The 51,799-nt window shown below is 39.3% G+C and overlaps 1 protein-coding gene and 1 pseudogene across 2 annotated transcripts; both read left to right on the plus strand.

Moving 5' to 3' along the window:
• The first annotated feature begins 2,073 nt into the window (after positions 1-2,073).
• On the plus strand, positions 2,074-20,441 carry LOC308378716 (myosin-7-like). Its single transcript, XM_080855686.1, has 39 exons — positions 2,074-2,105; positions 2,538-2,747; positions 2,979-3,122; positions 3,212-3,368; positions 7,666-7,693; positions 7,789-7,894; positions 7,985-8,077; positions 8,170-8,233; positions 8,321-8,419; positions 8,508-8,611; positions 8,871-9,009; positions 9,266-9,384; positions 9,501-9,650; positions 9,737-9,907; positions 10,148-10,460; positions 10,709-10,782; positions 10,944-11,149; positions 11,231-11,354; positions 11,459-11,595; positions 13,029-13,284; positions 13,434-13,676; positions 13,759-13,935; positions 14,028-14,173; positions 14,296-14,386; positions 15,722-16,111; positions 16,209-16,335; positions 16,427-16,545; positions 16,689-16,885; positions 16,984-17,167; positions 17,260-17,425; positions 17,515-17,639; positions 17,747-18,055; positions 18,144-18,347; positions 18,431-18,727; positions 18,825-18,929; positions 19,032-19,127; positions 19,212-19,346; positions 20,017-20,092; positions 20,320-20,441. Exons 2-38 carry the CDS (start codon positions 2,547-2,549, stop codon positions 20,035-20,037), a joined length of 5,817 nt encoding a protein of 1,938 aa, XP_080711812.1. The 5' UTR covers positions 2,074-2,105; positions 2,538-2,546; the 3' UTR covers positions 20,038-20,092; positions 20,320-20,441.
• Positions 20,442-28,400: 7,959 nt separating this feature from the next.
• Positions 28,401-44,204, plus strand: LOC308378286 (myosin-7-like; annotated as a pseudogene). Its single transcript has 24 exons — positions 28,401-28,590; positions 33,126-33,184; positions 33,351-33,565; positions 33,618-33,731; positions 33,833-33,958; positions 38,673-38,744; positions 38,898-39,140; positions 39,214-39,390; positions 39,484-39,629; positions 39,748-39,838; positions 39,919-40,308; positions 40,406-40,532; positions 40,622-40,740; positions 40,884-41,080; positions 41,181-41,364; positions 41,447-41,612; positions 41,698-41,822; positions 41,923-42,231; positions 42,320-42,523; positions 42,607-42,903; positions 42,995-43,099; positions 43,205-43,300; positions 43,385-43,519; positions 44,184-44,204. The product of its transcript is annotated as a myosin-7-like (transcript).
• Positions 44,205-51,799: the final 7,595 nt, after the last annotated feature.

Genomic DNA, 51,799 nt, shown 5'->3' on the forward strand with positions numbered 1-51,799 from the left:
TAACCGCTAACTAGCTGGATACCTAACATAGTACCTGACTAAGCCGTATCAATCAAATGCAGAGGTAGGAACTACTGAACTAGTTCTTGTTGTCTTCCTGCCATTCAATATAGCTTTAAAATCCCTAGAAAAAAAGGAATTGGCGGATAGCAAAATATATTGGGCCTTTCCAGAACCAGCCCCTCCACACTTTGGAGAACACTCATTCTTAACGGATAGGGTGTGTTACAGTGCTACAACTTTGAGATGGAAAAAGGAGCTAGACATCACAATTGTTTATATCCATATAACAAACATAGTTAACATTTTAAACACAATAAAACACCTTTGGGAGACACGAGTTAATCTGCGATTCGTCTATAAAAGTTACGGTATGTGTGTGGGGGCAGCAAATTACATTACTCCCTTATTAGTTCCATACTCACTCTGTATCACCCACATGTTATTATATACTATTTAGATTTTTTTTTTCAAATACAAAGAAAGACCTTGTGTATCAACCAGAAACCCACACAAAAGCCTACACATCCTGGTCCAACATCCAAAGGTGCAAAAATGCATCCCAACAGTCCTACTACTTGCCCAATCAAAGTGTGGGAATCACAATAAGAACTCTGCACACCTTTGATATCAAGGAGATATACTTAGAGACTCTGCCTGTAAATATTCCCGTAAATTAGTGACATCCTAAATGTGGTTAGAGTTGGTATCCTACCCGAATTTCAATTGTCCTCAAAAAATTATCACTTGCACTCAAACAATTCTCTGTCACCTTATAGAGTCTCCTCAGCTGTTCTCACAGACTGATAGTTATTAACACCCCAGCATCTTAGAATGGCCTTACTTACAGGACAGGACCATGGACCATGCCTCTAAGCTGTGAGTAACTGATGCCGCTAGGACATTAACCTAACCGTCAGACGTATCCCTTTAGCACTGAGACAACAATAATGGAAGAGGTGCTACATGCTGTCCTTCTCAATCAAAGACAGGCACTTGGCAGGAATCTTACAGTGCTTACTTTCTGCTTAAGTGAGAAGACTAAGGAATCAATGATGTGTCAAGGGGACAGGGCAAATTTGATTGTCATCTGATGGCAGCTGGCTAACCTTAACCTTCGCTGGAATGACACCGGCAAGGCTTTGTTATAGGACACATGTTAGCACCTGTGTCTACCAGAGAACACTCATAAACAACACCTGAAGAATTTCAGATGGAGCTATATGCCAAATAGATCACTGGCAGACGTACGATGAGAGATGCTTTACAAAGACACAAAAACTTACATTATTTTTAAATGCAGATACCACAGAACTTCATAACATTCTCAGCAACAAAATCAGATAGCTTTGTGTACTAACTTCCCTAAAGAAGACTGATCTTACATACAAGTATTCTTCAGTCCGATTTCTTGTGAACCACGTGTGACATCTCAGGTCCTATATTTAACCAATTGGCAACAGATGAAGTAAGGACAGCTTGGTGTAACTTTTTCCTTTTATGGATAGGAGAGTTGACAGAATAATTATGGATGTCCTTTCCCACTGATGTTGTTCCCCATCACCCTCACCAAACAGACACTGAAAATTCTACAGAATTGCATGAAAACCTGTCAAACAAATACTAAAGAGGTATATAAGGTACCAAGAAATACTAAGAAATATGACATTTTCATTGCTCCTTCTAAATCATCATTACTGTATAAAGAAGAAATTTATTTTTTGGCAAAAACAATGATTTACTTTACCTTTAACAGTACTGAATGACCCAATTGCCCCCACCTTTCCATTCAAACCTAACTGGGGTGCAACAGCTGTCTATTTCTGCCACAGCCCTTATATGAGGGCCACTTGTTGCATATATAACAGAAAGTTGGGGCTGCTCACACTACAGTCTTTCATCCCATTACCCACAGGTAAGACAACCAGAGTAATCAAATGATAATTTGAAGTTTTACAAACATTTAAAGTTAACACAACAGTTCGTTGTGATTCTTTGATCACTCAAATGCTAATAATTAATATTCACATTTAAAGGCTTGAAAGGTAATCTCTTTAGTTTTCTTCTTCATTTCAGGTTAATCATTAGGAGAGTGAACATCAAAGGTACTGTAGCTGGTTTTGAAACTTGTGTCTGTACTGCACTCGTAAAACAGTATACTCAGCATGACATTAAGCTTACTTAAACATTGAGCTCATTATCTATACTGGATGTGTAATTTAACTGTGATATTAAAGTATATTTAACTACATTATGAATCATTTATAGATATTCACTGTGTCTTGCTGTGGTTGATCTGACTTGAACTGTGCTTGTCCTATCTCCATCAACTTAACTTAACTCTTGAATTATGCCGTTTTACAGTGAACTGTCTGACTAATGATTAGTTGCGGTTGGTCATATTTACACACTTTAACAAAAGTCATGCTGTCCAGTTGCCAGGCTTGAGATATTTTTTGTAAAATAGTTGTTCTTACTTGTCTGTGATGTGATTTTTATATTCTGACAATCCAATCTATCTAATGAACATTATCAAGGACTAAACCATGGGTGACGCGATGATGGCAGAGTTTGGGAAGGCGGCCTCGTTTCTGAGAAAATCAGATATGGAGCGTCTGGAGGCCCAGACTCGCCCCTTTGACATTAAGAAGGCATGCTTCGTGACGGATCCTGAGGTTGAATTTGTGAAGGGAATGATTGTCAGCAGAGACGGGGACAAAGTCACCGTTGATACTGAGTATGAGAAGGTAAACAAATCTGTTTCACTTGATTTTTTCACATTTTATTTGTTTTGAGATTACTTAGACACATTCTTTGTCATTTTATAAACGAAAGACTACAAAATGCATCTTTATTAATCATTATATTTAGATTTCCATGGCTGCAGGCCTGTGAAAAACACACAACTTTTGACTTCTGATGAATAATGTCCTGACTACAAAGAATTGTATGACTGACATATTCACTCCTTCTCAAAGACTGTCACTGTGAAAGATGTAGACTGCCACCCCCAGAATCCACCAAAGTACGACAAAATTGAGGACATGGCGATGTTAACCTTCCTGCACGAACCTGCTGTGCTGTTTAACCTCAAAGACCGTTATGCAGCCTGGATGATCTACGTGAGTACAATGACAAATGTGTCTTCTCAGGAGGTTCTCAGGAGATATGTTCGAACAAATCATGATCAATCTCATTCCTCTTTGGACAGACCTACTCTGGGTTGTTCTGTGTGACTGTCAATCCCTACAAGTGGCTGCCAGTGTACGACCAGGAAGTTGTTGAGGCTTACAGAGGCAAGAAGAGGACTGAAGCTCCTCCTCACATCTTCTCCATCTCTGACAATGCCTACCAATACATGCTTTCAGGTAAAAAGGTCTTCATATATTCAAATCAAACCAGAGTGTTGTGTACAAACATTAGTTACAGTGGTGGTTTTGGGCACACATAACGGAGCAATTGCTAATCGCTTACCAGATGCTAGCGGCTAAAACTAGCAAAATCTCTTGAAATGTGCTGACTTTGACACTATGACAAACAAGTTAGTCAACAACTGTCCTAACAGAGTCAAACATCAAGCAAGTGTAACACAAGACAAAGCAAGACGGCAAATAAGCTACTTACTAGTTCGGCAGACAGTAGAAACGGGGCGGCTTCAGGCAAACGTACAGAATGCAGTAATATGCCGATGGACCCTGGTATGACAATGGCAAGGAGGCGTTTCTTCATATTAAAAGTTTTTAAGCTGTTATTTGAAGGTAAAACTGCTTATCCTAACCCTAAACCTAAGCCTGAAGTACAATGACTACATAATGCCACTTTAACCCATTTAAGCCGGGAAAGCATTACCTCTGTTCTACCATTAAAGCCGGGAGCGCTGTTGCGTCATTCTACCTTTAAGGACAGGAAAGCGTTTATATTTTCCGGTATAAGGGGGGTTTTTGCCCAAATTGTCGGCCTCTGGGCCAATGAAATGCATCAGAATAGACACGTGATAGTGCCCCAAATGTTTTGCCATTATTAGCTTTAAAAAACATCGTTGGCTTTCTCGCTTTGCTAAGTAACGTCTCCTCCACGACAGCCAGGATTATAGCCAAGGAGTTAGCTCAAAGTAAATTAGGCAAGGAGTGAGTTGTGAGTACTGGTAGTTACAGAATATGGTTATCTGTAGTTGTTAACGATTGTTACTTGCTTAAATGTAGGTTTACTTGAGGTAAATGAAAGGGAATATGGTATCATAGAGGGCTATATTAACACTAAGCTAGCTTGCTATGTTGTTAAAACTTTCTCCAGTGAGCAAGAGTGTGAACGAGCGAATTATATCGACATCTCTCTATTCTTTGCATTATTATACATTCTAGTATTTCGAAACAATAATCAGTCCCTATCAGTGTTGGGCAAGTTACTTCAAAACGGGAATGCATAATTTATTACTTGTTACTGTCATTTTAAAGTAATTTGTTACATTACAATATTACTGTTTTTAAAATGTAAGGCATTACACTACTATTGTATTACTTGTAAGTTACTCGCACCAAAATCACTGGAAGTATGGATTTGGCAATCTTACTGTAATGAAGCTCAAGACGCTCAATTAGTGAATCACACATCCAGTGGAAGGTGATGTGGTATCTGTACTTATGGTAAACAGTATAACATAAAAGTCTGGCAAATTGTGATAGAAATACTGTAACTTTAGGCCTATAATAATTGGACTGTATTGTAATGTCTAAAAATATGACAGGATACAAAATTAGCATTTCTATGCCTTTATTATTTCCAACTTCACAGCATTAAGCATAGTTCATGCGTCATAAAAAAATCAAAAATTGTTTGCAACTGGATTAGTGTATGGGCTGTACACCTATGGTGGGGAGGCAGTACACATAGTACCTGGGCATCCAAGTCCTTTGTGAAGGTTTTTCGGCTTTGAAGTACATGCTGAAAATATAAGAAAATAGCCAGATTTCAAATTCAAGAGTCTAAGATATAAACACTACATATAAAGGGGCCTTACAATGTACAACCCAAATGAAACCAACTATTTTTGTAAGGTATGGCTGTGCTGACCATGAAGATTGAAATATTTGGGTGCATTAGGCTACCTGCCCCATGAGAACATTTACATTGAAAAATGAATGTGTGTCAAAATATTTTTTTCTATGGGACAGGTAGCACAGGCTAGTGCACCCCAATGTTTCAATGGTCATGTTTAGCACGCCCTTACAAAAATGCTCCACATTATATTTCAAAATTATAAAACGCATACATGTTTAGGCCCTAGGCTAGATCTAAAAAATAAAATAAAAATCCATATGGGACAGAAACAGGCAGTGCATCACACATTTTCAATATTAACCTTCAAATTCAAGTTCATCTTATGGTTTATTGTATTAAACATACTTCTTGTAGACTACGTTTCATCTTATACATTGACGTGGTTCACAATTACGTTATGTATCTGTTCTGATCTAGAACTATGTAGGTTAAACCAGATACATAGAAGGATTCTAGAAAGATAGAAAGATTCTATGGCTCTGGGCTAAACTAGTGTTTAATGATTTGTAGGTAAAGTGCACTTTAACAGAAAGACGCTTTATCCTACATGTACACTGTTTGGTAAAAGAGCTAAGTTAGTAACGTTACCTAGTATTTTCAGCTAACAAGCTAGCGGGTTATTCTGTGAAGAGGTGGGCTTTTAGGCGTATTTTTGATATGAAACTAAATCCCTGTGTTCAGTTAGATATGTAGCGGAACTAGAGACTGTCAATACATTTGTTTGCTTTGATAAGAGTCTTAAGTCAAACGATACAGCAACAGTGGTGGGTGAAGTAACATCACATAGCCTAGCCTAGGAGGGAGAACCTTGGTGCTAAATTAGGCTAACGTTAATTCTCTGAACTTGTCTGATCATGTTGATGGCCACATATTTCATTGTTTGTGATTCATTTTTTAAGCTATATTCTGAGAATGGAAAAGTACATTTTCATTTCATTTCACCACATTTAATTTAATTGTGACATGGCTTCAGAAGGAAAGTTACCTTAGCCCAGTAAGAAAAAAACATGTTGACGCAATGGTAGTGTGGGTATCATATCTGCAAGGATACCATATCTGAACGTTTTAGCCTTACCTTGTCATCATTGCTGCTAATGGCCACAGGGATCTTGCTGCCAATTTTTCGGAAAGCTGGCGATTCCACCGTTGAAAGCGGCATCGACTAGCCTTAAGGAAAAGGAAGTGGAACATTTTGCGCCGACGTTTCACCTCTGCTGATCTCGCGGTGATTTTGGCGAATTTGGATGAAGGAAAATAAAACACTTCATTCCAGGTTAAAAATGCATTGTAACGCGCGTTACTGACATTTGTACCGAGGTAAATATTACCAATTTTTTTTCTGTAATGCCTTACATTACCGCGTTACCGCAAAAAGCAATGCATTACAGTAATTCGTTACTTTTGTAACGCGTTACTCCCAACACTGGTCCCTATATAATGTTGTTTATAATCAGTTAATGCTACTGAATCCTCGTTTGACTTTATTATAGTGAATGCTTTGGTTGCCTTCCATTTCAGCCCAGCATACAGTATTTATCAGTTGATGAATAAGATGTACTTGAAATTTGTTTTGTTTTTTATTTGAATTATTCCAGTTTTTTCCCTTTGAATGGAATATTTGACACTAAACTAGTTAATCTGTATCTCAGTGATAGTATCCAAATGAGCAAAAAAAATATCACTGGTATGTAAAAACTACATGGACAACAAAATAGTTATAATTGTTGATCAAAATCTTATTCCCTTCTGCTCATAATACAACAAGTAAACAATTCAGAGGTTGACACTTTGAGGTCCATTCTCCATCCATAGTGTCCAAATGAGCATAAAATATCCCTGGTATGTAAAAACTACACGGACAACAAAATAGATGTTAATCGTATTCCCTTCTGCTCATAATAAAACAAGTAAACAACTCAAAAGTTAAAACTTTCCCTTTAAGAATTATAAACTTATAATTATATAGTTATATACTTTATTTCACTTTGTTATATACTTTGTCATATAGTCTATTTGATTTTTTTTTTTACTGTTTTGTGCTGATCCTGCACTTTTACATATTCTTTTTACTTTTGAGAAGGTGTATGTAAATATTGTAAATATTTGTAAATACAAATAATTCAAATTCCCATGAAAGCCACAGGTGTAAGCTCTCAAATACGTTTTGAATTGTGTTCCTATCTGTTACAGGGGCTGAGAAATCAGTAATGTAGTAGGCGTTGACACAGTTGCTGAATTTCTAGAAAAACTTCAGGTTTTAGGGGAGGTTTCTGAAATCGCCCATAGGTTTTACAGGCATTTTTTCCAGGCGTTTTAGGCCTAAATGGGTTAAAAGAAAAGTGCAAAGCGGTTTTCTATTATCTATCATATCACTGTGTGGTGTAAATGGTGCCCCCTGCAGCTGCAGGCGCCCCTGCTTGCTAAGAAGGTGCCTTGCACAGATCCTGTGTGAGAAAGGGGAAGGGGAGGGGGCACGGGGGACAGTTCACCTCTGGGTCACCCAAATGGATATTTCATATCTTTGGTATAATCACTACATGAACATATAAAAGATGTATAAAAAATCGTTCAAAAAATGAAATGTATTTGTTTGTTTTGTTTGTTTAGACAGGGAGAATCAGTCCTGCCTGATCACGTAAGTACACTATAGTAATGCTGTTTCTATTTCTGAATAAAGTGCTGGTATAAATTAATGACATAAAAAATACATTCCTTGCCATTCTTTCTAAGTGGAGAATCTGGTGCGGGTAAGACTGTGAACACCAAGAGAGTCATTCAGTACTTTGCCAGCATTGCTGCTGTAGGTGCAGGCAAGAAGGATCCGAATGACAAAAAGGTTGTTGAATTGAGACAGTGCCTCTTCTGTGTTTAATGCAAATCCCCCATAATCTTAATGTCAGTGACACTGATAGGTGTTTCTCTTCAGGGAACCCTGGAAGATCAAATCATACAGTGTAACCCTGCTCTGGAGGCCTTTGGTAATGCAAAGACCATCAGAAACGACAACTCCTCTAGATTTGTAAGTATAACTTAAGATTGTCAAAGGTAACTCAAGCAATGCACAACAATGCATTATGAATGTGAAATAACTGATTTCCATGTTTTTGTCAGGGTAAATTCATCAGAATCCACTTTGCTGCAAGTGGCAAACTGGCCTCTGCTGACATTGAGACATGTAAGTGAACTTCAGTTCAATTACATCAAATCAAAATCTATTAATCCTGAAATGCTGAAAAACTTTTATTTCCTCATCATTTGGCAGATCTCCTGGAGAAATCTAGGATAACTTTCCAGCTAAAGGCTGAGAGAGATTATCACATCTTCTACCAGATCCTCTCTTTGCGGAAACCAGAACTGCCGGGTTAGAATCCTCAAACTTTAACATAACATGACATCACATGTCACGTACTGAGGAAGAAACTGATGAGAACCATATTCTTCCATTTTAGACATGCTGCTCATCACAACCAACCCCTACGACTATGCTTTCATCTCCCAAGGACAGACCACAGTAGCATCCATTGATGATGGAGATGAGCTGATAGCTACTGATGTGAGTAAAGCTGCTGTTGTCTTTAAGTTAGTCTTCTGCTGGATAGAAACACATTGGATACTTTTTCTATTTGGTTCTGATCTGTTTTCATCTGTAGGAGCCCTGCAATGTCCCTGTCCTATTGAAGTATTACTATGTTAATAATAATAATAATACTTTTCTAGATACCCCAAGACGCTGTGTGATATAGGGTTACATATAGTTATATACACAGCTAGTGAGTGTAATTTCATCACTTACTCTATTATTTCCGCTACAGGAAGCTTTTGATGTGCTGGGCTTCACTGCAGAAGAGAAGATGAGCATTTACAAGCTGACTGGTGCCATCATGCACTATGGCAACTTGAAGTTCAAGCAGAAGCAGAGAGAGGAGCAGGCAGAGGCTGATGGCACTGAGGGTATGTTATCCAAACTGCTTCATTATGATGAAAAGCACCACTGTATCTTGACAGTCAATTTAACCTGACCACACTTAATAATAACCAAGGTTGTGACAAAGATTGTTTTTGAGCTACTAAACATCATGATATAACTACTCCTATTGAAGGTTTAGATCGATAGCTTCCCCAAAAAAACATGAAAAGAGCCCTAAGAGGTCACAAAATTGTATTCATATAATGTTTCAATGCATAAAGTATGTGTTTTTTTAAACAGATTTGGACAAGGCTTGTTATCTGATGAACTTGAACTCTGCTGAAGTCGTCAAGGCCTTATGTAATCCAAGAGTCAAAGTAGGAAATGAGTGGGTCACCAAGGGACAGAGTGTCCAACAGGTAGGAGAGATGCAAGTTTTGTCAGAACTTTGTCCCTTTGTCAATTAAGTATTAGGTTAAGGTATATTGAATGTATGTATTAATTTTGTTTCCATTATTAACCTTGCATTTCGAAGGTCTACTATGCCATTGGAGCCCTATCCAAGGCAATATATGAGAAGATGTTTAACTGGATGGTAGTGAGAATCAACAGCCAATTGGACACTAAACAAGCTCGCCAGTACTTCATTGGTGTGCTGGATATTGCTGGATTTGAGATCTTTGATGTGAGTTTGTAAAACAAAACAGACATCTAGTTAATAAAGAAACCTGATGCTATAAAAGGCCAACCACATGTCTATCTTCTTTATAGTTAAATACCTTTGAGCAACTATGCATCAACTTCACTAATGAGAAGCTGCAGCAGTTCTTCAACCACCACATGTTTGTGCTGGAGCAAGAGGAGTACAAGAAGGAGGGCATTGTGTGGGTTTTCATTGACTTCGGCATGGACTTGGCGGCGTGCATTGAACTCATTGAAAAGGTGTGTAAATCTATAGTTGATATGTATAATTATAACTTTTATTGTAAAAATGTCATTTTCTAAAACATTTTAAGATGTAGTTCAAGTTCCTTCCCTAGAGCAGTAAAATAACATGGTTGTTTCAGAAATTAACTTAAAATGTGCTACTAAGGAGCATGAATGTGATTTTAGATTTAGAGTTTTTAAGAGAAAAACATACCAACAATTATCTGATATTTCTTATGTCTGTTTAATCTACAGCCCATGGGGATCATGTCCATCCTTGAAGAGGAGTGCATGTTCCCCAAGGCCAGTGATGCTACATTTAAAGCCAAGCTTTATGACAACCACTTGGGCAAAAATGCCTGCTTCCAGAAGCCCAGGCCAATCAAGGGGAGACCAGAGTCCCATTTCTCCCTGGTTCACTATGCTGGAACTGTTGATTATAACATTTGCAACTGGCTGACGAAAAACAAGGACCCCCTCAATGATACAGTTGTGGGACTGTATCAAAAGTCATCAATGAAGATGCTGGGACAACTCTTTGAGGGATATGCTGGGGCTGAAGGGGCTGGTAAGCTATTTATCCATTACATAAAACACCACATTTTTTTTAGCACACAACTGCCAAATACGAGACAAAGAAAGAACATTGGCAAAAGATCAAATCTGAGGTACCCTCAAGGGTTTTTTAGTTTTTTTCCATTCAAAATTTGAATACTTTTAGTCCACATATAAATAAGAGTCATCAGGAATCTAATTTAACCTCAACTCCAAGCTGTAGACTGTATTAAATTATGGACATTTATACTTTTGCTGCAGATGCTCCAAAGAGCAAGGAAGCTGGTAAGAAGAAGAAAGGTGGTTCCTTCCAGACTGTGTCCGCTCTCCATAGGGTCAGTATGACTTACTAGTTCATGTATGATGTTTCTGTTCATTATGCATTGTACAAAGGGTCGGTGAAACCTGTTTTATTATCATAGTTCTATACCTGTGAAAGACATACTCATGCTGTTCCGAACTCTCATTAAGCAAATACAAAAAAATCTTACAACAGGAGAACCTGAACAAGCTGATGACCAACTTGAGGTCGACTCACCCCCACTTTGTGCGCTGCCTCATCCCCAATGAAACCAAGACTCCTGGGGCCATGGAGAATCCTTTGGTCATGCACCAGCTGCGCTGTAACGGTGTGCTGGAAGGCATCAGGATCTGCAGAAAGGGCTTCCCCAACAGGATCCAGTATCCAGACTTCAAACAGAGGTAAAATCTGTTAATTGTTTGTCCTGACTATATGATAACACTAAGAGGACATATCAAACAGACCATTTCACTTTTTTTCAGATACCGTATCCTGAATCCTGCTGCTATCCCTGAGGGACAGTTCATTGACGGCAAGAAAGGAGCAGAGAAACTGCTGGGATCTCTAGATATTGACCATGACCAGTACAGATTTGGACACACTAAGGTGTTTCATTGTATAATGTTCCTATATACACACCTACAATATTAAATCAGCATGTTTTGTTAAGCCTAATGAAACTCTAAACGCCCAAAACTGTTGATTTTAAGGTGTTCTTCAAAGCCGGTCTCCTAGGTGGCCTTGAGGAGATGAGAGACGACCGTCTCACTGTCATCATGACTGGCATCCAAGCAAATGGTCGCAGTAAACTAGCAAGAGTTGAATTCCAGAAGATTGTCGCACGCAGGTAAATTGGTTTATTAATTAAATGAGAGGGTCATACTACCGGAGTGACCACTTCTGGAAAATATCATAAAATGCATTTGTTTTTCTACATATGTTGTTTTTCTATATATTATAGCATGTTTACATTATTGCAAAATGTCTATACATGATATTCGGGACAAAAACCTTCATGGTTCTTGAAATGTATTATGGTTGATTTAAAACAAATACTGCCTAACTGATGGCTCTAATAGGAATACATGTTCAAAGAAAATACTGTATCAGTTAGCTGTAACCAAACGGTGTGTTAAAGGGTCAAACAAAAGGAAATTTCCGCATGATGACCTGGGTCCATCTTCACAAAGGACCTTAAAGCTGAAAGAAGCTCTTAACGTTCTGGTATAGGAACATTTTCCCAAAATAATGGCCATATCAATCTCTACTTTGGGACTTTTAAAGAGTAAATCACAATGACACTTAGCACTGATAGTAGCACCTAACCCTGGGAGAACTAAGAGGAGTCAAGAGGACTCATAACACACCAACTCCTAGAAGATAGTGGGTTGTGAAGCGTTTTCCGTTATAAATTATGAATTTATCTGTCTTTGCAATACGCCCTAAAGTGCACGCCTAATCACCGGCACAGACCTGTCACTCATCAATCAATCACCAAGGTCACTGAAAGCAAGCTCATGACTTGATGTCAGCCAGCTTTGGTAAAAGGATTTTTGGAGAAAACTTTCAGTTATAAACTTTTAGTGTAACCCAGGAGTACACTCAGGTAAGTTCAAATGCTTTGTTAATACGGGTCCTGGAGTTTGTTCTAATAAAATAAATGTAATCGTCATAACACTTTTATTTTCAATTTGTTATTTTGGGAATCAATTTGGAGGAAATATTTGCAATGCATAAGATTTAAGATCAACTCCCTTTCCTTGATCACACAGCAAAGAATCAATCCTAATCATCTTCCAACATATTTCTTCAGAATGCAGTAGAGCCTTTTATTTTTAAAGTGAAAAGTGTTGCATTCAGCATTCAGTTCCCAAGAAGCTCTCCTTCTTATCAAGTATGAAATGTATGTGGAGAATTTGACATCCTTGTTTTGGTTAAATGGCCTTTCCTTTCCTTCCAGTTTCATTTTACAAAAACTCTAAGGGCAAAACATAAATGTTGTGATTCATGTGAACAGACAATTGCTGAATTTCAATCCATACTCACACACTACTATAAATTCAGTTAATGGGTACAAAGGTTGAGCCGATGGTAAACTTGAATGTGAACATGTGCTACACGTTGTACATGTTATCACTGAAACATGCCTATCACATTTCTTCCTGTGCTCGGATGAGAAAATGGCCATATAATGACAATAACTCACATCAACCATATTCTTCAACAATTTCCTGTTTTTTGCACACATGATATGACTTTCTTTCCCTTCCAAATTTTAAGGGATGCCCTGCTCGTGATTCAGTGGAATGTCCGTGCATTCATGGGTGTCAAGAATTGGCCCTGGATGAAGATGTACTTCAAGATCAAGCCCCTGTTGAAATCAGCTGAATCTGAGAAAGAGATGGCCAACATGAAGGAAGAATTCCTGAAACTGAAGGATGCCTACGCTAAATCTGAGACTCGTAGAAAAGAGCTGGAGGAGAAAATGGTTTCTATTCTCCAAGAGAAGAATGACCTGCAACTTACAGTTCAGACTGTGAGTAAAGCTTATTTTCAGTATTTATAACAATTGCATTTAATTATATATTTGTTTGACAAATAAATGTATAGAGTGGAAACATTTGTAAAATGAGCATTAAGCTGCCAAGGCCATTTTCACCTAGAGCAATGAATTACTCTTCACAGGAACAAGATGCTCTTGGTGATGCTGAGGAACGTTGTGAGGGTCTGATCAAGAGCAAGATCCAGCTTGAGGCCAAAAGCAAAGAGCTGACTGAGAGACTGGAAGATGAGGAAGAGATGAATGCAGAGCTGACTGCTAAGAAGAGGAAGTTGGAGGATGAGTGCTCTGAGCTCAAGAAGGACATTGATGATCTGGAGCTAACACTGGCTAAAGTGGAGAAAGAGAAACATGCCACTGAGAATAAGGTCAGTGCATGTGTAATAGGTGCAAGGTGATGGTAAGGGAACTCCCTTTGCTTAAATGTTTTCATTCTTTCTATTCATTTAGGTTAAAAACCTGACTGAGGAGATGGCAGCTCTTGATGAAATCATTGCCAAGCTGACCAAGGAGAAGAAAGCTCTACAGGAGGCTCATCAGCAAACGCTGGATGACCTTCAGAGTGAGGAGGACAAAGTCAACACTCTGACTAAGGCCAAAGCCAAGCTGGAGCAGCAAGTTGATGATGTGTGTGTCCAGTTATCACCTTTTTCAAATCTTTGTGTATTGTGCTTGTGTCTGAAAAATGCAAAAACAATACCTTTTCTACTCGTTTTCAGCTTGAGGGCTCCCTGGAACAGGAAAAGAAGCTAAGGATGGATCTGGAGAGAGCTAAGAGGAAGCTTGAGGGTGACTTAAAGTTGACCCAGGAAAATGTGATGGACCTAGAGAATGACAAACAGCAGCTAGAGGAAAGGATGAAAAAGTATGTTTTCTGGATCACACATGAGACAAAACTAAAACCATTTATTGCATTCATGAACAATCCAAAAAACTATTTTGTCTACTTTAAAGACGATGAAATCTGTTTGTTTTTTTGTACCACAGGAAAGACTTTGATATGAGCCAGCTTACCAGCAAGATTGAAGATGAGCAAGCTATGGGAGCACAGCTCCAAAAGAAACTGAAGGAACTGCAGGTACAGAGGAAACTAGGGGTGTAAAAAATAACCGATACGTATCGACGTCCGTTTTTAGCGTGTAAGATACGACTACATCGATGGGTGAAGTCCCGGATTAGAATTAAAATGACATGAACCGGTCTTTGCCCGATTTAAAAGTTATGAACCGGTTCACAAGCGTTTGTCTCTCTGTTAAATTGCTACGCTATGCTAGGCAAAACTCTCACTCGCTGACCTGTTGCATTTGATCTCAGTCACAACAATGACAGCCTGTCATTGGCCAAAGCCCGCATAGCATAAGCCAATCAGCGGTATTCTCACAAATAATGCCCCGAGGTACAAGGAGGTAGACCTGGAGAGAACGACAGATTACAACTCCCATTCATTACAATGCCATTATGGCCAATGCTATGTTACCTACGCTTTTAACTCAATAGACAATGCTATGCTAGCTATGCTATTCATTTCAATGGCCAAAGCTATGCTAGCTACGCTATTCATTTCAAAGGCCAATGCTATGCTAGCTACTTAAGCCAAGGAAGAAAAATCGTTGATGATTCTACGCACATCCTCGGATTTAAATAATTATACTAATAATATATAGGAGGATATTTGTATCATTAACAATTATGATTAACATTTATAGTCATGATTCTGAAACCAAGCCATCGTGATGTCCTAAAATAAATAAAGCACTATACGAACACCGCAAATGGCAGTGATTAAATATACAAGCTTCTAAACTCAATCGCGTGTATATAGCCATAGTGTACTAGAATGGACACATCTACATTCTGCAACAGTACCTCCACCTCTGCAACGGTGGATTTAGGTCTGGGCTTACCGGTGCTCGCTTTGACATGATTTTGATCAGTCTGAAGTTGCTTACGCTTTGCCTGTGAAGTGTGCACACATTGCAATAGCATGCCCTTATAAGTAGCTGGCAGGGCGTTTCTGTATGCAAGAACACATTTCGAGGCGTTCATGAATCCGGCAGAGATCTTTTCTGAGGTTGGGAAGAAGATCTGTAAGAAGATACATAAGAAAATGTTCAAGAATGAGGTCCATTGTTTCCTCACAACGCAGTGTATTCAATTATTGAATCACATTGAATCACATTAAATCGCATTGAATTGCATCGAATCGTATCGAATCGTATCGCATCGAATCGTACTGAATCGTTTTTTATCAACATGCATCTTTTTTTGTATTGTATCGTGCCCATGTATCGAGATACGTATCGGATCGTCTTTTTCATGAAAGATTCGCACCCCTAGAGGAAATAAATGGTATAAAAACTGAGTATACAATATGAAATTTCATCTGTACACATTCATGTTTTCTTGAAAAAAGGCCCGAATTGAGGAGCTAGAAGAAGAGCTGGAGGCTGAGAGAGCTGCCAGGGCCAAAGTTGAGAAGCAGCGGGCAGATTTGGCCAGAGAGCTGGAGGAGATCAGTGAGAGGCTGGAGGAGGCTGGAGGTGCCACTGCTGCCCAAATTGAGATGAACAAGAAGAGGGAGGCTGAGTTCCAGAAGTTGCGCAGAGACCTTGAAGAGTCCACTCTGCAGCATGAGGCCACCGCTGCCACACTCAGGAAGAAGCAGGCAGACAGTGTAGCTGACCTCGGCGAGCAGATTGACAACCTTCAGAGAGTGAAACAAAAGCTTGAGAAGGAGAAGAGTGAACTCCGTCTGGAGCTGGATGATGTTGCCTCTAACATGGAGCAGGTTTCCAAAGCTAAGGTAAAGTATGAAAACGTTTGTGAACAACAGTGTTTACATATCTAGAGTCCAGATGTTTTGGATCTTTCTATTTTCATGAACAATTTTCGTTGTTCAGGGAAACTTGGAAAAAATGTGCAGGACCTTGGAGGATCAGATGACTGAATATAGGACAAAGTATGAAGAAGCCCAGCGCGGCATCAATGATTTTTCTATGCAGAAGGCTAAGCTTCAAACTGAAAATGGTATATAACAGTAACACTGACATAACATGTTTAAACATTAACACTCTCATGACAAGCTATCTTGACTAACCATCATATCTCAATCAAACAGGGGAGCTTTCCCGGCAACTAGAAGAGAAGGATTCTCTTGTCTCTCAGCTAACTAGAGGCAAACAATCCTACACTCAACAGGTTGAAGACCTTAAAAGACAACTGGAGGAAGAAATCAAGGTGTTTAGAAACTATACTATAACATGAATTGCATGAATGATTAACATACTGTTACAGCATATTGGAAGGTCAATATTAATGTATTAATTTTGGTTCTGAAAACTTTTGACTTATTAGCTACTTCTATGATACACTTTCCCCAGGCTAAGAATGCGCTAGCCCATGCAGTGCAGTCTGCTCGCCATGATGCTGACCTCCTAAGGGAGCAGTTTGAGGAGGAGCAGGAGGCCAAGGCTGAGCTGCAGCGCAGTCTCTCCAAGGCCAACTCTGAGGTGGCTCAGTGGAGAACCAAGTACGAGACTGATGCTGTCCAGAGGACTGAGGAGCTGGAAGATGCAAAGTAAGGCCCCCTGACCCGACTGAATGAACGGTTTAAAATCAAAGACTAAACATGGCCAGTGCCATCATCATGCACACTTTTAATGTATTCTTACTCAGGAAAAAGCTGGCTCAGCGTCTGCAAGATGCAGAGGAAGCTGTGGAGGCTGTTAATGCTAAATGCTCCTCCCTGGAGAAAACTAAGCATAGACTGCAAAATGAGATTGAAGATCTCATGGTAGATGTGGAGAGATCCAATGCTGCTGCTGCTGCCCTGGACAAGAAGCAAAGAAACTTTGACAAGGTTGTGTACCCATTTCTCCCAACTTCCAACACGGAATACATATTTATGTAATATCGCATGAAAACTCATGCTCCATATTTCAATTTGATCAGGTCCTAGCGGAGTGGAAGCAAAAGTATGAGGAAGCTCAGACTGAACTGGAGAGCTCCCAGAAAGAGGCCAGATCTCTTGGCACTGAGCTCTTCAAACTCAAGAACTCTTATGAGGAATCTCTGGATCACCTGGAGACCATGAAGAGGGAGAACAAAAACCTCCAAGGTCGGTATAGACATTAAATCTCTGCCAAGTGCATGAAAGGTGAAGTATTTCAATTTTTGTATATGAACACAGTTTTGCTTACCCCATAGAGGAAATATCTGATCTCACTGAGCAACTTGGTGAGACTGGCAAGAGCATTCATGAACTTGAAAAGGTCAGAAAGCAACTTGAGCAAGAAAAGGCAGAGATTCAAACTGCTTTAGAGGAAGCAGAGGTATGTCAAAAATAATAAAAAAATGGTCAGTATGACTAGGACTGTTTCTTAGACTTTCTAAGGAATGTTCTAGGAGTATATAATAATGTGCACGTATATGTCAACAGGGTACTCTAGAGCATGAGGAGGGTAAAATCCTTAGAGCTCAGCTGGAGTTCAACCAGGTCAAAGCTGACATTGAACGTAAACTTACTGAGAAGGATGAGGAGATGGAGCAGGCCAAGAGGAACCAGCAGAGGGTGGTGGAAACCCTGCAGAGCTCCCTGGAGTCTGAGACTCGCAGCAGGAATGAGGCTCTCAGGCTGAAGAAAAAGATGGAGGGAGACCTCAATGAGATGGAGATCCAGCTCAGCCAGGCCAACAGGCAGGCATCTGAGGCCCAGAAGCAGCTCAAGGGTCTCCATGGGCATCTGAAGGTTAAAAAGCAGTACATAACCTCAGTCATAACTGTAGATGCAAATATGTCCATGTACATTTACGATTTCTCAAATCTTTCCATCATAGGACTCTCAGCTTCATCTGGATGAAGCTGTCCGTGCTAACGATGATCTCAAAGAAAACACTGCAATTGTGGAGAGACGCAACAATCTGCTGCAGGCTGAACTGGATGAGCTGAGGTCCCTGGTGGAGCAGACTGAGAGAGGCCGGAAACTGGCTGAACAGGAGCTGCTCGACGTCAGCGAGAGGGTGCAGCTTCTGCACTCTCAGGTAAAATCCAAAACATGGTGGTTCTTTTGACTAATTCATACTGCGACACAGACTATCATGAACATTTTTGTCTTCCCACATAGAACACCAGCCTGCTAAACCAGAAAAAGAAGCTAGAGACTGATACATCCCAGCTGCAGACTGAAGTGGAAGAGGCTGTGCAGGAGTGCAGGAATGCTGAGGAAAAAGCCAAGAAGGCCATCACTGATGCTGCCATGATGGCAGAGGAGCTGAAGAAGGAGCAGGACACCAGTTCTCACTTGGAGCGCATGAAGAAGAACATGGAGCAGACCATCAAGGACCTGCAGCACCGTCTGGATGAAGCTGAGCAAATTGCCATGAAGGGCGGCAAGAAGCAGATCCAGAAGCTAGAGTCCAGGGTGAGAGCTCTATTTTACTGATTTGTGTTTTTGGCTTGATGAGTAAGGATATATTTGCCAAATATAGTTTTGATGTTTGGTTCATGTGTCTACATAGATGAGGGAGCTTGAAAATGAGGTTGAGATTGAGCAACGGAAGGCTGGTGATTCTGTCAAGGGGATCCGTAAATATGAGAGACGCATTAAGGAGCTCACCTACCAGGTAAGTTTAATTTCATAAAATGTCTGGAAAAAGGTCTCTGTGTGTCCCTCATATCAAATAGATAAACAGTAATAAAACGTCTACTAACCTCTCAATCTACAGACTGAAGAAGACAAGAAGAATCTGCATCGTCTCCAGGACCTCGTGGACAAACTGCAGATGAAGGTCAAGTCCTATAAGAGAACAGCAGAGGAGGCTGTAAGTTTCCCATAATTCATCACTAATTTCATTCAAACATACAGAGATCTTTTACCTAATTCCGTGACTAATTATGTTTTTCAGGAGGAGCTGGCCAATGGCAGCATGGGCAAGTTCCGCAAGCTGCAGCATGAGTTGGATGAGGCTGAGGAGAGAGCTGATATTGCTGAGTCTCAGGTCAACAAGATGAAAACCAAGAGCCGTGATGCAGGTGGCAAGGTAAATTCACACGCTCAAATCTAGAAAATCCACTATCAATGTTTTTCATTGAAAAAGTCCATTGATATTGCATGGCAAGTATCTGCCTACTAATCACATGGGTCTATGGGTAATACTGGAACGGCCAAGCAATTCACACCACCTAGAACAACAGAGTCTGTCTTTTTTGAGTTGCATTTAAATTTCAAGTGATCATGGCCATCAGCATGCAAGCAAAGTAAAGCCATCAAAGTCTACAAAACCCTAATTAGGTTTTTACGACACCAGCTTGTCAACTTTAAAATCATGTGATCATGAGATTTATTTCTATATAAACTGTAAAATCAGTCCTGAAATCTCATTATTTATAGGACATTGAAAATCCTTAAGACTACTTAAATAAGCCAGTTTGATGTTAGAAATGGCAACGAATCATTAATTAATCAATGATGACCCCCTCGGCCAATAATGCTTAAACTCCCACTCTAACCTGAGGCATAACCTTTTATCTGACAAGAAAAATCACAGAACTATGGTCTCTACCAGCAGCTTTTTAGCCAATCACAACCAAAACTAGTGGGCAGAAATTCACCTTGATAACCTGTTTACCTGATCAAGATACATATTTGTTAAACAGTAAATTACCTGTTTGATTAAAACTGATTATACATTTATTTTCTTTCCCTTGCAGAAAGGTCTGGATCAAGAGTGAAGCTCTGACTTGGACCTTTCCTAAGAGCATGTCTGCCTTCCAGTGATTAAGAAAGGTTGTCCTTTTAGCTGTGATTTATTTCTGTATAAACTGACATTTTAAATTGTAAATGTATAGGATATTAAAGTCCTTAACATTACTTGCCTTTTTGAGGTTAGAGATGGCAAAATGATCATGAATTAATCAATAATGACCCCTCAGCCAATATCAAGGTACATATTTGTTGAACAGTAAATTACTTTGATTAAAACAGATAATATTTATATTTTCTTTCCCTTGCAGAAAGGTCATGATGAAGAGTGAAGCTCTGACTTGGACCTTTCCTAAGAGCATGTCTGCCTTACAGTGATTCAGTTGTCCTTTCAGCTGTGCTGTATTAGAGTATATTGAATAAAAAGCGTGTCGAAAATATCATTCTGGTTGTCTTATTTTAGTGTATGCTAGCACCTGATTAGTTATTGATGAAAAACCATCAAATAATACAGCGCAAGGCAGTTGGCACAATATAAATATGTATTCTAAAGCTTGCTTTTGAAAAATGTAAAAATGCATTATGTACATGTTACTATTAACAGAACTGTGACCAGAATTTTGATGAAGGCCAGTCAGTTGCATATGTGTGTGGGAATATATTGTTAGGGTGCCGAAAATCTCTTAAAATCACAGAAGAATCGTTACTTTCAACATAACTTATACTGGTCTTGGGTCACTAGGGGCGCGGAAAAGATTACCTTAAAACTAAATACTTTTAAACATGGCACTGAAGTACCTCACTTCTTTACATATCCAGAAAAGTAATGCTAAAGGTTGAGAAACACTGAACTATGTAAAACACTGTGTCCATAATGACTTCTGTGTATCTACTAAATTAATCTACTGTACAACAATGCATCTCCACTAGTACTACAGGGGAATCATCATGTGACAGATACAGAAATAGGGTTGGCAAGACAGTAGACAAAAGAGATTGTAGGAGCCAAATTAACTTTTATGTTTATTCTTATGCTATCTTTCTTTATTAGTACGTGCGTGTGGGTGTGTATGTAAGAATGGATGAGTGACACTATGGCCGTAGGTGTATTTGCCCCCACCTAGAAGACACCTGAACAAACCTGAGAGGCTGAAGGTGGAGCCCAAGGGGGAAAGGCCTTAAAAGCCAGGAGCCACAGCATCTGGGTGTGGCTGAGGAAGGCAACAGTTTTTTGACCGTGTGCCAGGACGAGACAGGACGACAAAGGAGAACTGCTTTACAAAAGACTCTTTAGTTTAATATCTTTTATTTTATTTGCTACAATTTGTAATCCACCATTCTACAATAAACGGTAAAAGGGATCAACTGGACTCACCTCTACTTCTCATCATTTCTACACGCGTCAGAACTAAATCCAACTCAGCCACCAGTAGTAGTAAAATAGGAATTGCTGCTACAGAGATGTCTTTTAGTTCACCTGATCAATTTAAATGGACTTAACTTAACATCTTCTGTCTTCATCACGTGAACATCCCCCCACAGTGAAAACATTACAAAAAAGCTTAAATAATTTATTGAGAAGTGTGCATCACTTTAAACAGAGGACACAAATTTAGAAATCTCAGCTCTCAGAGTGAAGCACAGAACTGGAGCCATGGGGGCGGAATTTGGACTGGTCTTCAGAACAGGAGGGTGGGTGCTTCAAAGGCTGTGAAGAGTTGCCATGTATAAATGCAGGGTAGCAACTGCCCAGTGTCAGGGGGGTATGCAGCAACAATTTTGGCGCCATTAGTAACAATTTACTAATATATATTTTTTTACCATCGCTTTGGCGCTCCCATGGTGCCCCTATGCGCCGCATACAGCGCATACTCACTTTTTGCGCCACTGTATAAATGTATAAAAACTATGTTAAACGGAATACACATCTAATACAGATAATCATGTGATAAAATGTTCATAAATGTCCAAAAAATGTAATGATGGTCTGACTACAGACAAAACATATTTTACTGAATTACAGACTATTGCTCAACCATGTTGAGTGTCACACAAATGTACACCGTACACCCATTCACAATTCACAGCTCACACTTCTACTGACATCTCACCAATGGTAAAATACTTTTGTTCGCAATCATAAAGAGCAAGGTACTGTACAAAAAATATTAGTTTGACAGTTACGCAATAAAATGACTATTGTTGACTAGTCAAGAAAAGGACTATGGTATCATGTGAAAACCTCATCACAGTGTTGTTACAAGACATGTTTACATTACAATCTCTTATAATAAAACTAGAAAAGATTATGGCAAGAATCTTGTACACACAAAAGGAAACAAGCAATGCTAGCCATCGTTGTAAACGAAGGAAGACATGGAGGTAATGAAATTGTAAGAACAAATTTAAAGAATGTCTTCCCACAGTCATTCAATCCATGGCATACTGAAGCACGTACCCAGTTCACACAAACATGCTGTGCTGGTGCTGTATCAAGGATCCATCTTTATGCATCCTTAACATTCAGACTCAACCCCTCAGTGCCCTTCTGAGGTTTCTATAACTCTACAGTAATGTTTCCTATGAAAAATTAAATGCTGAACTAATGCTGAATTATGCATTTCCTAATGACACAATCAAAGGACAAAATGTGAAAATGCAAAAATCTATTGTAGGCCTATATTATACGTATATACAGACCCGTCATGGAAGGACTGCATGACTCTTTCATATAAGATAACCATTTTGCGCTTAATTCAGTTAAAATTAATGACAAGAATATACTATACTAGAGAGAAAATTCAAAAAGTGATTTGATTTGATAAAGGGCAATCTGGTATCTGTCTAAAATTTAACCAACACGCTGATTCTCGTATGCATGCCTTTTGGAATTGTGATTTTTTTTTTTAAGAAATTGGAGGATATTGGGAGGGGGCTATCAAAACATATAGATACAAAGTAATATCTACTCCAAAAACATGTATTTTTTTTCAAGATAAAGAGGGAATAAGATACCCACCCAGTTGGCAGATACTTTTCTGTTCTTTAATCTTTAAAACATTGATTTTGCAAAACTGGAAGAATAAAGAGGCACTTGCATTAGAACATTTGAAAGCCTCAATAAAATACTATTTGAGCATTGAAAAAGCGAATAGTTTGTGCCTGTGGACAACCCTACTCCTCTAAAACCACCTTGCCCCATTCCTATCCTCATGTTGTCAGCGGTCAGATGGGGCCACCTATGTAGTATTTCAGAGGACGAAAATGAAAAGAAACAATGAAGGTCTGGGAGCAGGGGGTAAGTGAGTTGGGGAGGGATTGGGATAGGGGGCTTGATGGGAGGAACAGGAACAGATGTGGCCACCTATGTAGTATGATGGGGGAAGCATGAATTACTACAAGATAGCTTAAAACAATGGGTTTGTTCGTAAAACTGAATGCTTCCTTAAATTATTTCTGATTATTGTAATTCCTGGTACCCTTTCATAAAAATAAAAAGGAGAGTGCACAAGAGGTCCTCGCTATGACCTTAGATGAGATTAAAAAAGTGGAATGGTCTCAACTTCACTCCGCTGTATCTTTTCAACCTTATAAGACGTTACAGGAAAAGACTCTGTGCTGTTTTAATGGCAAAGGGAAGTTTTACAAATGATTAAATGCAAGGGGATAATAATTTTAGCATATGCAGTTGGGTTAAAAATTATTATTTCTTGATTAGGTGTTTTTTTATTCTTAGAATAAATTGACCAGAGAGCTACAGTATGAGGGTTGGATTGTGTCTCAGTATTTTAGTGTGAGACTAAGCTAATTTATTCATCTTTACCAGGGGTGCCAATAATTGTGGAGGAGACAGTACACGCACATCATGTATACATCTATCTACAGAATACACATTTAATACAGATAATAATGTAATAAAATACATGACAATAATCTACTGAATAATAGACTATTGCTAATCCATATCATCAAAAAGTGGTAACATCAAAAATGTAAATACAAAGGTCAATTCAGATATAGATTTACCTAAGACACAGTGATTTCAAAGTATGTGTCAAAGTAACAGGGAAGACTGTCTGCTGTTCAGTTAAATGAGGATATCAGAGTTAACCGCTGACAACATGAGGATAGAAATGGGGTGAGTAGGGTTGTCCACAGGCACAAACTATTATTTTTTTCATGTTGCAGTGCACTACAATAACTGGCAAGTTAGGGCTGAGGTAAAAGAAAAAGAAAAATTATAGTAATATTGTAGGTATTTCTTTTTTGTTTTGCAATGGAACCTTTCAGGATGCATTTTCTGATCTCTGGTACTCACTAACTAAAAACATGCTCTTTTATTTGAGAGAAGAGGGGGTACAAGCACATAACTGACAAATATTTAGTAGGTCCAAGAACACTTACCACTTTAACAATTAACCACCACTTCAACATTATCCTTGCTGGGAAGTCTGAGTCTGCCTCTCTGAACAGGGATCCAGACCTTCATGTAAGAACAATGGAAGCAAAAGAAAAAAATGACCAATCACAATCATAATTACCTTGTAGAATATTATTAGGAGCATCCTGTACACAAGCCCTGAAGGAAAACGAATGCAGTATCTTCAGACTTTACAAAACTTTAACACAAGGGTAATACATATAGATAACTGCAATGACTGCAAGTTGTCTAAGGCAAAGGAGGAGGTTCATACTGTTATGCTATTGCAGGTGGAGTCTCGGCTGAACAGCTGAGATGAAATGACCTTTTCATATGCATCATCACGTAGAACATCATTACTCCTCACAAGCTGTGTTCCTCAATCAGACAAAGGCACTCAGCAGGAATTTCACAGGTTATCTTTGTTCTAAAGGTCAATCGCAAGGAAACAAGACTGAGCAGTGCAGAGCAGTGTCTCAATCAACCTTAGATATCTACAATTCCCAACCAAACACTTAAGTGGGCTTCGTAGTTCTTGGGCTTCTGAATTCATTGTCATGACTTTCCCTAATGTACCTCAGCATATAGCATATAACAAGAAAATGATTTTCATTAAAATAGCAAAATATATTTTTCTATGAAGAGGGTAATTTAGTTCATTTTCATAATCATTATCATAACCATGAACTTAGTAACTTTGCAATTAAAGAACATTTCAAAAGAAAAATTTACCAAGAACATCCTGATCTGATCCTGATCCTGCAACTTCCATCCAAATGTTATGACAGTTTCCTCTAAGCAATTCACAATTAATGAAGTAATGAAAGTTTGGCTTAAGTCATGGGATGTTAATGAGAGATGTCTAAGCACTCATCAATGATGGTACTTTGGCCTTGTTTCCCCCAACCTGTTTCTTTAGCTATACTTAACCAGGTCACATTTATGCTACTTCCACTACTGTATTACTCTTCTATGGGTAAGAGTCTAACGAAACTGGCCATTGCAAACAGTGACCTTAGACCAAAGGATTCAATAGTGCATGATGGGTCTACAAAACTGGAACAAGTTCAGTGAACTACACAAGATGTCCTACTCAGTCAAAGGAAGGCGGCAAGTAGATATTTCACAGGGCTATCTTTATCCTTAAGTCTGAAGGTAGAATAACAATACTGCACTGGCAGGATGGGACAATGTGAAGTGTGAATACCAGCTGGCAGCTGACTGACCTTGGCTATTCCTTGATTCACTTCTGGAACACATTTCACATACATTCTTTATCAAGTTGATGACAAACAAAACACTTGAAAGTGAAAGCAGTCAAACTATGATCTTGTTTGTCTGAAACACATCACTCAAAATTAAATTTCAGAGTGTGACTCATCTGAATCAAGAAGCTATTGAAAAGACCCTTATTTGTCCATATAACCAGCCATCATACCGTCAAAATGAAATGAAGTTCTTGTTGTCTTCCTGCCATTCTGTTAGAAAGGCCAGAGACCTTAACCGATTGCGCATGCGCAGAGATCCGTTGCTCAGCTACAAGCACATCTCGTCATTTAGTCAGTTCGGTTTTAGCTGCTTGTCATTGACAGTTTAGTAGTATAAGTTAGAACTGTTTCATATTCGTTTCAGACATGTTTGTGCGTCACTGACGAACTGCAAGTCTGTGTTTATTTCCTATTATATAATGTATAATGTGTAATTCCATACTTTAATGACGTTAGTTTAGTTAGCAGTTAATATGTGGAGATGTTAGCTGTATGTCTGGCTACTCTGAACGAAGTTTAGTTGAATTGTTATTAATGTAAGTGAGTATGTTAGACCTTTGATATGTCATATGTGTAAGCTTTCTTGTATTATTATTTGTAGCGTGAGTGAGTTTTTCTATTCCTACCGTCAGTGTTGGGAGTAACGAGTTACAAAGTAACGGACGTTAGTAACGTCATTACTATTATTGGTAACGGAGTACAATAACGCATTATTCTCAAAATATTGGTAACGTCACTACTTTACTAGACCTCAGTAACGAGCTTTCCTGCGTTACCCAAGCTAACCCAATAAATGGATGAGACGGAGACAGGAGGGTTCAGCCAGTAGCGATATTCTCATTACTTTAACTTTGTTGCTCGAAAGGACAAAAATCTGCGTGTTAAATGCACTATGTGTCCAATTGAACAACATAAACACTCATACAGATAAATTAACAAGGATAGCAAAACCGATGTATAAGCATAGAATCAGAACGGCAGAAGGCAGGACGTCAGATCACAGTGACAGGCTGTTTTTTCTCATTAAATGTGAAGGTTGAGATATTCATTACATTTAATTCAGTCTTACTGGTGGTCCTTTTGTAATACCAACAGACACTTCGTTGTGGATAGGTAAAGCCTATGTACTGTTCTCACTACGTGTTTAGCATTACATCGCATACGTTTCTGGATAACAGCTGTTGCCATTTCCACGAGACGAACATTTGAATGATGTCAAAGTAAAAGTCCAATAATATACTGTGTTCGTTTCCATAACAACAATACAAGCAATATACATTTGCAGACCTGAATAAGCAGAGGGCAGAACAGCCAAGGGTGCCAATAATTGTGGAGGGCACTGTATTTGGAAATCTATGTTGAGTGACTTTGAGTATGAGCTTTTCTCTTAACCCACTACAGCGATTCCTACAGCAAGCTGGTTTTGTTCTCAGGAGTATGCCCCCATTTGGTTTAGTGGGGTCTCATGTTTCCAAAAGCCTGTTTTTGGCCTATTTTTAATGTTACTGCTGATTGACCCACCTGAATGTCCCCACCATACATGGCCACTTGTATCCTGTTTGTGGATTTTAAAGTGAGGCATATTTCTTTGGTAAGACAGGTAGGACAGGGTTAATGTCCGTTCAAGTGGATGGCTGAGTTTTATATGCCCTATTGTTTTACATGTTTACAATTGCAATACACTATGAAAGGCTAAGAGATGCCCTTTATAGAAAATTGAAAATAAAGTGATGAAAGGGCCATGATGTTTGCCCAGCTTTGCGGTAAATTTGGACATTTGCTTAAAAAAATGGAAAGTAAAGTAACTAGTAGTGAAGTTACTTTTCAAATGCAGTAACTAGTAAAGTAATCTAGTTACAATTTTCGGAAGTAACTTGTAACTAGTTACTTTTTCTGAGTAACTACCCCAACACTGCCTACCGTGAGGACGCACGTTAATGGCAGTTGAGTTATAATTAGAGATTACCAAAGCGGATTTAAATGACCAGTAGATGGCGGTATAGTCACAAAGTAATCACCACTATTTACTGTCATAACCTATTTGCTGTGTGACAGAGATATGTATATATTAAGCCTTTATGTTAATGTTATTTATGTATACTAATGTATAATTTGTACTTCATTTCTTTGATAGACCACAAACACAAACATAACAAAAATACAAAGATAAAGATCCTTGAGAATGCATTCCAACTCCAGAGGTGTTCTTACCGACACACCAGGGCGACACCACCATATCTACCCTAGAACCTATACAGTCCTTTATTCACACCGTTTAGTTAGTTTTACACATTCAATGTAGCTTTAAAAATCACTATAAAGAAAGAACTTGGCGGATAGCAAATGATATTGGGCCTTTCCGGAACCAGCCCCTCCACACTTTGAAGGGCACTCTTTATTAAGGGATAGGGTGTGTTACAGTGGCAAACTTTGAGATGGAGAGAAGAGCTTGATCACAATTGTGGATATAATGAACATGGTAAATATTTAAATACCACAAAACATTTTTGGGAGACCCCAGAAAATGTACAATTTGTCTTTAAATGTTGAGATATGTGTTGGGGCAGCATTTCACATGATTTACTTCATAGTTCCAAACTCACTCTGTATCACATACACCCCATATGTTATACCATACTATTACATTGGAGTTCAACCATGACAAAGCTGACATTGATGTAAACTTACTGAGAAGGATGAGGAGATGGAGCAGGCCAAGAGGAACCAGCAGAGGGTGGTGGATACCCTGCAGAGCGTCCTGGAGTCTGAGACTCACAGAAATGAGGCTCTCAGGCTGAAGAAGATGGAGGGAGACCTCAATGAGATGGAGATCCAGCTCAGACAGGCCAACAGTCAGGCAGAAGCAGCTCAAGGGTCTCCACAGGCATCTGAAGGTATATAGCAGTATATAATGTCAGTCATGGCTGTAGATGCAAATAGCCTATGTCCTTGTGAATTTACGATTTCTAAAATGTATGCATCATAGGACTCTCAAGAGAACATCAGAGGCTGTACATTTCCCATTATTCACCACTAATTTTATTCAGACATACTAGAGTGATCTTTTACTTAATTTCATGACTAATGATGATTTTCAGGAGGAACTAGACAACAGCAACTTGGGTTAGTACCGGAAGCTGCAGCATGAGCTGGATGAGGCTGTGTGGGGCACGAATGGACGCGATGAACTGGAGATTTTCCCGTTGCAATGCCTTCCTTAATAAACAATAATGATCATACACCACCATTGCACTAAACAACCAGACTCAAACAAAGACATAATGTATTAATTAGCCTATTAAGTATTGTATTGTATTAATTAGCCTGCTGTTTACCTGTGCTGCTAGTTGTAGTCGGAGATTACAGGGGAAACGTTTGTTTACTGCTGTAAGTGTTTTATATAATATAATATATGGGCTGCGGTGATGAGCACATGAATGGCAACTTGATTTTGCCCAAGGATTAATTCTCCACACTGGTTACACCGAGTTCAAATTACAGCCTCATAACTTTGCTCCGGTAGTTACATCTGATCTTTCCGTTTGCATCACCGTTCTCTCTCTCTGTCTCTCTCTCTCTCTCTCTCTTTCGCTCTCTCTCTTTCTCTCTCTCCCTCTGTCGCTCTACCACACCCACCCTATAGCCCACGTGTCGCTTCATTATACATTATAGGAGCCGTACCATTATACAACTCTGCATTAACATAAAATGGGGTTCCGGGATTAATATGTGACCTGGAACAATAGTGCTAACATTTTGATTGACGTCGGCGTATTAATTGCAGTGGGACAATAAAAAACACTTTCCCGGAGATAATGTAGTGGACGATACAAAGGTTGGTGATTCAGTAGGGTGAATTCAGGTATATTGGGACGTCAGGTATTTTGGGACAGGAGGAAAAAGGATCTTATTTCTTTACTTCTGCCTTGATAAGGCTATGGTAAAGTTAGGGGTGCTAATACATTGCTTAAGAAGCATTTAACTAAAGTGACATGACATAAGGTAGGTGACATAACACAGGGGGTTGTGGTCAGCATTACACAGGAAGTTGACCCAGAAAAACAAGAGGTGAGAAAATGACATGTGCTTTAGGTGCATTTTAATATAAGGCTATAAAATGTATATGCTTCATTTAATGTGGACACCAATGTTTAGCAAATATCACTTTTTTGAAATTATGTTTATATTCATTTCATTTGAAGATGCGTCCCAAATGACCAAACATGGTATGGTAAATTGGGACAGCATGTTTCAGGTAATTTCAGTCAATAGTTTAGTCATAAATAACCTGATTAAAAGTGAAAAAGTCACTTTTATAACAACACAAAACCTAAGTGATATATCCTAGGCAATTTTTTGCGGAAGGAATTAGAGGCTAAGGCTGCTAACCGTCATTGCAGGAGTACAGAGAACTGGAAAGGGCAGGCAACAGACCTAAGCTCCGTTATCTTGCCAGGGCTTGTAATGTCCCAAAATCCACCCTCCAAGTCAAAAGATAACACATGCTGCACAACCTTAATGATATATTTAAGGTTAACAAATCCATTCCAATGTTTTTTTTTTAAGTTTAATTATTGTCCCAAATTATACCTGAATCCACCCTACAAGTGGTAATAAAGAAAGCTGATCCACCAAAATTGCATAGTAGGACATTTGTCTTCATTTTTGGAACAGCCCAGCATCAGGTCAATGAGATGAGAACCAAGAGCCGTGATGCAGGTGCCAAGGTTAGTTCACACACTAACAAAAAATACGATATCAATGTTTTTCATTGAAAAAATCCATTGATATCGCATGGCACGTATCTGCATACTGAGCAGATGGGTCTATGGTTAACACTAGAACGGCCAAGCAATCCACACCAGATTAGAACAATAAACCTGTGCTGTGTGCACAGGTTCATCTCAGTTGCACAGCATCTGCTGTACAAAATGCATTCTTAAGAAAAAAATACTATACTCCAGGGACAGAGTCTGTCTGTTTGCATGTAAATGTTCAGTGATCATGGCCATCAGCATGTAAGCAAAGTAAAAACATCAAAGTCCTCACCACCCAAATTAGGTCTTTATGACACCAGCTAATCCCACTGTCAAATCATGTAGGCCTACCACAGAGATTTTTTTCTATATAAATTGTAAAATCAGTCCTGAAGTCTATTTTTTTTATAGGACATTAAAGTACCATTATCTATAGGACTACTTGAATAACCCTATCTGAAGATAGGGATGGTAATAAACCATTCATCAATCAATGATGAACCCTCGGCTAAAACTCAGACTTTAAACTGAGGCATAACCTTTTATCTGACAAAAAAATCACAGATCTGTGTTCTTGCTCCCAGCAGCTTTTCAGCCAATCACAACCAAAACTAGTGCGCAGCGGAGGGGTGTTGTTTCGTCCCGAAGGGATTTATTTTTGGATAATGACCGACGGGCAATACATTATCCCTTATGTATAATCTGTTTTAATCAAACAAGTAATTTACTATTCTATAAATATGTATCTTGATCAGGCAAACAGGTTATCAAGACCGAATGATTTCTGTTAAGAAAAAAATGTTCTTCAAGTAAATAGAACTTTTAAGTTTCAGGTGTTGCGTAGCAACCCATTACTTGCTGACTTAAAATTACAATGAGTCGGTTACGTTACGTGAATGACTGGACTACTTGGCGGAATGATATGAAAGATGTGAATCGATATCAATATTCTTTTATCAGGAAATATTCACCGGCGAACGTTGGGATGGCCCATTCAAATAAACTGTACTTTTTGGGACATTCTGAAGAGCCGTGTAATAAATGCAAATTATATCATTTCTTTTTCGTATTTCCCTTGCAGAAAGGTCATGATGAACAGTGAAGCTCTGACTTGGACCTTTCCAAAGAGCATATCTGTGGTTGTGTGGCAGAAGTCTGAAGCTCTTGTGTGGCAGAAGCTCTGGCTCCAGAACCGTTTGAGACCTCGGTGGGCCTATTGATGTGAAATGCACCAAAATCTAACACTTCTAATGCTGTTTTCTGTAAGTCATCCATAGCACTGTAGTCTTTTGCTACAAGACCTTTATGGAAGGAACATCATCTGCTGCCACTCCAATTCAGTGAACATCAATGTCTAGCTGTCATTCTCAATCACAATGTGGAGGTCAGCAAGAATTTCACAGGGTTATCTTTGAACTCAAGGACAAAGAAAGGGAAACAAATGTACAGTAAACTTGACAGCTGACATTTGCATTGCCATTGAGACAGTTACTCCAAAGACAGCAACAGACCACAACGTTTGTCCTGTCTTTGGCTCACAGCCAAAGACTCCAGAGCCAACAATAACTAGTTGATATCTCACCATCTAGCTAGCTTCACACACACACTATACTTATAATAAAAAATTCTAACATATTTCAAATGAATCTTGCTCCAATATTTAGTCTAGCTCAGCTACTATGTTGAACATGTTTTTGGTTCAGTTACACCTTTACGGGACATCTTGACAACCACCACCTAATAGAAGTTACTCAGCTGTCACTTATTGAGTTCTATCTAGTCCTCACTGAGCACAGCTACTTGAGATTGCCTTACACGTCACTATTTAAACCATTATGCAACACTATGTACTGACCCTTCAGAGGATATCTAACTCTTCTGTCCTCAAGTGAAAAAATATACTACACTCCACCTGTGACCTTAACCTTCAAGCAACTCCCTTCAGACCCGAGGCAACATTAATGGAAGAGGTGCTACATGCTGTTCTTCTAAATCAAAGTCAGGCAGAGTGTAGGAATCTCACAGTGCTATGTGGCGAAGTGAGAAGACGTGAGAATGAATGTGTCAACGAGACAGTGCAAGGTGATGCTTTGTCATCATATGGCAGCTGACTGACCCTGGCCTGACTAGAGTCACACAGACACCAGATAGGCTTTGTTATGGGCCACACATTTAAGCACATGAGACCACAAGAAAACACTCATTTACAACACCAAAAGAATTTCAGATGGAGCAATTTTCCATATAGATCACTGGCAGATTAACTATGTCCATCTTTTAGGGCAGAGATGCTTTACAAAGACTCAAAAACAAAAAAGTTTTTTTATTGCATTTACATTGTTTTTTAATACAGATACCACTGAACTGAAAATGTTCAGCATCAAAATCAGATCGCTTTGGGTACACATACTACATTTCCTGAAGAAAATTGACCGGGCCAGCTTAATCTAAATACAACATACTAGTATGGGTAGTTCTTAACAAATAAAAAAATAAATTCATCCAGTAGCCATATCTCTAGTGTGTCATTCCAGGTGCTATGTATAATGGATCTCCAATAGGAGTAAGGACAGCTAGGTTTAACTATTTACTTTTATGGATTGGAGCATTGACACAATACTTATGGACCTACTTCTCCACTGATGTTGTTCCCAATCACACTCACCAAACAGACAAGAAGAAGAAGAAGAAGAAAGGTTATTCCTTCCAGACTGTGTCCACTCTCCAACGGGTTAGTATGACTTACTAGTTCATGTATAATGTTTCTGTATCTGCTCATTATGCATTATATACAAGGTCAGTGATTACTGTTTTATTATCGTCGTTCTAAACCTGTGAAAGACATACTCATGCTGTTCCGAACTCTCATTAAGCAAATACAAAATATCTTACAACAGGAGAACCTGAACAAGCTGATGACCAACTTGAGGTCGACTGACCCCCACTTTGTGCGCTGCATCATCCCCAATGAGACTAAGACTCCTGGGGCCATGGAAAATCCTTTGGTCATGCACTAGCTGCGCTCTAACGGTGTGCTGGAAGGCATCAGGATCTGCAGAAAGGGCTTCCCCAACAGGATCCAGTATCCAGACTTTAAACAGAGGTAAAATCTGTAATTTTTTTGTCCTGACTATATGATAACACTAAGAGGACATATCAAACAGACCATTTAACTATTATTTCAGATATATTCTTTCGTGGACAGCAAGAAAGGAGCAGAGAAACTGCTGGGATCTCTAGATAATGACCATTAGCAGTACAGATTTGACCACACAAAGGTGTTTCATTGTATAATGTTCCTATACACATCTTCAATAATATAGTAGTACGTTTTGTTCAGCCTAATGGAACTCTAAACGCCCAAACTGTTGATTTTAAGGTGTTCTTCAAAGCCGGTCTCCTGGGTGCCCTTGAGGAGCTGAGAGACGACCGTCTAGCTCTCATCATGACTGGTATCCAATCAGGTAGTAGTAGTCTTCTGGCAAGAGTTGAATTCCAGAAGATTGTTGCATGCAGGTAAATTAGTTTCCTAATTAAATGGGAGTGTTATACGACCTAACTAAGTGTCCACTTCTGGAAAATATCATAAAATGCATTTGTTTTTCTACGTATATTGTTTTTCTATAACTGCATGTATACATTATTGCAAAAATTGGAATTGACTACTGATGTTTTCAAACATATATTGCCTAACCGATGGCTCAGTCAATGCATACTCACACACTTCTATAAATACAGAATATGGGTAGTTTAGTTTTTACCAATTTTAATTTCTCAAAATCATCAACCGTCTTCGGTTCAAAGTGATTACAACCACTTGTGTAATGTTAAATGGCTTCACGTAGATATAAACTACCATGAGAGAAATAATTGGAAATTGACAGAGCAAGGCCTCACTCTGATATCAATGCAATGTTAGCGAATATTGCTCATGCTTTAGTCTGCACTCCTCGTCCGAAGCCAAATCTATTCTTGAGGTTCCAACAGTTTTCAAAAGCAATTTGGCTTTAAATGTGAGTAGTCGATCCCTTTTAGCTCCGGCATTGGTCTCACATTATTTAACATTTCACCTTTCAATTGAAAGTCCTGTTTCAGGCTCTCGCACGCCCCCTTCATTGAGGGAGAGGTACTGTTTGCCTCCCTTCAGTGCTTTTTCACTGCGTGTTTATGTCAGATCAGCAAGACTAAATAGGTTCTACACAAATGTGAAATACCTATTCTATGGATAGAAAGGACATATAATACAAGTGTCCACAAATACTACAGTGGTGCAAACAATGAGAAAGCAAAAGGCATGCGCTCAACCCAGTTAGTGAGGCATTGCACAATCTGAGATGAGGCGCTGCGCTTAACCCGTTCGGCAATTTCATTGGTAAAATGAAAGCTTCATGTCGCCAAAAAAGGGGCACTGTCACAGAATGTGTTTTTTTGGCGGCATTAAGCTTGTGCGGCATTAAGCTCGGGAAAAATCCATAAATGTGCTGCGTCATTGTTTAAGCCACGGCGGGGAAAAAGTAGTGGTTTATAGTCCGGAAATGACGGTACTTAAATAAGCCTATCCGATTAAAGAGACGGCAAAAAATCATTCATCAATCAAAAACTCATCAACTGCAAAACTCCCACTCTAACCTGAGGAATAGCCTTTTATCTGACCAGCTAGACTAGCTGCTACCAGCAGCTTTTCAGCCAATCACAATCTAAATTGCTGGGCAGCAATTCACCTTGATAACATGTTTGCCTGATCAAGATACATATGTAGATACAAGATACGTATGATTTAAACAGATTATACATGCAAAGCATATCTTTCTTTTCCATATTTCCCTTGCAGAAAGGTCATGATGAAGAGTGAAGCTCAGACTTGGACCTTTCCAAAGAGCATGTCTGCCTTTTCTGCCTCCTTTTAGCTGTTCTGTGTTACAGTACATTTAATAAAATGCTTGTCAAAAATATCATTCTGGTTGTCATATTTTAGTGAATGCTAGCACCTGATTAGTTGTTGATGGGAAAACCATAAAATAATACATATTTTGCTTCAAAGCAATACAGCAACTATAAAAGCAAGCAGATAATTAGCCAGCACAAGGCAATTGGCACAATGGCAGAAGTATCTAAAAGCCTCTTAAAGGAGCTTATTTTTGAAAAATGTAAAACTGCATTATGTACATGTTACTAATACTAGAACTGTTGCCAGGAACATTTTCAGAAGAGAAGCTAGAGAGGCTGGACTAACTAACTTGGGGGACTGAACGAAATTGGCTGAAAATCTCTGAAGAATCGTTACTTTTAACATAAACATTAATGTTCTTTAGTCACTGACATCACTAGGTGCTCAAAAGATTACCTTCAAACTAAGAACTTTGAAACATGGCACTGAAATACCTTGCTACTTTACAAATCAAAAAAACGCACAAACATCCGCCTCCGTTGAAAACTGACATTATAACAAAGCTTAAATAATTTAGTGAAAAGACTGCATCACTTTGATGTTTAAACAGAGGATAGAAATGTAGAAATCTCACAGTGAAGCACAGACCTGGAGCCATGGGGGAGGGATTTGGACTGGGCTTCAGAACAGGCGAATGGGTTCTTCAAAGGCTGTGAAGAGTTGGAAAAGTATAAATGTATAAAGACTATTTTCTACAGAATACACATCTAATACAAATAATCATGTGATAAAATACATGACCATAAATGTCCAAAGAATAAAATGATGTCTGACAACAAACATAATATTTTACTGAATAATAGACTATTGCTAAACCATGTGCATATGTATCTGCCAGAGTGGCACAATTAAACACACCCATTCACAATTCACAGCTCACACTTCAACTGACATCTTACCAATGGTAAAATACTTTTGCAATCAGAAAGAGGAAGGGACTGTATATTCATTTGAAAATATAACAAAAAATACATGTGTTTGACAGTTACGTAATAAAATGTACGTAATACTATTTCTGACTATAGTCAATAATAGGACTATAGTGCATATTAAAACCTAACCACAATATTGTTACAAGAAATGTTTACATTCAAATATCTTATAATAAAACTTGAAAAACAACTCAAAAACAACTAATCTCACTAAAGGCTACTGTACGTCATTGAATTATAATTCGATTCAGTGCAGAGGCTGGTTGGCAATCCACCGCTGTATAATACAATGAACGGTTTTGGTGTAGCGTGTTTAGCTCAGTTGATTTAGCCAGTACCCTCCAGACTTACACCTTACATTACTTTTGGTTTGAAACTAATCCTAGGCAACCATTGCGGAAACACCATTACCTACGACTACTTCTCTAGTTAAGAACTTCTGGAGAGGCCACAGTGGGTCAGAGTTTAACAACGTATTTAGTCAGGTAGAATTGTCTAATACAGTTACATATTCAACGAATATAAGGTGAATAATCGAGGCTACAAGTGTAAAAGAAACATCCAAACATTCAAAGAATATGAACATACCTGGCTGCTCAGAAGAAGACTACACACAAAGGGCTCAGATACACATACGCGTCTTTTTTCAGGCAGAAACGCTTCAGTAACGCCTTGGCAAAGTGCGGCGGCCAAAACAGAAGCGGTGCGCTTCCCTGCCTTGCGCTGGAAAGTTGAGAATAGTTCAACTTTTAAACGCACCTAAACATCGCTTCAAAGACGCAACGCGTGGTGGAGAAGGGGCGCACGCTTTAAACGCGCCGTACCATAGGAATCAATGCATTTGCTCGCGTCCCGTTTTTACAAAAACGCGTATGTGTATCTGAGCCCAAAGAATGCAGGATTTACAGAATGCTCAGAGTCCTTTGACTATCTTCCCTTTAAATACCCATTAAGTCCTACATCTGGTATTATAATTAATCACATGGACAGTGGTATCTAGTGATGAGGATCACATATCAAAACAGACAAATGGATGGGGTTCTCGCCCACAGATGGGGTATGCCCCCTCCAGAATGAGATTACCTAAGAACCCACAGAGACCAGAATTATCATGTCACTGAAATCCATGTTAAGACTAATCTATGCTGCTGTAGGACCAGGACCACTCTACCACTCAAACTGAGACCATTCAAATAAGCCCAAACAAAGAAATCATTGTCCAATGCAATATCTCACTAAAATGCACTCTTAAATAAAGTTTCCTGTCCCCAATTTCACCCTTGCATGGAAAAGCACAGGGAGAAAGTCAGAGAGACAGAGGATAGAGAAAGGAGTCCCAGCAGAAGGGTGGGAAAATCAACCAATGGTACAGTGCAGTCCTGGAATGTTTGTTAGGGGCACCATAAACCAACACCTAACCCACACCAAATGAGTAATACCAAGTGGAAGAAGGCCATCTGTGGTTTTCCAATCCAAAGATTCCAATTCTACCTTACACAAATAACTGAACAATATTTAATGGGTTCAAGAACACTTACCACTTTTAGAATTAACAACCACTTCAACATTATCCTTGCTGGGAAGTCCTAGATGTCTTTCCTCTCTGATCAGGGATCCAAACCTTCATGTATAAGAACAATGAAAGAAAACATTAATCTACACAAAATAAGCAATCAGAATCAGAATCACCTTGTTGAATATCAGTAAGAGCATCCTGTACCAAAGCCCTGAAGGAAAACGAATGAAGTATCTTCAGACTTCAGACTATAACACAAGGGTTATACATATAGAGAAGTGTGGCACTGCAATGACTGCAAGTTGTCCGAGGCAAAGGAGGAGGTGAATACTGTAATTCTATTGCAGGAGGAGTCTCAACTGAACAGCTGAGATGAGATGACCTTTACATAAGCATCATCACTTGCTCCTCAAGCTCCTCACAAGCTATGTTCCTCAATCAAACAGAGGCACTCAGCAGGAATTTCACAAGTTATCTTTGTCATCAAGGACAATGGCAAGGAAACCATGCAGAGTAAACAAGACTGAGCAGAGAATCAGGTGTCACCATTGAGTCAACCTGAGATGTCTACAACTCCCAACCATACCCTAAAATGGGCTTCATAGTTCATCTGCTGATTCTGAATGAATTGTCATGACTTTCCCTCAGCATTATTTTGTATTAAAATAGACAAAGAACATTATAGAATTATATTTTTCTAAGAAGATGGTCATTTAATTAATTTTCAGAATTATAATCATAATCATGAACTTAATAACTTTGCAATTAGAACCAAGAACATCCTGATCTGATCCTGAAACTTCCATTCAAATGTTATGAAAAGAGAAAAGAGCTGGAGGAGAAAATGGTTTCTGTTCTCCAAGAAAAGAATGACCTGCAACTTTCAGTTCAGACTGTGAGTAAAGCTTATTTTCAGTGTTTATAACAATTGCTTAAACAATACATTTGTTTGTAGATGTTGTTGTTTATAGATGAAGGAAATATTTGTAAAATGAGCATTATGCTGCAATGGCCATTTTCACCTACAACAATCAATTACTGTTCACAGGAACAAGATGCTCTTGGTGATGCTGAGGAACGTTGTGAGGGTCTGATCAAGAACAAGATCCAGCTTGAGGCCAAAAGCAAAGAGCTGACTGAGAGACTGGAAGATGAGGAAGAGATGAATGCAGAGCTGACTGCTAAGAAGAGGAAGTTGGAAGATGAATGCTCTGAGCTCAAGAAGGACATTGATGATCTGGAGCTAACACTGGCTAAAGTGGAGAAAGAGAAACATGCCACTGAGAATAAGGTCAGTGCATGTGAAATAGGTGAAAGGTGATGGTAAGGGAACTCCCTATGCTAAAATGTTTCCATTCCTTTAGGTTAAAAACCTGAATGAGGAGATGGCAGCTCTTGATGAAATCATTGCCAAGCTGACCAAGGAGAAGAAAGCTCTACAGGAGGCTCATCAGCAAACGCTGGATGACCTTCAGAGTGAGGAGGACAAAGTCAACACTCTGCCTAAGGCCAAAGCCAAGCTGGAGCAGCAAGTTGATGATGTGTGTGTCCAGTTATCACCTTTTTGAATTCATTATGAATTGCGCTGGTGTCTGAAAATAAAAAAAATTAAATCCTCTCCTACTCTTTTTCAGCTTGAGGGCTCCCTGGAACAGGAAAAGAAGCTAAGGATGGATCTGGAAAGAGCTAAGAGGAAGCTTGAGGGTGACTTAAAGTTGACCCAAGAGAATGTGATGGACCTAGAGAATGATTAACAACAGCTAGAGGAAAGGATGAAAAAGTATGTTTTCCGGATGACCCATGAGACAAAACCAAAAACATTTTATTTCATTAATAAATATTCCAAAAAACAGTGTTTACTCTAAAGACGATGGAATCTTTTTTATTTTTTACCACAGAAAAGACTTTGATATGAGCCAGCTTACCAGCAAGATTGAAGATGAGCAAGCTATGGGAGCACAGCTCCAAAAGAAACGAAAGGAACTTCAGGTACAGAGGAAACAATTAGTGTACAAATTTAGTATAGAATAGGAAATTTCATCTGAACACATTTATGTCTTTTGAAAAAGGCCCGAATTGAGGAGCTAGAAGAGGAGCTGGAGGCTGAGAGAGCTGCCAGGGCCAAAGTGGAGAAGCAGCGGCCAGACCTGGCCAGAGAGCTGGAGGAGATCAGTGAGAGGCTGGAGGAGGCTGGAGGTGCCACTGCTGCCCAGATTGAAATGAACAAGAAGAGGGAGGCTGAGTTCCAGAAGTTACGCAGAGACCTTGAAGAGTCCATTCTGCAGCATGAGGCCACCGCTGCCACACTGAGGAAGAAGCAGGCAGACAGTGTAGCTGACCTCGGCGAGCAGATTGACAACCTTCAGAGAGTGAAACAAAAGCTTGAGAAGGAGAAGAGTGAACTCCGTCTGGAGCTGGATGATGTTGCCTCCAACATGGAGCAGGTTTCCAAAGCCAAGGTAAAGTATGACAACTTTCATGAACAATAGTGTTTATGTTTCAAGAATCCAGATGTTTTTTATCATTCTATTTTCATGAACAATTTTCTTTTTTCAGGGAAATTTGGAGAAAATGTGCAGGACCTTGGAGGATCAGATGAGTGAATATAGGACAAAGTATGAAGAAGCCCAGCGCGGCATCAATGATTTTTCTATGCAGAAAGCTAAGCTACAAACTGAAAATGGTACATAACAGTTAGCGTGACGTAACATGTTTAAACATGAACACTCTCATCATGCTATCATGACTAACTGTCAAGTCTCCATCAAACAGGGGAGCTTTCCCGGCAACTAGAAGAGAAGGATTCTCTTGTCTCTCAGCTAACTAGAAGCAAACAATCCTACACCCAACAGGTTGAAGACCTTAAAAGACAACTGGAGGAAGAAGTCAAGGTGTTTAGAAAACATGCTATAACATGAATTACATGAATGATGAACATACTGTTACAGCATAATGTAAGGTAAATATTAATGTATTCATTTTGGTTCTGAAAACTATTGACTTATTAGCTACTTCTATGATACATTTTCCCCGGGCTAAGAATGCGCTAGCCCATGCAGTGCAGTCTGCTCGCCATGATGCTGACCTCCTAAGGGAGCAGTTTGAGGAGGAGCAGGAGGCCAAGGCTGAGCTGCAGCGCAGTCTCTCCAAGGCCAACTCTGAGGTGGCTCAGTGGAGAACCAAGTACGAGACTGATGCCGTCCAGAAGACTGAGGAGCTGGAAGATGCCAAGTAAGGCCGCCTGACCTGGCGCTGTATAAACAGTTTAAAATCAAAAACTAGGCATGACTAGTAAGATCGTAATGCACACTTTCAATCTATTGTTACTCAGGAAAAAGATGGCTCAGCGTCTGCAAGATGCAGAGGAAGCTGTAGAGGCTGTTAATGCTAAATGCTCCTCCCTGGAGAAAACTAAGCATAGACTGCAGAATGAGATTGAAGGTCTCATGGTAGATGTGGAGAGATCAAATGCTGCTGCTGCTGCCCTGGACAAGAAGCAAAGAAACTTTGACAAGGTAACAAACCCATTTCTCCTGGCTTCCAACACATGTAATATTGCTGGGGAAAATATCATGTTCAATATTAAAATTTGATCAGGTCCTAGCAGAGTGGAAGCAGAAGTATGAGGAGTCTCAGACTGAGCTGGAGAGCTCCAAGAAAGAGGCCAGATCTCTTGGCACTGAGCTCTTCAAACTCAAGAACTCCTATGAGGAATCTCTGGATCACCTGGAGACCATGAAGAGGGAGAACAAAAACCTCCAAGGTCGGTATAGACATTAAATCTCAAGTGCATGAAAGGTGAAGTATTTAAATTTTTGTATATGAACACAGTTTTGCTTACCCCATAGAGGAAATATCTGATCTCACTGAGCAACTTGGTGAGATTGGCAAGAGCGTTCATGAACTTGAAAAGGTCAGAAAGCAACTTGAGCAAGAAAAGGCAGAGATTCAAACTGCTCTAGAGGAAGCAGAGGTATGTTAAAAAAAAATGGTCAGTTGGATTGCAATTGTTTCTTAGACTTGCTCAGGAACGTTCTATGTGCATAGCATAATGTGCGTATATATTTCAACAGGGTACTCTAGAGCATGAAGAGGGTAAGATCCTTAGAGCTCAGCTGGAGTTCAACCAGGTCAAAGCTGACATTGAACGTAAACTTACTGAGAAGGATGAAGAGATGGAGCAGGCCAAGAGGAACCAGCAGAGGGTGGTGGATACCCTGCAGAGCTCCCTGGAGTCTGAGACTCGCAGCAGGAATGAGGCTTTGAGGGTGAAGAAGAAAATGGTGGGAGACCTCAATGAGATGGAGATCCAGCTCAGCCAGGCCAATAGGCAGGCATCTGAGGCCCAGAAGCAGCTCAAGGGTCTCCAGGGGCATCTGAAGGTTAAAAGGCAGTATATAACGTCAGTCATAACTGTAGATGCAAATATGTCCATGTGCATTTACTATTTCTAAAATGTATCCATCATAGGACTCCCAGCTTCATCTGGATGAAGCTGTCCGTGCTAACGATGATCTCAAAGAGAACACTGCAATTGTGGAGAGACGCAACAATCTGCTGCAGGCTGAACTGGATGAGCTGAGGTCCCTGGTGGAACAGACTGAGAGAGGCCGGAAACTGGCTGAACAGGAACTGCTTGACGTCAGCGAGAGGGTGCAGCTCCTGCACGCTCAGGTAAAATCCAAAACATGGTGGTTCTTTTGACTAATTCATACTGCGACACAGACTATCATGAACATTTTTGTTTTCCCACATAGAACACCAGCTTGCTGAACCAGAAAAAGAAGCTAGAGGGTGATACATCCCAGCTGCAGACTGAAGTGGAGGAGGCTGTGCAGGAGTGCAGGAATGCCGAGGAAAAAGCCAAGAAGGCCATCACCGATGCTGCAATGATGGCAGAGGAGCTGAAGAAGGAGCAGGATACCAGTGGTTACCTGTAGCGCATGAAGAAGAACATGGAGCAGACCATCAAGGACCTGCAGCATCGTCTGGATGAAGCTGAGCAAATCGCCATGAAGGGCGGCAAGAAGCAGATCCAGAAGCTAGAGTCCAGGGTGAGTGCTGTATTTGACTGATTTGAGTTTATGCTTTGTTCAGTAAGGATTTATTTTCAAAATACAGTTTTGACGTTTGGTGTCTACATAGGTGAGGGAGCTTGAAAATGAGGTTGAGATTGAACAACGGAAGGCCGGTGATTCTGTCAAGGGGATCCGTAAATATGAGAGACGCATCAAGGAACTCACCTACCAGGTAAGTTCAATTTCATAAAATCATGAAATAATGTCTTGGTGTGTCTCACCTTCAAATTAAATAGATTAACAGTAATACAACGTGTACTTAAATCTTCATCTTCAGACTGAAGAAGACAAGAAGAATCTGCATCGTCTCCAGGACCTAGTGGACAAACTGCAGATGAAGGTCAAGTCCTACAAGAGAACAGCAGAGGAGGCTGTAAGTTTCCCATAATTCACCACTAAATTCATTCAGACATACAAAGATCTTTTACCTAATTCCGTGAATAATTATGTTTTCCAGGAGGAACAGGCCAATGGCAGCTTGGGCAAGTTCCGCAAGATGCAGCATGAGCTGGATGAGGCTGAGGAGAGAGCTGATATTGCTGAGTCTCAGGTCAACAAGATGAAAACCAAGAGCCGTGATGCAGGTGGCAAGGTAAATTCACACACTAGCATAAAATCCACTATCAATGTTTTTCATTGAAAATAAACATTGATATAGAATTGCAAATATATGCCTACTAAGCACATGGGTCTATGGTTAACACTAGAACGGCCACGCAATTCACACCACATAGAACAACAGTCTGTCTGTTTTGAGTTTGCATGTAAATGTTCAGTGATCATGGCCATCAGCATGCAAGCAAAGTAAAGCCATCAAACCCAAATTAGGTTTTTACGAAACCAGCTGGTCCACTGTCAAATCATGTGATCTTGAGATTTATTTCTATACAAACTGTAAAATCAGTCCTGAAATCTCATTATTTATAGGACATTGAAAGTCCTTAAGACTACTTAAATAAGCCAGTTTGATGTTAGAGATGGCAAAAATCATTCATTAATCAATGATGACCCCCTCGGCCATTAATGATAAAACTCCCACTCTAACCTGAGGCATAACCTTTTATCTGACAGAAAATTCACAGATCTATGTTCTTGCTACCAGCAGCTTTTTAGCCAATCACAACCGAAGCTAGTAGGCAGCAATCCACCTTGATAACCTGTTTGCCTGATCAAGATACATATTTATTGAATAGTAAATTACTTGTTTGATTAAAACAGATTATACATGCAAATCGTATATTTTCTTTCCCTTGCAGAAAGGTCATGATGAAGAGTGAAGCTCTGACTTGGACCTTTCCTAAGAGCATGTCTGCCTTAAAGTGATTCAGTTGTGCTTTTAGCTGTGCTGTGTTACAGTACATTTAATAAAATGCGTGACAAAAATATCATTCTGGTTGTCATGTTTTAGTGTATGCTATCACTTATTGATGAAAAAACATCGAATTGAAAATTTTTGCTTCAAAGTAATACATTTACTATTAAAAATGCAGATAATGAGCCAGCACAAGGCAGTTGGCATAATGGTAGAAGTATGTTTCTAAAAACCTGCATTATGATAAAATGCATTATGTACATGTTAATAATACTAGAACAATGACCAGGACACTTATCAGTGTACTAGCACCCTTGGGTTATAAGATATTCACCCTTTTGGTGAATTAGCTTAAATTCACACTGAAAAAAATCCAATGAAGAACTTATTTTGAACAAAATCACATCCCCCTAGAACTTCCTATGAACATAATGTACCTGAAGAGTGTTTAGGAACACACGGTGAGGAGGATGGGAAGAGAGGCAACTCACTTCATGTCTCCAATTTTACCATCAGATACCACTTCCATGTCAACAGTGTATTTTGAAGGCATGCCAAAAAAAAGACTTTGCTGTCATGTAACCAAAAATGTAAGCACCTGGACTTACCTATTGGGACTTTGTCCAGAACCGTGTTCTATGGTTTTATGGCTTTTTCGCAACAAACACTCAAGGTTGGAGTGGCATATAAATCAGGATGATTATACTGAAAATAACCTGATCTCCACTGATAGGAACCTTGTTAGGTACATGGCATCATTGACTCCATAAAATGCCAAGACATTTTAAATCACTCAACATGCACAGCGCTTACACAAATGACAGGTGATTGGCTGATGGAAATTGATAAAAAGAATATCGTGGGGGTAGTACTGCTAGATTTCAGTGATGCTTTTAATGTGGTTGGTTGATCACAAATATTATTATTGAAAAAAACTTGTGTGTTATGGTTTTGCCTTATCATGGATAGGAAGCTATCTATCCAATAGAACACACAGAGTTTTCTTTAATAGAAGCTTTCTATTCCACAAGAATTCCACAAGGAAGTTCGCTTAGCCCTTTGCTTTTTTCTATTTTTACTAATGATCTTCCACTTGCTCTTAAAAAAAGCCTGTGTATCGATGTATGCTGATAACAATATACATGTATGCACCAACAGTTAATTAAATCACTGCAACCCTCAACAAGTTGCAGACAGGAATAGAATGGGTCACTAGTAATAAACTAATCCTAAACATGTTAAAGACTAAGAGCATCTTATTTGGTACAAATCAGTCCTTGAGCTCGAGACCCCAGCTGAATGTGATGCTAAACAATGTAGTTGGTGAGCAAGTTGAAGAAACAAATCTTCTTGGTGTTTTATTAGATTGTAAATTGTCGTGGACAAGGCATTTAGATTCTCTTGTTGTATAGATTGGGAGGAATATATCTGTTATAAAGAGGTGGTCTGCATTTCTAACACCACACTTGACCAAACAAGTTGTGCAGACTCTTAGCACATCTACACGTTTGCCCAATGGTGTGGTCAGATGCTAGAAAGGAGGATCTAGGAAAAATGCAGCTGGCTCAGAACAAAAGCAGCTTGTCATGCACACTAAGGAAAAGTTGACGGCAGGCTGACAGCACCATTCCTTGTTTTTCTATATTGAAAATTCCTAATTGTTTGTATAGTCAACTCACATTCAGCTCTAAGATACATACCTACCCCACTAGACATGCCACCAGAGGTCACTACACAGTTCCTAAATCTAGAACACAATCAAAGCCCGGACCTGCGCCAGCCACGCCAACCGCGGTTCCCACTCTCACCGGAGTACTAATCTCTTACACCTGCATGTCACTCTCCTGCACCACACTCACATTCATGGGAGCACTGATCACTCACACCTGCGTCCTCACTCACCTGCACCACATTTACAGTCACCGAAGGACTAATCACCCACACCTGTCACAGCCCCTTAATATACCTCACTTTCCTTTCACGCGGTGTCTGGTATCGCACTTCCAAGGATAGCACACGTCTCAGTATCGTCATTGCCTGAGTTCTCAGTAAGAAACCGCGTCCTCATTTTGTTTCATCGTCTTTGTTTCAGTTTGTTTACCCGTTTTAGTTTAGCGTTTAACTTTCCGAATTTGCCTCGTGTTTTGTTTGCCACTACGGTGTTTATAGTTTACTGTTTATTTACACAGAGGTTGCCTCTCAGTTTTGTTTTCCGAGTTCTTGTGAACCCGTATTTAGTATAGGCAGTGCCTCGAGCCTGCGCCCCTCCTGGGCTGAGCAGTCCACTCAGGACGAACATTCCCTGTCATGCCTTTTTGCATCCTGTATTGCTGTGCTGTGTACAACGTGGGAGTTCGTCAGTTCCGTAACACAAAGCTAGGTACAGCAGAAGAGGATATACAGTATATCGAGCCATGATTGTATGGAACTCATTCCCAGCTCAGATTGCTAAAGCACTCAATAAAGCATGCTTTAAAAAACAAGTGAAGCAACACCTAATAGCCCAACGCCTGAAACTACATTCTGAACACCCCATATGTTGTAAGATTTCAATTTGTATGTATATGCAATGCTTATTAATGTAGTGTATATTAATACATATATAACTGTATATAAATATGAATATGTATAGCAATATTTTGGCAAGAAAGTTATACTTTTCTTATTTTATTATCATTTAGTTGTTTTGTCTGTAATGGTCTAATCAAGTTTTGTGTGGACCCCAGGAAGATAATCTGATGTTCTGCATCAGCTAATGGGGATCCTAAATCTTAATCCTGATTCAAAATATGGCTGCCTCTGCCTGGAAACTAAAACTGGGTATATATAATAATTTCTTGATAAGGTTTTTTTTTCTTAGAATAAATGTTCAAGATTTGAAGGTTGGGTTTTGTCTCAGTGTAAGACTAAGCTAATTTTCTCATCTTTACCAGGGGTGCCAATAATTGTAGAGGAGACAGAATATACATTTAATACAGATAATCATGTAATAAAAAACATGAAACTAGAAAATGCATTTCCTGAAGGAAATACCAGTGCATGAAATGCAAAAGTTAGGAAAGGAAGTATAAAAGAAAGAGTGAAAGAAGAAAGGAAAGAAGAGTGGAAGAAGGAAAGAAGAGTGAAGACAGGAAAGAGTGGAAGAAGGGAAGAAGAGTGGAAGAAGGAATGAAGAAAAGAAAGAAGAGTGGATGAAGGAAATAAGAAAGGAAAGAAGAGTGGAAGAAGGAAATAAGAAAGGAAAGAAGAGTGGAAGAAAGAAAGAAAAGAGGAGAGAAGAGTGAACAAGAATGGCTCTGGATAAAGACAGTAAAGAGAGAGTGAAGAGGCAAAATATTGAAAGAAGGAGAGAAAAATGGAGTGAAGCAGAGAGATGAGTATGTGAGAAAAAAAGTAGAGTTTGGAAGGTGTCTCTTAATACTAGTTATACAGTTGAATGGAGAGGGACAGAGAGAAGAGGAGCCTTGGAACCTTGGCGCAGGTGTCAGTGAAGCAAAGGTGCAAGCCAGTTTAATGACCCTATTATATTGTCATAATGGCCCAATGTAAGTCAATGGGAAAATTTGTATTAGTTTTTCTTTAATATCTTAAAAAGTATAACGTTCAGAAAATACATAGCATAAGTGTCGTTTACAAGACCTACGCGACAAAGTTTGAATGAAGTTTCTACGTTAAGTGGATCGAGCTGAATTAATCACAGAAGTCGGTACAAAGAATAATAAGCCTAGGAATAACAATACAGGGCATTTCGTGCACTGTTATAATATTTACAGGAATAATAGACTATTGCTAAACCATGTGCATATATATCTGCCTGAGTAGCACAATGGTACACACCCATTCACAATTAACAGCTCACACTTCTACTGGCATCTAACCAATGGCACTTTAGGGCTGAGGTAAAAGAAAAACACAAATTATTACAATATTTTAACAGTACATTCTGATGGACCGTTTAAGAGTGTATCAGTTAATAGGTATTACATTTTTGTGCAAAGAAACCTTTCAGGATGCATTTTATGATCTCTGGTACTTTAACTAAAAGCATGCTCTATTATTTGAAAGAAAGGGGGGGGGAGAGAGAGCACATAACTGACTAATATTTAGTAGGTCCAAGAACACTTACCACTTTTAAAATTAACCACCACTTCAACATTATGCTTGCTGGGAAGTCTGAGATGTCTTCACAAGGGTAATACATATAGATAGCTGTGGGCACTGCAATGACTGCAAGTTGTCCAAGGAAAGGAGGAGGTTTATACTGTAATGCTGTAGCAGGAGGAGTCTCAACTGAACAGCTGAGATGAAATGACCTTTACATACTGTATGTATCATCACTTAGAACATCAGTGCTCCTCACAAGCTGTGTTCCTCAATCAGACAGAGGCACTCAGCAGGAATTTCACAGGTTATCTTTGTCATCAAGGACAATGGCAAGGAAACCATGCAGAGCAAACCAAACTGAGCAGAGAATCAGGTGTCACCATTGAGTCAACCTGAGATGTCTACAACTCCCAACCATACCCTTAAGTGGGCTTCATAGTTAATCTGCTCATTCTGAATTAATTGGCATGACTTTCCCTTATGTACCTCAGCTTATAACATATAACAAGACAATATTTTTTATTAAAATAGCAAAAGAAGATAATTATAGTTTGCAATGAAGATAGTTATTGAGTTCATTTTCATAATTATAATCATAACCATGAACTTAATAACTTTGCAATTAAAGAACATTTGAAATAAAAAGTGTACCAAGAACATCCTGATCTGATCCTGCAACTCCCATCCAAATGTTATGACAGTTTCCTCTAAGCAATTTACAATTAATGAAGTAACCAAGTGACCCAGGTTTCAAAAATGGTTAAAATCAAAAGTTCAAAAGGTTTAAATCCTAATCATGGCACAAATCAGACATAACAGTGTGTTGGGTCAATAAAACATCCAGCCATTTCACCTGCATTATACTACAGGTACCTAACACTTTATAGGTAATGTATGGGTCAATCTCTAAGGTACTACGTGTGAGGATGTTAATGAGAGATGTCTTAGCACTCATTAATGGTACTTGGAACTTTTCGTTTCCCTTGGCCCGTTTCTCTAGCTGTTTACACTTAACCAGGTCACATTTATGCTACTTTCACTACTGTGTTACTCTTCTAACAGTAAGAGTCGAACGCAACTGTACTTTTGCAAACAGTGACCTTCGACCAAAGTCAATAGTGTATGATGGGTCTACACAACTGGAACGAGTTCAGTGAACTACACAAGCTGTCCTTCTCAGTCAAAGAAAGGCAGCAAGCAGAAATTTCACAAGGCTATCTTTATACTTAAGTCAAGTTCAACCTCAAGTTCAAGTATTTTAATTGTCAGATGCACAGAACAAGACTGAGTCAGACTGGGCACTGAAATTCTTAGTTAGTGAGGATGACTGATTCCATACCAAACTTCCTCGGTCTCCTCAACAAGAAGAGGCGTGTTCAGGCCGCTAAGTCTGAAGGCAGATTAACAATATTGCACTGACCGGATGGGACTATGTGAAGTGTGACTACCAGCTGGCAGCTGACTAACCTTGGCTTTTTCCTTGATTCGCTTCTAATAATAGCTGTAATCTATGCCTGTATGCAAGTCAAGGTATAATACTGGCATTTACTGGAAAACCTTTACCATACATACATTGTAACATTCTATATTATCTTAAACCTTCACCTCTTTCACCTGGCAACAGGATATCTTCTATAAAATATTCTGACTGAAAATTCCATTTTGTTTGTGCATATTTTGCCTCAGGCTACTCATTGCTTGGACTAAAAGTTGATGACAAACGAAAAACTTGAAAGTGAAAGCAGTCAAACTACTAGCTTGTTTGCCTGAAACACTTCACTCACACTTCAGTTTTACTCATCTGAAACCAGAAGCCTACACAAAAGCCTACACAGTAACTGCCAGACTGTTCATCCTGCTCCAATATCATAAGGTGCAAAAATGCATCCCAACAGCACTTGCCAAATCAAAGTCTGGGAATCACTTTAAAACTCTGCACACCTTTGATATCAAGTAGAGATACTTGTCAGTTACATGCCATCCATAGAGACTGAGCATCTCTGTGTAGTCACAGTGTTCTGTGTAACTCCACATCAGGCTCTGCCTGTAAATCTTACTGTAAATTACTGACAGCCTAAATGTGCCTAGAGTAGGTATACTACATACAGTTCAGCTGTCCCCAGAAAATTATCACTTGCACTCAAACAATTCTCTGTCACCTTATGGAGGCTCCTCAGCTCTTCTTACAGACAGATGGTTATTTACACCCCAGCTTCTTAGAATGGCCTTACTTCACAACCAACTAAATTATTTGAATGGATTTAAGACTCTTGTCAACTACTGACCCTTGAGGGGTCTTCATGCTGTAAGTAACTGGTAAGCCGTTAGCACACAAACTTAACCTTCAGACGTCACCTTTCAACACTGAGGCAACATTAATGGAAGAGGTGCTACATGCTGTTCTTCTCAATCACAGACAGGCACTCGGCAGGAATCTCACAGTGCTTTCTTTGTGCTTAAGACTAATGGTTTAAGGGGACAGGGCAAAGTGATGCTTTGTCATCAGATGGCAGCTGACTGACCTTGGCGTTGACTGGAGTCACAAAGACACCAGCCAGGCTTTGTTTTAGGCCACACCTGTGACCACCAAAGAACACTCATGATTAACACGTGAAGAATTTCAGATGGAGCAGTCTTCCATATAGGCAGACGGATGATGTCAGTCGGGTAGAGATGCTTTACAAAGGCACAAAAACACAATTTTTTTTTATGCATTTACATTGTTTTTTTAATACAGATAACACTGAACTTTGTAACATTTTCAGCATCAAAACCAGATAGCTATGTGTTTTCCTAAAGAAAATTGATAGGCCCATCTTAATTTAAATACAACATACTGGGTAATTCTTAACTAATACTATTTTTTAATCCAGTAGCCAGATTTCTAGTATGTCATCTCAGGTCCTATATATAATCAATCTACAACAGTTAAGTAAGGAAAGCTCGTTGTAACTAATTCCTTTCATGGATTGGAGAGTTGACACAATAATTATGGATGCCCCTCCTTCACTGATGTTGTTACCCATCACCCTCACCAGACAGACCAAACTCTAAAGAAATGCATGAAAACCTGTCACACAAATACTACAGATGTACAAAATACATGACATTTTCTTTGTTCCTTCTAAATCATCATTACTGTTTAGGTCCAGAGGCATTTTATTTCTTGTCAAAAACAATTGTTTACTGTACCTTTAACAGAACTGAATGACCCAGTTGCCCCCACCTTTCCATTCAAACCTAACTGGGGTGCTACCGCTGTCTATTTCTGCCACAGCCCTTATATGAGGGCCACTTGTTGTATATATAACAGGGAGTTGTAACTGCTCACACTCCAGGTTATTGTCCCCATCCCATTACCCACAGGTAAGACAACCAGAGAGATCAAAATATAATTTACCTTAAACTTTTAGAGCTTTAAGATCCAACCGTTCATTGTGATTCTTTGATCATTCA

The sequence above is a fragment of the Sprattus sprattus genome (assembly GCF_963457725.1).
Source record: "Sprattus sprattus genome assembly, chromosome: 17".
Classification (NCBI taxonomy): Eukaryota; Metazoa; Chordata; class Actinopteri; order Clupeiformes; family Clupeidae; genus Sprattus; species Sprattus sprattus.

Coding starts and splice junctions, on each gene's coding strand:
- LOC308378716 (XM_080855686.1), top strand. CDS start 2,547: ATGGGTGACGCGATGATGGCAGAGTTTGGGAAGGCGGCCTCGTTTCTG. Junction 7,895..7,984: donor AGGATCCGAATGACAAAAAG/GTTGTTGAATTG, acceptor GTTTCTCTTCAG/GGAACCCTGGAAGATCAAAT. Junction 17,168..17,259: donor AGCAAAGAAACTTTGACAAG/GTTGTGTACCCA, acceptor CAATTTGATCAG/GTCCTAGCGGAGTGGAAGCA.